A 72,089-nucleotide genomic window follows, 5' to 3' on the forward strand; every position below is an offset into this window, starting at 1 on the left:
TCTTGAGCTACTTTATTGTTTTTTTTTTGTTTTGTTTTTTTAATATATCGTCAAGTTAGCTAACATACAGCATATACAGTGTGCTTTTGGTTTGGGGGGTAGATTCCCAGGATTCATCGCTTACATACAACACCCAGTGCTTATCCCAACAAGCGCCATCCTCAATGCCCATCACCCATTTCCCCTCTCCTCCACCCTCCCTTCATACTTCAATACCACCTCACACTAGTCAGAGTGGCTAAAATGAACAAATCAGGAGACTCTAGATGCTGGCGAGGATGTGAAGAAATGGCCACCCTCCTGCACTGCTGGTGGGAATGCAAACTGGATCGCCCACTCACCGTTCAATGGCACACACAGCTGGTGTCTCTTGAAAATATTCTTCAAAAAGCAGTAGAGATTATTAGTTTGGGGGTATATTAATTTTGTGATATCTCAAAACTTGACTACATACCCTTTTGCTGCCCATGTGACGGAAAGTACATCTGGAACACATCTGCAGCAACGGCAGCTGTCTAAGAAAACACAAATGTGTGATTGTGTGGGTTGCTAATTAAACCGATGCCTTTTTGGAGACCACTATTCTTACTTGAAAAACAAAACAACAAAAAAAATGACTGAAAGACAAACTGTGGTGTTTCAGACCTAGGTCTATGAACTGATATCAGCATTAGAATTTGGAACATATCGGGGCACCTGGGTAGCTCAGCTGGTTAAGCGACCAACTTTGGCTCAGGTCATGATCTCGAGGTTAATGAGTTCAAGCCCTGCATCAGGCTCTGTGCTGACAGCTTAGAGCCTGGAGCCTGCTTCAGATTCTGTCTCTCCCTCTCTCTGCCCCTCCCCTACTCACATTCTGTTTCTTTCTCTGTCTCAAAAGTAAATACAAATTTAAAAAATGAAAAAGAGAAGAATTTGGAAAACTTCCATTTTTCGCCATGAACTTTACAGCTTCCCAATAGTGAATGATGTTTTTCTGAATCAGTCAGTGTTGATATTGATGAATATGAGATTTTGATATTGTATAATGGTCTATGTCCACATTTGGGACATCTGCCCCAAGACTCACCAGCACTAATGCACACAGAGTCCGACAGACGTCAGCATGTTTAAATACGCCACGGTACACTTGTGGGTCCATTACAATACCCAAGGTCATCAGTTTGGGCACAGTTTGGGAATTGAAAAACCATCCAAATACATAAATGCATACTAGAATATATGAGCAGCATTAGCAAACACCTTGACTTCGTGGATCTTACAGAACACCACCCCCAACAACGGCAGAAGGAATGTTCTGTACAAGGGCATGCAGTGAGCTCCACGAGACAGACCCCACACTGGGCCAAAGATTAAGTATCAGTTAACTGAAAAGTACTGAGATATTCTGAGTATGTTATTTGACTCCAACCGAATTAAATTAAAAATCAGTAACAAGATTCCTAGAAAACACAATTCCGTATTTGGAAATTAAACAACACACCTGTAATTAATCCATGGGTCAAGGGAAAAATGAGGAAGTATTTCAAAATCAAATGGAAACAAACGTACAACCTATCAGATAAGGTGGTACTTGAGGGAAATGGATAGACTTAAATGTTTATATTAGAAAAGAAGAAAGTCTAAAATTGACGACCTAAATTTTCCACCTGTGGATACCCAGAAAACAGAGTGCTGGGGAAATACAGGAATTATACGGATAACAATAAAAATCCAGGACGCAGGAACCAGATGAGCAATAGAGACATTTCATAGTGCCCAAACTTGGTTCTTGGAAAAGGAGAACAAAACTGGTCTCACCTAAACTGGTCCACAGAGAAAGAGAGAGACACACGCTCCTGATACCAGACATAAAGGGAGTACCATCCTCACTTGTATACTACAAGTGTACACGGGAAACACGGAATACTGGAAGTCACATCGCATGAATGAAATCTGAAAGCTTAGACGCATTGGACAAAGTCCCTGAAAATGCAAATTTAGCACAATTGAGGCAAGATGCAGCAGAAACTCTGGATAGATCTCTGTCTTTTAAAAGGAACTGAATTTGTTAGCAAAACCATGTGTAAAAAGAAAACCTCAAGACCACAGTGTTTCACAGGTGAATTCCATCAAATATTTAAAGAAGAGGGGTGCCCGGGTGGCTCAGTCAGTTAAGTGTTTGACTTCAGCTCAGGTCATGATCTCACGGTTCGTGAGTTTGAGCCCCGTGTCAGGCTCTGTGCTGACAGTTTGGAGCCTGGAGCCTGCTTTGGATTCTGTCTCCCTCTCTCTCTCTGCCCCTCCCCTGCTCGCACTCTGTGTGTGTGTGTGTGTGTGTGTGTGTGTGTGTGTGTGTGTGTGTGTGTGTGTGTGTGTGTGTCTCAAAAATAAATACACATTAAAAAAAGGTTAAGGGAGAAATAGCACAATTTGTACATAATTTTTATAGAAAATTATAATGTGAGGATAATCATTTCCAAATCATTTTATGAGGATAGCACAGCCCTGACATCAAAAATTGACGAAGAGGATATAAAAAAGGGAAATTACAGACCAATATCCCTCGTGAACGTAACACTCCTTGGCCAACATGAACACCCTGAATGCAGAAATACACAAACTGGGAGGCATGTCACAACTAAATGTGGTTTATCCCTCGATCACAAATACATCTTCACACTCCAACATAATTTCAACATAATTTACCCTATTAGTACGATAAAGAAGAAAACATTTGACAAAATTCAATGCTTATTTATGATTCATAACTGTCAGCAACCTGTCAGAAACAGAAAGGAGCCTCCTTGATCTACTGAAGAGCATCTCAGAAACCCTACTGGTAACGTCATACCTCTGAGCTATGAAACGCCAAGGCACCTGAGATCAGGAGCAAGGCAGACATACCCACTTCCGCCAACTCTGCTCTACGTGAGATGGCAGTGTTGGGCCAGTGAGTGGGGCAAAGACTGCTTCAGAGACAATCCTAAGGAATCTACAAAAAAGAAACACACACACACAAAACACACACACAAAACACACACACACACACACACACACACACACACACACACACACACACACATAAAAACAAACAAACAAAAAAACCCAACCGTTAGACCTAATAAGACAATTTAGCAAAATCACAGGATACAAGCTCACTACACACACACACACAAAAAAAAGGAAAAAAAATCAATTGTACTTAGCAAACAAGTAGAATATTAAGTTTAAAACTTTGAATAACAAACTCACAATATTCCATTTACAATAGAAACATGGTTAGAAATGAATTTGATGAAATCCGCAGGACATATGCACTGGTAGCTTTCAAATATAGCTGACAGAAATTAAAGAAGTCCTAAATAAAAGAAAACATATAGCATGCACATGTACCTTGGAAGACTTGATCATGTTAATATATCAATTCTTTCTAAACTGATCTATCAATTCAACAAGACTTCAAGCATATCTTAGAAGAATTTTCTGAGAACCTGACCAGCATATTTAAAAATGTGTGTGCAGATGTGAATAATTTAGAATCACCAAAGCAATCTCCAAAAATAAGAACAAAATTGAAAGTCACCTGACTTCAAGACTTACTATAATGAAAAACACAAGAAATAAGGTGCTGGTGAAGATGTGGAGAAAAGAGAGCTTCGTGCACTATTGGTGGGAATGCAAACTGGTGCCGCCACTGTGGCGAACAGCATGGAGGTTCCTTGAACATTTAAAAATAGAACTACCATGGAGTGCCTTGGTGGCTCAGTCAGTTGAGTGTCTGACTGGCTCAGGTTTGTGAGTTCGAGCCCCACATCAGGCTGAGTGCGGACAGCGTGGAGCCTGGAGGTTGCTTCAGATTCTGTGTCTCCCTCTCTCTCTGCCCCTGCTCACACTCTGTGTCTCTTTCTCTGTCTCTCTCAAGAGTAAATAAACATTAAAGAAAACTAAAAATAAAATAGCACTACCATATGATCTAGTAAATTCTGCTGCTCGATATGTACCCAAAGAAAATGAAAAAGATACATGTTTATTGCAGCATTCATAATAGCCAAGATACAGAAGCAGCCCAAGTGTCCATCAATAGATGAGTGGATACAGAAGACATGGTCTATGTCCATATATGTATGCATGGATATATGTGTATATGCTATATATCCATATACATAGAATGGAACTTTACTCAGCCATAAAAAAGAATGGAAAATGCCATTTGCAACAATGTGGATGGAGCTGGAAAGTATAATGCTAAGTGAAGTCAGTCAGAGAAAGACAAATACCATATGATTTCATTCATGTGGAGTTTAAGAAACAACCTAACAAAGAAAAAAAGAGACAAACAAAAAACCAGACTCTTAACTTTAGACAACAAACTGACAGTCACCAGAGAGGACGCGGGTAATGGGATTGGTGAGACAGGTGATGGGGATGGAGAGTAAACTTATGATGAGCACGGAGTCAACTACAGAGATGTGAATCACTCACTCTATAATACACCTGAAACTCCAATGGGAAATGACCACACCCTCTCGAAATGACTACCACTGAAAAGAATGGCAACATTAAATGTCGATGGGTGTGTCGAAAGACTGGGGCTCTCACACGTTGTTGGTCAGTGTTTCACCCATCTCTCTCTCTCTCTCTCTCTCTGTCTCTCTCTCACTCTGTGTGTGTGTGTGTGTGTGTGTGTGTGTGTGTGTGTGAGTGTGAAAAATAAAAATGGGTGTCCACAAAAGACTTACACACCCCATAGCTTTATTCACCGGAGCCAAAAACTAAAAATAATCTTGACATCAGTGAATGGGAGAATGGATAAACACTCTGTGTGTCTATCTATACAATGATTGGGGCTCAGTAACTTAATCGAACAGAGTAGGTACATAACCTGCCTGAATCCTGAAAATCATTATGCCAAGTGAAACAAGTCTACAGAAAACAGCACTCAGTATGGTACCATTTATCCAAAGGTCTAGAACAGGCAAAAACCATCTACAGTGGAAAATAACCAGCAAGCGGCTGCTTCCGGGGAGTGGGCAGGGAGCGGGAGGTGATGGGAGATGGGCAGAAGGGAACGTTCTGTGGTGAGGGGGATGTTCAGCATCTCGCCAGGAGTCTGGGTTACTTACACACGTGCATTTGTCAGAGCGAAATGGGATGATTCACTTAAAATGTGTGCGTTTCGTTTAATGCAAATTTTACCTCAAAAGAAAAAAATTCTAAATCAATACTAAACTCTAGTTTATGACACGTATGTTGAAGAATCCAGGGAAATGTGCACTGACTTCCACAAGTGACTCTGAAATACATAAAAAGCATATGATGGTTTGATGCTTGGAGGGGATAGAGAGATGGACAAAGCTGTGATAAAACAAGAATAGTAACAGCTACATGGAGGAACCTCATGCAGGCATTCACTGTAAGATTTCATCAGCTCTTCCGTACGTGTGAAGTGTGTACGATGGAACATTGGAGGGGAAACAAAGTAGTGGTTGAGTGCACACTGGGCTTAGGCACTTGTGTCCCACTCTGCTGGATGCAGCTTGCTCTGCAGACGGTGGCCCTGAGCTCTGAGCCCACGGGAGATGCCCTGTGGCCGGGCGACCTGCTCGGTGCTCCCTGGCCGTCATCCTCCCTCAGAGGGGTGCACAGCCATGGCGGGCAGGTGGGGTCCAGCACGGACGCCAAGTCATGAGAACACGGGCTCTGAAATCTGATCTCTGGGGTGCGGACTTAGTTCCATTTCTGATGAGCTGTTCACTCTCAAGCTGGTGATGTAAACCCTCTGTGCCAGAGTTTCACTGTCTGCAACATGTGGGTAATACAGCGCCCTCCTCCTCAGGTTGTCACGAAAAACATACCAAACCAATGCTTTGAAGTGACTAAGGACAGTGAGTAGCACCATCCTCATTGTCACTGTCGCTCTGTGACTCTCAAATCTTCTCCGTTCACCTCTGACACAAGGACACACAAGCACTCCCCAACTCCTTCAGCCAACATCCTATTTCCCCATAAAAGTAACCTCAGAAAATGGATGCCTGTCCCAGTAGCCAGCCCACCTCTGCCCTCAACATGCTCAAGTCCCAGCATTTAGGAGGACACTGCGTATAGCTCCTGGCTTCTCTCTTCCAGTAACCTCACCCTCCATGCCTCAGTCACCCATCCCCATGGCTCTCTCCCGACCCTGTGGCTGGGGAAGCCACATCACCTCCATACAATCATGTGGAGCACAGCACTCTCCAAACACCACATGTATCTAGACGCGTATCAGAGCGACTCACCCGCTCTGGTCATGTTACAGCCAAACTCCAGACATTTCTGAGAGTCTCTGAGATGCAGATCCGGGGGCCTGTCTGGGGTCCCTTGCCTTCCTTCCTCATGCAACTTGATCCCTCCTGAGCATTCAGCCCCCTTGGCCTCTGCCCACGTGGCCTATGTCCCCAGAAGACCCGTGCTCTGACCAACCCAAATGCTCTGCCTACCTGTGCCTGCACCCACCCAGCTGACCGTGGCAGTAGGCCAGCAGAGACATGTGTCCAGGTCGCTCTGGGACTCAAGACCGCCCATCTTGCAAGGGCCGGGGGCTGCTGGTCTCCCCTCTCCCCATGACGGCCTTCCCTCCCAGATCACCAAGGGAGACAGTAGCAACCAGAAAGAGACACAGGTCCTCTCAGCCATTGCTCGCCTGGCACCTGTGTCCCCATGTCTCCTCCGCCTGCTTACTCCTGCAAACACACACCTGTGTGCCCTGCGGAGGCTGGGGACCATGTGTGGACACCAGAGCCCTGGGCCTCACACAACTTCAAGACCACCTCTCAACCACGGTCATCTTGTCTTTCGTTACCAACTTTCTCCTCTCTACAGAATTCCTTCTGGCCACAGATGTGCCAAAATGCCTCCCACCTTGAACAAACCACGTAAGCTCCCTTCTCCCACAGCAGGTACCTCACTCTCTTCTCCCCTTTATGGAAAAGGTCTCAGAGGCTGTGACCATACTCAATGTCATCACCTCTGATCCTTGCATTTTCCATGAAATCTTCCCACAGAAGGGCGTTCACACCCCCTACTCCCATCACCTCCTCCAGCAAGACCCGAGGGATCCCATCACCAAATCTCACAGTCAGACTGTCACCAGGGCGGCACCCTGCATGTTCTTTCCTCTGCCCCCAGGGCACACGCTCACCTGGGACACCTCCTACCCTGACAGTCACTGTTCCATCCTCTTCTTGCACCACTGCTCATTGCCAGGTGAGCTCGCTCAGGCTACCGGCACCACCTATGTGTCCATCTCTGTCCTACGCTCTACCCACAGCCCACATCACGGACGCAGTCAGACAAACATCCGGGGCACAATTGGCTGTCCCATTTGTATTCCTCCTTTCAATTATACAACACAGACTTATTTAGTACCTACCACATGCCCCACGTTCTTCTGCACGCTAGATATGTAGCAGAGAACAAACCAAACACAACTCCCCACTAATGTTCTAGCAGGGGATTCTGTTTTGCTATGAAAGACAATTAACAGCACAAATGACTAGATTTCACGATATGTTAGCGGATAACAAGTAGTACTGAAAACATACCGTAGCCACGGGGCAGGGAGCTGGGGGAGAGGACAGTAGGATGTAGTTCTTTAGAGGATGGTTCAAGGAGCCCTCGGCAGAAGGTTACACTTTATTTTTATTTTTATTAATTTAATGTTTATTTATTTTTGAGAAAGAGAGAGAAGGGGAGGGGCAGAGAGAGAGGGAGACAGAGAATCCAAAGCAGGCTCCAGTCTCTGAGCTGTCAGCCCAGTGCCCGACGTGGGGCTCGAACCCACCAGCCATGAGATCATGAATGACCTGAGTTAAAGTTGGACACTTATCCCGCTGAGCCACCCAGGTGTCCCATTTTACATTTTAGAAGACACTAGTGAGCTGGCAGGGAACTGGCTGGGGAAGAGTGTCAGGGGAAGCTGGAGGCTGCTGGGCAGGGAGGGGTATGATGCAGAGGTCCAGGAGATCATGGTCAGGACGTGAAGAGTATTTTAGGGACCCTGACTTCTGCTTGGGGTGACATGAGAGTCCACAGACGGGCTCTGGGCTGAGATACAATGTGGCCCTCACTGCTCTGCAGGCTGATGGCACATGAACTTGGGCACAGGGGGCTCAGTGAGGATGGCTGGTTGCCATAACCCAGGCAAGAGTGATGTTGGTGGCCCAGGCTAGAGGGGTGGAGCTGTGTGGGGACAGCACGGCGTTCTTGTCCAACCAGGTGCGTTGAAGAATCAGCCATGGGAACCTCAGGGGCGTGTTTATTCTCAGCGTCCCGGTCAGCATCCTCCATCACCCCTGATTGGCCCATATTATCTCTAATCCAAGTATCCGCCTTTATCCATCAATCTAGATTAATTTCACAAAAATATTCTACCCCCAAAGAAGAAAAGTGCAGAACACCAGAGGATTCCATGTGTATAAAAGAAAATATTGAGGTTTTTTTGGGGGGGATGTATGCATATGTGATGAATTATAAGAAAAGCAAAGAAATGATTATAGCATTTGGGGTAGCAGGAGAAGGGGTACAGTTGATGGGTGTTCATGGGCTTCCTTGTGTTACCTGAGTAGGGTAGAGAATCGACTCATTGTCATTCTTTAAGGAATGCACCCAGTATATGTACTCTTTTGTACATATGAAATATTCAAGATCAGATAAGGAAAAAGGTGCATTTAGAATGGGAAACGTTCATCTAAATCAGGCTTCTCTAATGTGCATATGTATACATATGGAGATGCCTAATAAGTACCATAGAGATGTATTATATAAATGACATTGTGGTAAATGCATACGTATTTCTATAAAGGTACATAAGAAATAAAATAGCTAAAAGCTAAACATACTAGTTCTAGAAAATAAACATACATTGCTTCTCAGCCTTTTGGCTAAGATCAAGTGTAGAAAATGAGTACACAGTGGAAGGTCAAGTGTCGAAAAGGAGCACATAGTGGAAGGGGTGGAGAGAACCCCAACGAACACTTCTCCATTCTCCCCATCTTTGAGATCCTACTTAGAATGGTAGAAACCACACCTGTGTGTAGCATCTATCTTCTACCTTCTCCTCTACATTTGACTTTGTAAAAGTCATATATTGTACATATTACCTTATAATATTTTTAAATAGTGCTTCAAAAATGCCACACTAGGGAGCCTGGGGAGCTCAGTCAGTTAAGGGTCCAACTTCGGCTCAGGTCACCATCTCATGGTTTGTGAGTTGGAGCCCCACGTCTGGCTCTGTGCTGACAGCTGGGAGCCTGGAGCCTGCTTCAGATTCTGTGTCTCCCTCGCTCTCTGCCCCTCCCCCACTTGCACTCTGTCTGTCTCTCAAAAATAAATAAACATTATTTTTTTTAAATGCTACACTCAGCAACCTGAAGATTCTGCATCAATAATCACAATGAAAGTAAAGGTATTTGAAGTTCCTTGGCCCCAAACCCTGCCAAAAACCAAGAATCATCTCGTCAATACCCCAGTGCTGGAGTCGAGCCTGTGGAGCTGTCCCCTCTCATCAGCTCCCATTGTGTGGGAGGGTCAGCCTGTGGTCACTGCATCCCCAGACATAAAGTGTCAGGATGCACGTTCAGGCAGCTGTTCGTGGTACCGCACTGCTGGCCCCTTCCCAGACCGGAGATAAGGGCCGTCAGGGTCTCTTGATGTCCAATGTGCTATAAAGGCCAATGCTGAGACAGAACTTGGCATCCGGGTCACAGTTGGCACAACAAACGAGACCTCGGGCCAGAAGCAATTGACTCCACTCATTTGTTGCAAAGAGGAGTGGGGACACATGAAAATGGCCATTTCAGATCACGAGTGTCATGAATACAAATGAAAAATAAACTCACAGTGTCTGTGGGTCGTGAAGCCTGTCATGCTTGGCAACTAGGAAGCGGGACTGAATTTAAAACCATAATCAGACCTGCTAATTGTTCACTCACTGCCAACCGTCTGAGAAAACAAACATATTAATATGGCTTTGACTTTTGACGAGTACTTGTGCGCATCGCCAGATGGAAGAGTACACAGAAATGAGAACACGGGAGGAGAGAAGTAAGGCAGTTTGGAAAACATCAGATAATGTATTGTTTTTGTACGTAACGTTTCCTACCTCAAAGAGGGCTGCTGGACTTTCACAGAGATTCCCAAATGCTTCATTGGAAAAACTTTTTGGGGGGGCACCTGGGTGTCTCAGTGAGTTAAGCATCTGACTCTTGATTTTGGCTCAGTTCATGATCTCAGGGTTCGTGAGTTCAAGGCCCATGTACGGCTCTGTGCTGACAGTGGGGAACCTGCTTGGGATTTTCTCTTCCTCTCTCTCTGCACCTCTCTCTCTCTCTCTCTCTCTCTCTCTCTCTCTCTCTCTCTTTCCCTCTCTCTCAAAACAAAAATTAAAAAAAAAAAACAAAACTTGGGGCACCTGGGTGGCTCAGTTGGCTGAATGTCTGACTTTGGCTCAGGTCATGATCTCATGGTCCATGAGTTCCAGCCCCACGTTGGGCTCTGTGCTGACAGCTCAGAGCCTAGAGCCTGCTTCAGATTCTGTGTCTCCCTCTTTCTCTGCCCCTTCCCCACTTACCGTCTCTCTCTCTCTCTCTCTCTCTCTCTCTCTCTCTCTCTCTCAAAAAAATAAAAAAAAAGTTGAAAAAATTTTTAAAGTAAAACTTTTCTTAACACCTGCTGGCCTATCAAGAAGAGCGAATAATAGAAATAATTTTAAGGATGCTGAACATTTTACACAGCTTAATTTTCTAATTATTGGCTGCTTTGAGGAGGCTTCATAGGGCATATCAATTGGATCAGTAATTGTATAGCACCCTGAAAAGGTCGTTGCCTCAGAGTACTAATGTCAGAACAAATGATTTCCAACTCATTAGAACTCAACAGAGACCTGAAGAGTGTAAGAATGAACTCTCAGGATCTGTGAGGCATTTACCTACAGCATGCCCAGTCTTAGACAACCCCACAGGTTGATTTATCAGGGCATATTTCCAGATGAAGGAGTCAGGGAAGTCAGCCAAGTTCTTGGAATATCTCAACTAGTAAGTGCCCAACTTGGATTCAAACTCAGGTCAGCCTGTGCCCATCCCTGAAGTCCACACTTCCTCTCAAGCACAGTCTTCAAACATCTTTTTTCTCTTTATGAAACATTCCAGAATTGATGCAGAAACCTTTTGTCCCTCAGGTCAGTCAGTGCCAGCCCACAGAGTAATGGATTTCCTTAACACACTAGAGCCCAAGATGCATCTTCTGGTTCAAAAAATACAGTTTATGTGCTTCTAAAGCCCGGTGTGTATACTGGTAAGTGAGCTAGATTGAACAGCCTTGACTCTGACCCTCATCTGCCATGTCCATCAGTTCATCTCACCCCTGCCCGCCCATCCCACGCCTGGACCAGTTCGGGACCCTTGTGCCGCCACCTCTGAACTGTAACCACAGCATTCCCGTTAAACGTAAACGAGATGTGCAGGCAGAACAGTGCCCCCCACAACGATGGCTCCTCTGTGACCGCAGGATGTGGAGAGTACCCTGGGGCACCCAAGTGGGTCAGCCCTGAAGGTGGGAAAGGGAGCAGAGAAAGACTGGCGGGTGCACCGTCATGGGCCTTAACCACTGAGGAGGCGGACTCCAGCCCACGCAGGCTGCTAGCGGCTGGAAGAGGCCAGGAGGTGAGAGTCTCCCTGGGAGCCTCCAGGAGGAATGTGGCGTGCGGGCATCATGACTTCAGCCCCGTGAGACCACAGGCGAGCCCGGAACTGGGAAGAACAGTGTTGCTTGAAGCCACTGTTTGCCGTCATGTACATCAGCTGATGCCACTCCCTGCTTAACAGGCCACAGCACTTTCTCACTGCTGTTAGAAAAATCTCAGCTCCTTGCTCAGTTCAGTGGCCCAGGTCGGGGGACCTACCTGACACCAAATCCCCTGTGTGTCACGTCCCTCCTCCCCTCTCACTGGATGCCAGGCTCAGGGCCCCTGGTGTTATGATCGGGTTGTCCCTGCCTCGGGGACTTTGCTGTCGATGCGCCTCCCTAAACCACTCTGCCCCCTTCCTCTCCTCCAGTCCTCAATTTCCACGTCCCCTTCTCAGAGTGTCCTATGCACTGGCAGCAGCAGCTCCAGGGATTGCTGCAAATGCACATTCTCAAACCCCGTGGCACGCCTCCTGATCAGAGACTCTGGGGATGGTGGGTCCCAGGTGCACTAGTTGACTGAGCCTCCTTTCCTCCCCTGGTTCCCCAGGGGGTGGCAGCCTCACCTATCTCCATCTCTGGTACCTAGAATGAGGCAAGCCGCACAGCAGGAGCTCAGTAAATATTTGTGGGATGGATTACTGAATGTATTTTCTAGAAGCCGCCAAGAAGGCCCCACGCTATGCATAAAAAGATCAAAAGAGCATGGCTCTGCCCTGCAGAACTTACAGTGGAGTGGAAAAGGTCTTTTCTCATACAGCGTGGTGCACACCGTGACAAATGCTTGTGACAGCTCGAATGAGGGCCCCTGAACCCATGTGATGCCTGGCTTGTGCCAAGCACAAGACAGATTGTGTGTGATGCATGTCCTCATCCATGAAACGTATACTGTCTCCCCTGCTTAGAACATGAATCCCCCATATGGCTCGTTCAGAGACACACCTATACCTGGTGCCTCCCATCCAGAGGAAGTCATCAAAAATGGGTTGATGTGGGGTGCCTGGGCGGCTCAGTCGGTTGGGAGTCGAGCTGTTGATATCGGCTCAGGTTGTGATCTCACGGTTCATGGGTTTGAGCTCTGTGTGTGGCTCTGCACTGACAGCGTGGAGCCTGCTTGGGGTTCCCCCTCTCTGCCTCAGCCCCACTCATGCGCACTCTGCTTGCTCGCTCTTGCTCTCTCCCTCTCTCTCAAAATAAATAAATAAACTTTAAAAAATATGTGTTGGGCTACCTGGTTGTCTCAGTCAGTGGTCTGACTTCAGGTTAGGTCATAATCTCATGGTTTCTGAGTTTGAGCCCTGCGTCAGGCTGTGTGCTGACAGCTCAGAGCCTGGAGCTTGCTTCCAATTCTGTGTCTCCCTCTCTCTCTGCCCCTCCCTGCTAGTGCTCTCTCTCTCTCTCTCTCTCTCTCTCTCTCTCTCTCTCTCTCAAAAAAAAAATAAATAAACGTTAAAAGTCTATACATGAATGAATGAATGAATGAATGAATGAATGAATGAATGAATGAATGAATGAATGAAGGAATGGTCATAGATTCAGAAGATAGAAAAATCTTAGAGGAATGTGGACAACGCAACCAGGCTTGGGGTGTTCCAGCTAAAAGGTGCAGCCAGAGCAAAAGCCCTGAGGGGGAGCTGCTTGAAGAAAGGCCAGGGGGGTGGCAGCAGGGGCACCTCCGGTGACTGTGGGGTCGGCAAAGCTGTGGTCCCAGCTGAGGCATGCTGACCCACACCAGGCAGAAGCCTGTGGGGGGTGGGGGGGAGGGCTTTACCACAACCCACAGGGAGAGTATTCCTCTCCAGGATTCCCCACCCAGGAGAGGGGTCCCCGGTACAGGATGGGGTCCTACAGCAGGGGAGTCACTGGCGGACCCAGCCCCGGGGGCAGATGGACTGTCTTCCCCTCCCAGTAGCTGAAGACGCTGCTGGAATGGGAGAAGAGACTCAGCCCAGAAGGCAAGTGGAAACTTCCCACCTGAACTCTGAAAATAAGGAATGGGGGGTTTGAACTCTGCTTGAAACTATGCATTGGGAGACATTTAGTCCTTTCAAGGCCATGGACTAAATAATCTGAGGCATTTTCACAGAGCAGTGACTCATCTGAGATAGATTCACCACTTCACCTCACAGCTGGCCTTGTGGGGACTAATTTGATGATGTGTCTCCCTTCAGTGGTTTTCCAAGAAAGGGTTTTGTGCGCCTCTATTTACTTAAGATGAAAAATACAATAAAGCTCTTTATTATCAAACCTATCCTGATTCAGTTGAAGCCCCACACGTAAAATCTTCACATGCCCATGTGTGTAAACAAACATGGACACTGTGTGCGGGGACAAGCACTTGTGCACACACACGACACTGAGCAGGCAACGCCAGCATATATAAAATTACACGAAAACCCAGGGTACTTCTTTTCTCCTTATCAAAAATGTACTGGGCCATAGCTCTGGGAATATACTTGGTGATCTAAGCCATTCATTAAAGGTAATAGAACAGAAAAATAACTTTTGATGCACAGCCATTCCAACATGTTATGTTTTAGAGTCTTTGCTAAATCACATTGTCAGAGTTCACTTTATTTTACTATTGAGTCAATGTGAAAGAATGAACCCTCTCTCTCAGAAATGTCTCTCCTTAATGCTCAGGACCTGCTCTGCTACGTTTAATACAGTGACAGTTCCAGGCCTAATTTACTCCTTGGAACAAGCCATTAAGTATGCATTGCGGCTTGTGCATGCTCTGTGAACTGTCCCCTTTTCTTAAATACACAGCCACATAGTAAAGGTCCCCCAGGAGGGGATTTGAACTAGGTTTGGTAGTTAGCAGAAAATCAGAAATAATGTGCACGCATCCAGAATCTTTCATGTGACATCAGGAATTTTTCAATAATCATCAAGAATCATAAAATACTTAGGAATAAACCTAACCAAAGATGGAAAAGATCTGTACACTAAAAACTATAGAAAGCTTATGAAGGAAATTGAAAAAAAATAAAATAAATGGAAAAACATTCCATGCTCATGTGTTGGAAGAATAAGTACTGCTAAAATGTCAATACTACCCAAATCAATCTACACATTCAACGCAATCCCAATCAAAATTGCACCAGCATTCTTCTAGAAGCTAGAACAATCAATCCTAAAATTTGTATGGAACCACAAAAGACTTTGAATAGCCAAAGTAATATTGAAGAACAAGACCGAAGCAAGGAGGCATCACATTCCCAGGGTTTGGCCTTTACTACAAAGTTGTCATCGTCAAGACAGCATAGTATTGGCACAAAAACAGACACATAGACCAATGGAATAGATTAGAGACTCCAGAATTGGACCCACACGAGTACGGCCAACTAATCTTTGACAAAGCAGGAAGGAATATCCAATGGAAAAGAGACAGTCTCTTTAACAAATGGTGCTGGAAGAACTGGACAGCAACATGCAAAAGCATGAAACTAGGCCATTTTCTTACACCATTCACAAAAATAGACTCAAAATGGATAAAGGACCTGAATGTGAGACAGGGAACCGTCAAAACCCTAGAGGAGAAAGCAGGAAAAAACCTCTCTGACCTCAGCTGCAGCAATTTCTTACTTGACACATCTCAAAAGCGAGGGGATTAAAAGCAAAAATGAACTATTGGGACTTCATCAAGATAAAAAGCTTCTGCACTGCCAAGGAAACAATCAACAAAACTAAAAGGCAACCGACGGAATGGGAAAAGATATTTGCAAATGACATATCGGATAAAGGGCCAGTATCCAAAATCTATAAAGAACTCACCAAACTCCACACCCAAAAAACAAAAAATCCAGTGAAGAAATGGGCAGAAGACATGAATAGACACGTTCCTAAAGAAGGCATCCAGATGGCCAACAGGCACATGAAAAGATGCTCAGCATCACTCCTCATCAGGGAAGTACAAATCCAAACCACACTGATATACCACCTCATGCTGGTCAAAGTGGCTAAAGTGAACAAATCAGGAGACTCTAGATGCTGGCGAGGATGTGGAGAAACAGGAACCCTCTCACACTGCTGGTGGGAATGCAAACTGGTGCAGCCGCTCTGGAAAACAGTGTGGAGGTTCCTCAAAAAATTAAAAATAGAACTACCCTACAACCTAGCAATAGCACTACTAGGAATTTACCCAAGGGATACAGGAGTGCTGATGCATAGAGGTCCTTGTAGCCCAATGTTCATAGCAGCACTTTCAACAATAGCCAAATTATGGAAAGAGCCTAAATATCCATTGACTGATGAATGGATAAAGAAATTGTGGTTTATATACACAATGGAATACTACTTGGCAATGAGAAATCTGGCCATTTGTAGCAACGTGGATCGAACTGGAGGGTACTATGTTAAGTGAAATAAGTCAGGCAGAGAAAGACAGATATCATATGTTTTCACTCATATGTGGATCCGGAGAAACTTAACAGAAGACCATGGGGGAGGGGAAGGAAAAAAAAGAGGGAGAGAACCAAACCATAAGAGACTCTTAAAAACTTAGAATAAACTGAGGGTTGATGGGGGTGGGGGGGAGAGGAAGGTGGGTGATGGGCATTGAGGAGGCCACCTGTTGGGATGAGTGCTGGGTGTTGCATGAACCAATTTGACAATAAATTTCATAAAAGAAAAAAAAAGGAATTTTGCAATCATTAAAAAGTCAACTGTATGGGGTCGCCTGCGTGACTCGCTTGATTAAGCATCTGACTTCGGCTCCGGTCATGATCTCACGGTTTGTGGGGTTGAGCCCCGTGTCAGGCTCTGTGCTGACAGCTCAGAGCCTGGGGCCTGCTTCTATTCTGTATTTCCCACTTAGTGCCCCCCCCCCCAAACTTATGCTCTGTCTCTCTCTCTCTCTAAAAATAAATAAACATTTTTTTTAAAGTCAACCATATGCCTGTTCAGATATTTTCTCCTGCATAGATGGACTGAGAATTGTTAAAAGTGACTACATTATTTAACAGACGCAGTAAAGAGATCATCACCAGGTGAGGACCAACACTGCCACCAACGGCTTCCCCAGCCAGGTGTGGGGACATAGGGTGCCTTCTGAGAATGTGCAAACGCAGAGTATACTGTGCATACTGGGGCATACTGGGACATACTGGGGGCAGGCACAGGCTGGCATCTCCCATTCACCTTTGCAAACAACGAACCTGTGCGTTCTGACTCCAGGAATGCCTGGAACACAGACTGGCTCTAATTAACAACCGAGAGAAACACAGTGGTATAAAATTGATAGAAGAAATGTAAAATTGAACAAATAAATACTGATCAAATGGAAAAGCTGTCTGTAACTCCCAGTAAATTATATTTTATGGCATCAAAAACAAGCAATTTTTTTTTCCCAGAAGAAAGGATCTAGAATTTCCAACGTAAAGAAATTTGGCATAACATATGATAGGAAGAGGGTACTGAATTTAGAAGCATGTCAGGCCCAACAGGCACAGAAGCTAAACCAAACAGTCAAGAAAGGCGTCAAATCCGAAATCAGAGCACCCCCTCCAGCATGCTAAGGGCAGAGGCGCAACAGCCTGAGGTTCGGCCACCCAGCCAGCTTGCCTTCCTTCCTTCTTTCTTTCTCCAAATGCCCCTACGACAGGACCTGTGACGGATGGCAGGATTCTGTCCTGAGGATGTAAGAGGCAGCCTCTATTCCCACGTCGCTCACAGGCCAGCGGGATCGTGGCTCAAAGACAAAGTAACACCCCACCTTAGAGCGGTTTCCCCAACTCAAAACGCAGCCAGAATTCGTCAGTGCCCGTGCGGTGAGATCCAGGGTCCGGAGCCCTCCTCTCTGGCACTCCACGACCTGCCCCACCCCCGATCTTCCTTCTGGACTCTCAACCAGCTTCACTCCAGCCTCAGGGCCTGCACCTGTCCCCTCCACCTGAAATGCTCTTGTGCTCCATCACTGAGTGGCCAGCTCTCCGTCCGTCACCTGCCCCTCCTTGACTTCACACCAGGTGAGCTCCCTTCGAGGCAAACAGACAGCCTCGTAGACAGAGGCGTCCAAGCAACCGCAGGACACGTGTGGTGAGGGCAGTGCTCTGAGGAGGAGGTTTCGGCGAGCCCCGGCTCTGTTCACCCCTTGGGTGGCACTGCTGCTGCTCAAGGTGACCCAGAGTTGCAGAGCAGGGGCGATATGGGGAAAGTCAGAATTCTCACCGTTCTTAACAAAATTCAACTGCTTTTCCTCGAAACAACAACGAAAAACCAGAACACAGAAAAACTTATGTGCCTGGAAGACTTTGCTTCATTTCTAGAGTTGTAGAAAAGCTTCTTCTGACCATTTCTGCCATCTTTTCTTAGTGGGAGACTGACATTCAGAGGCCGTTACTCTGTTGTTTCCCTTCTCTCTCTCTCTCTCTCTCTCTCTCTCTCTCTCTCTCTCTCTCTCTCTCTCTCTCTCTCTCTCTCTCTCTCTCTCTCCCTCTGTCTCTCTGTCTCTGTCTCTGTCTCTTTCTCTCGCTCTCTTGCATTTAAACTCCCCTCTTGGCTGCATCAACCTGTAGGCAGCTTCAGTACTTCCCTTTGAAAACTCCTCCCACTTCTCTCGAGTGCTCCCCCAGCTACAGCCTCTGGAGGCATCTGATGGCGCCAGACCAGCTTCTCAGGCGCATCCACTGCTGCGTCCACTCCACGCTGCTCCTACCCCTCGGCTGGCCCAGGAACCTCCCCAGGGTCTCCAGAGGCCTCCACCCGCCCACACCCAACCGCCATCCTCCAGACCCTTGCTGGACCTGCCAGCACCGACTTCCTTCCAGAAACACTCCTCCCCTGGCTACAGTCTCCAGTGTCCTTCCCGCTGCTCCTCAGTCTCCTGGTAAGGCATAGTCTCTTCTACCCAGCTGGCAGCCATGACACTCATCAGAGACAGAAGAGGGGAGAGAGAGGAGAGACAGAGGGAGACAAAAGGGAGAGAGAGAGAGACAGAAGACAGAGACATGGAGAGACAGGGGGAGACAGAGACAGAGAGAAGAGTGGAGGGAGAGACAGAGAGATGGTGGGCCTCACTCCCTTATGGGTGACGTCCTCACTGTTGCCCTGGAACCTCACCCAGGCCCTGGCCTCAGCCGCACAGGAATGTGTGATTCTCACATGTTTTTCTCCAGTCCAGCCCCCTCCTCTGATCTGCAGCTGGCATCTCCCACTGTGCCCTTGACCCATCCTCTAAACACAGGACCGGGGGGTCCCCAGTAAGTACTGACCTCCTGAAAGCATTGACACATGACTTGGGCTGACAGACCGTCCATTTAGGCCCTGAGAACCTCTCGGACTGCTAGTCCCTACAACTTGTTCCAAATCCCCTGTCATTCCCCTAGGAGTGTGTCTTTGAGCAGTTGCAACATCCATCCCATTTGAAAGACAGGACCCCAGCAATAATCCCCGGAACACTGCTCACCTACACTGTCCTCGCCAGGCCCTTGCGACATGCTACCTGCTGACCATCCTGCCAGGGAACCTGCTCAGAAGTGCTGACCATCCCAGTGGGGCGCCTGCTCACACCTGCTGACCATCCTGACAGACTCCTCCTCACACCAGCCCCCTGGAGCAGGCTGGGAACAATTTGTCTGAATCTGCTATCAGTGAAGTCAGCCTGTATGTGAATTGAGCAAATACTACAACCACTGTTGTTACACCTGAGAAGAGGTAGTTGGCATTCTCAGTTGCCATCATTCCCCGAGCACCTTCAAATGTAAAGATGCTTCCTCACGCTGACATAGCCATGCTGAGCACCTGCCTGGTTTCAACTCCCAAAGTCAGTCAGGAGAACCTCCCCTCTCTCTCATCTGCAAGTCGGTCAGCAGGACCTCGCCTCTCTGATCCTTATTTCAGTCAGGAGAACCTCCTCTCTCTCGTCCAGAAGTTAAGACAGGAGGACCTCCCCTGTCTGCTCCAGAAAATCAGTCAGGAGAACTTCCCCTCTCTCTCTCCTGGAAGTCAGTCAGGAGAATCTCCGCTCTCTCTCCTGCAAGAGAACCTCCACTCTTTCATCCAGAAGTCAGTCAGGAGAACCTCCCCTCTCTCATCCAGAAGTCAGTCAGGAGAACCTCCCCTCTCTCTCATCTGGAAGTCGGTCAGCAGAACCTCCACCCTCTGTTCCAGAAGTCAGTCAGGAGAACCTCCCCTCTCTCTCATCCAGAAGTCGGTCAGCAGAACCTCCTCTCTCTCTCATCCGGAAATCATTCAGAGAACTTCCCCTCTCTCTTGTTCTAGAATCTCCTCCCTCTGGTCCAGATGTCAGTATGAAAACCTCTCCTCTCTCTCATCCAAAAGCGAGTCAAGAGAAACTCTTCTCTGTCATCCAGAAGTCAGTCAGGAGAATCCCCCTCTCTCTCATCCGGAAGTCATACAGGACAACCTCCCCTCTCTCTTGTTCAAGAACTTCCCCTCTCTGGTCCAGAAATCAGTCAGGAGAACCTCACCTCTCTCTTGTCCGGAGGTCGGTCAGCAGAACCTCCACTCTATAGTCCACACGTCAGTCAGGAGAACCTCCCCTCTCTCTCATCTGGAAGTCATTCACGAGAACCTCCCCTCTCTCTCCTTCAAGAACCTCCCCCTGTCTCTCGTTCAAGAACCTCCCGTCTCTGGTCCAGAAGTCAGTCAGGAGGACCTCCCCTCTCTCTCATTCAGAAGTAAGACAAGAGAACCTCCCCTGTCGGGTCCAGAAATCAGTCAGGAGAAAGTCTGCTCTTTCTCTCCTGGAAGTCAGTCAGGATAATCTCCCCTCTCTGTCCTTCAAGAGAAGCTCCACTCTCTGATCAAGAGATCAGTCAAGAGAACCGCTCCTCTCTCTTGTCCTGAAGTCGGCCAGCGGAACCTCCCCTTTCCGGACCAGAAATCAGTCAGGAGAAACTCCTCTCTCTCTTCCCTTGTAGTGAGTCAGCATAATCTCCCCTATCTCTCTGTCAAGGGAATCTCCACTCTCTGGTCCAGAAATCAGTCAGGAGAACATCCCCTATCTCTCGTGCAGGAGTAGATCAGCAGAACCTCCCCTCTCTCGTCCAGAAGTCAGTCAGGAGAACCTCCCCTGTCTCTCATTCAAGAACATCTACTCTCTGGTCCAGAAGTCAGTCAGAAAAACCTTCCCTCTCTCTCGTCCAAAATTCAGTCAAGAGAACCTCCCCTCTCTCATCCAGAAGTCAGTCAGAAATTCCCCTCTCTCCCATCCGGAAGTTGGTCAGCAGAACCTCCACTCCCTGGTCCAGAAGTCAGTCAAGAGAACCTCCCCTCTCTCTCATCAGGAAGCCGGTCGGGAGAACCTCCACTCTCTCGTCCAGAAGTCAGTCAGGAGAACCTCCCCTCTCTCTCGTCCAAAAGTAAGACAGGAGAACCTCGCCTCTCTCATCCATATGTCAGTCAGAACCTCCCCTTCTCATCCGGAAGTCGGTGTGGAGATCCTTGATTCTCTGGTCCAGAAGACAGTCAGGAGAACCTCTCCTCTCTCTAGCCAGGAAGTCAGTCAGGAGAACCTCCCCTCTCTTTTCCAAAAGTCAGTCAGGAGAAGCTCCCCTCTCTCTCATCTGGAAGTCGGTCTGGAGAACCACCACTCTCTCGTCCAGAAGACAGTGAGGAGAACTTCCCATGTCTCTCATCTGGAAGTCAGTCAGGAGAACCTCCTCTCACTCTCTCTCATGAGCCCCCACACTGAAGCCAAGAACAAATCAGACCATAGCCTGTCCCTGACCTGAATTCCCACGAACTTGCAAAAACGTCTCCATATTGGCCACTGGATTCCCACATGGGTCATTTCATTCTCGCAGTTCCAAGGGGACAGGTGTTTCGAAAAGGAGGAATGGCCAACATCGTTAATTGTGGTAAAGGCATCTAGTGCGGTGAGTACTAGAATGTGTGGGGTGAATTCACAGGATGGAAGCCCTCTGCATCCTGGAGCAGAACAAGTTCAGCAGCCGTCCCCTCCTAGGAAGGGAGGAAATGATCTGTTTACTGATTTCCCCTCAGCACCTACGTCACATATGGCATGCAGCTGATGCCCAAAAGTGCATCAAATGAAAGACTGAATGTCAGGTGTGAAGGCACCATCCCAGAGAGGACGCCAGCTGCCCAGCAGGACCCTTCCCTCCGCGCCCTCTGTGGGCAAGGATGACACCACGCAGAGCATCCCACGTCTACGTACATTGTGTGAGTCAATTCAGAGAGTGTGTGATGTGTCTGCAGCTCTCCATGAATAGCCCGTTTGCCTCTTGGTTGGCCTCACACTCACAGGTCTTGCGGTGCCTTGATGTGGAGGACTGTGCTATAGGCTTCACCGTAAGCTCATGACACTTTGGAGGCTTCGCTGTGAGTCTGCTCCCGGGGCAGGAGGCAGGACGCTGACCTCATGACACACAGTTTGTTCTGCGTCTTTTGATGCAACAGTGAAACAGTACTCATTTATTCTTGTTTTTAAAAATTCCCGGGTTATAATTTAAGAAATGAGTCCTGGGATGAGGAGTAGGCTCCTGCGTGAGGTCTTGTGATTCTTCCACCCTCACCTTCCACGGTTCAGGATGAATACAGCTAATCCAGGTGCGGATGCGAGAGTAGTGGAGGGTATCCAACCGCTGTAGGGAGTGGAAGCTGTGATTCTGAAATCAGTGTTCCAGGGCTTACTGCCACAAAGGGTCAATCAGCAATTGCCAAAAGTGACCACAGTTGAGCTGGGGAGCCCCTCGCTGCTGGCAGACTGGGTCTCAGCTTCCTGCTGAGACGGGGGCCCTCCCCTCAGCGCCCTGCCACCTGGGCTCCCTGGGGCAGCGGGGTGTTCTTCAACACAGCCCACAAGGGACAGCCTCCTCACCAGAGAGATGTCACAATCTTTTATAGGGCAATACCAGAAACGACATTCCAATATTCGCCACATTCGGTGGCTGAAAGCAAGCCATGGATCACGTCCACGCTATGGGGAAGGGAATTCCAGGGACATGAGTTCCGGGAGGTCATCTACCTCTGCCTGCCACGCCTCTAGACCCCAGTCCCCAGCAAAGGGTCTGAGGAAGAAGAACCCACAGTCCTCACAGTAAAACACGCATTCCCCTGCACCTTGCACGCCAACGTCAGGATGAGGAGGAGTTGGAGGAAGAGGATTGGGAGGCGTTAGAGCAGGAGTTGAAGGAGTGAATGATTGGGTGCAGGAGAGGGAACAAGTGGAGGAGGAGGATGTCCAGGATGAGGCGGATCACGAGCCAAAGGAGCAGGGGGAGCTGGAGGAGGGAGTTAAGGAGGACGAGAGCAGAGGGAAGAAGAGGAGGTCAAAAGTCAGAGGTAGGGCAGGTAGGGCAGTAGCAGGAGAGGACCTGGAGAAGAAGGAAGATGCCTAGAAGGAAGAGATGGAGGAGGAGGAGGAGGTGGAGGATCAGATGGAAGAAGAGGATTGGGCGGAGTTACAGGAGGAGGAGGTGGAGGAGGAGGAAGAGTGAATGATCGGGTGCAGGCGAGGGAAGAAGTGGAGGAGGAGGAAGTCCAGGACGAGCAAGAGGAGGAGCACGAGTCGAAGAGCAGGAGTAGCTGGGGGAGGAAATTGAGGAGGACGTGAGCAGAGGGAAGAAGGAGGAGAAAAGGTAGAGCCAGGGCTGCAAGCAGTAGCTGAAGAGGGGGAGCAGAAGGGTGAAGAGGCTGAGGCTAAGACTTCCAATACTATGTTGAATAACAGTGGAGAGGGTGGACATTCCTGTCTCGTTCGTGACTTGAGCTGAGAGCTTTTGCTCACTGAGATGATAGTAACGTCGGGTCGTCCATACATGGCTTTATGATCTCGATGTGTGCTCCTTCTATCCCTACTTTCTTGAGGGTTTTTACCAGGAAAGGATGCTGTATTTTGTCAAACACTCTGCCTGCATCGATTGAGAGGATCCTGTAGTTCCCGTCCTTTCTTTTATTGATGTGATGAATCCCGTTAATTGTTTTGTGGATGTTGAACCAGCCCTGCATCCCAGGTACAAATCCCACTGGGTCGTGGTGAATAACATTTTAATGTGTTGTTGGATCCGAGTGTCTCATATCTTGTTGAGGAGTTTTGCATCCATGTGCATCAGGGAAATTGGTCTAGACTTCTGCTTTTTAGTGGGGTCTCTTTCTGGTTTTGGAATCAAGGTAACGCTGGCTTCATAGAAAGAGTTTGGAAGTTTTCCTTCCATTTCTATTTTGGGAACAGCTTCAAGAGAATAAGTGTTACCTCTTCCTGAAATGTTTGCTGGCACTCCCCTGGAAAGCCATCTGGCCCTGCAGTCTTCTTCCTTCGGCAGGTCTTTGATTAGTCATTTGATTTCTTTACTGGCTATGGGTCTGTTCAAATTTTCCTCTTCTTCCTCTTTCAGCTTTGGTAGTGTACATGTTTCTAAGAATTTGTCCATTTCTTCCAGATTCCCCATTTTATTGGCAAATAATTGCTCCAAACAATAAACAATTGATTATTGTTTGCCTTGCTGCTGTGTTGCTTGTGATCTCTCCTCTTTCATTCTTGAGTTTATTTATTTGGGCCCTTTCCTTTTTCTCTTTCATCAAACTGATGACTGGCTTATCAATTTTGTTAATTCCTTCAAAGAAGCAGCTTCTGGGCTCATTGATCTGTTCTCCTCTTTTGGTTTGTTTGTTTGTTTGTTTGTTCGTTTGAGGTTGTTTTTGTTTTTGTTTTGTTTGACTTTTGGTTTCAATAGCATTAATGTCCACTCTAATCATTGTTATTTCCTGTCTTCTGAATGTTTTGCGTTTCCTATGGTGTTCTTTTCACAGCCTCTTAAGGCGTAAGGTGAGGTTGTGTCTCTGAGATCTTTCTTTCTCCTTTAGGAAGACCTGACTTGCTAGATAGGTCCTCTTATTACCGACTCTGGTGCGTCCCAGACGTTTTGGGTTGTGGTGTTATCACTGACTTCCATATACATTTTCATTGACTTGCATATACTTTTTATACCCTCTTTAAACCCTTGGTTAGCCCATTCATTCTTCAGTAGGATGTTCTTCAGTCTCCCAGTATTTGTTACCTTTCCAAATTGTTTCTTGCAGTTGATTTCGAGTCTCGTCGTGTTGTGGTCTGAAAATATGCACGGTGTGACCTCGATCTCTTTGGACTTCCTTAGGGTTGACTTTTTTTCCCCAGGATATGATCTATAGAGGAGAATATTCCATGAGCACTGGAGAAGAACGTATATTCTGCTGCTTTATTATGAAATGTTCTGAAGATATCTGTGAAGCCCATCTTGTCCAGTGTGTCATTCAAAGCCCACGTTTGCTTGTTGATTTTTTGTTTAGATGATCTGTCTATTGCAGCGAGTGGGCTGTTGAAGTCTCCTCCTATGATGGCATTACTAAGAATGAGGTTCCTTATGTTTGTGATTAATTGATTTGTGTATTTGGTTGCTCTCAAATACGCCACATAAATGTTTTCAATTGCTAGGTCTTCTTGGTGGATAGACCCCTTGATTATGACATCATGCCCTTGTGCATCACTTGACACAGTCTTTACATTAAAGTCTAGATTGTCTCATAGAAGTATGGCTGCTTTGGCTTGGTTTGTTGACCGTTAGCATGACAGATGATTCTCCATCCTCTTATTTTCACTCTGAAGTTGTGTTTACAACTAAAGTGGGTCTTTTGTAAACAGTAAATCGATGGAGCTTGTTCTCTCATCCATTCTGTTCCCCTATGTCTTTTGATTGGAGCATTGAGTCCACTGACATTTAAAGTGACTACTGAAAGATATGAATTTATGGCCATTATCTTCTTTGAAGAGTTGGAGAAAAAAAATCTATATATCTTTATATCTATATCTACATCTACATCTCTATATCTCTATATATCTCTATATATCTAATTATATATTTCTATCTATAAATATAAATAAATATAAATAAAAACAATATAATTATAAGTATACATATACATATACATATACATATACATATACATATACATATACATATACATATACATATACATATACATATACATAGAGAAATGATAGATGATGATAGGTAGATAGATAGACAGACAGACAGACAGACAGACAGACAGACAGACAGACAGACAGATAGATAGATAGATAGATAGATAGATAGATAGATAGATAGATAGAAAGATAGATAATCATTTCTCCCCTCTGAGTGTCCCCCCCTTAAAATTGCATGCAGGTGTGGTTCAGCAGTCACAAACTCCTTTAAGTTTTGTTTGTCTGGGAACCTTTTTCTCTCTCCTTCTATTTTGAATGACAGCCTTGCTGGATAAAGAATTCTTGGCTGCATAAGTTTCTAATTCAGCACTTTGAACAAATCCTACCCCTCCCTTCAGGCCTGCCAAGTTTCTCTGGATAGGTCTGCTGCAAACCTGATCTATCTTCTCTTGTAGTTTAGGGACTTGTTTCCCCTTGCTGCCTTCATGATTCTCTTTGCCTGAGTACTTTGTGAGCTTGAATATGATATGCCTTGTGCCTTGCTGAGGGTCAGTTTTTGTTGAATCTAATGGGGGTTCTCAGTGCTTCCTGGATTTTGATGGCTGTGTCTTTCCCCAGGTTAGCAAAATTTTCCACTATGATTTGCTCACAAAACCTGCTGCCCCTATTTCTCTCTCTTCCTCTTCGGGACCCCTGTGATTCTGATGTTGTTCCTTCTGCATGAGTCACTGATTTCTCTAATTGTTCAACCGTGCTCTTTTCCTTAATCTCCCTCGATTTTCCTGCTTCCATATTCTCCATCAGTTTGTCCTCCATATCGCTGATTCTCTGTTCTGTCTCATCCATCCTTGACACCGCTGCATCCATTCGTCATTGCAGCTCAGTTATATCATTTTTAATTTCATTCTGGTCAGTTTTTACTTCAGGTTTCTCTGCACAAAGGGACTCTAATCTACATTGGACCACAGCTAGTGTTCTTATCATCGTGCTTCTAAATGCCGCTTCAGACATCTTGCTTGTATCTGTGTTGGTTGAATCCCTGGCTCTCGTTGCTTCATGCTCTTTCTTTCTGGGTGAATTCCTTCCTTTTGTCATTTTGAAGGGAGAAAAGGAACTCATGAGGTAGAAAATTCAAATGAAATATTCAAATTATAAAATGTTAAAAGTAAAAAAATTAAAAACACACACGTAAAAAGGGAATGAATGATGCTAGCTTCTAGGCATGTTTCATCTGGGTGTTGAAAGGGGTTTGACACGAGAGAAAAAAAAAGTGGGAGTGGAGAAAAATTTAGAAAATAACCAATATTACAAAGGGAAATGTGAGAATTTGAAAAATCAAAACACTGAAATAGACTAAAAGGAGAATATGGGAGTAAAACAGAATTTGTGAATATAGACACGAAAGGAAAGAATAATGTAGAAGAATATTAAAGAAAATTGGTAAAATTTCCACCTGCGCAGTCTCCTTCGCCTCTCCGGGCACAGAAGCACCTCCCTTCCTGAGCCTCCTCACTCTCCAAGTTCACTCCTCCATGCCACGTACCTGTTGAAGTCTGTGGTTCAGGATATGCAGATTGCTGTGCTAATCCTCCCGTCAGTTTCCTGGGTGGGTAGGATGGTTTAGTGTTGGTCTGGCTGTATTTCATGCACACGAGACACTTAAGAAACTTCCATGCTGTCTGCCATCTTGGCTCCTCCCCAAAGAGGTGAGATGTGTAGCACCAGTTCTCCGATATGAGATATCCCACAGGACAGTTGTGGTCGATGACAAAGCGGAAAAGGACATGTACCAAACAGGGAGGCCACCTTGGAGGGGGAGGCAGAGAACTGGCTCCAGACCCGGGAAGGGGAGGAAGGGGCTCAAATGCTGGAGCCACGCCCACTTCCCTTCCTGCTGATTGTTCCTGAACAGCAGCCAACTGTCTGGGTCTGGTCTGGAGATCCTTCTCCCCAAGGACCCACGGTCAAAAAGTTCACTGCTCTGCCTCTGCCCCACCTCCACCACAGCCACAGCCACAGCCACAGCCACAGCCACAGCCACAACTACTGCAGTGTCCGAAGGTCCACGGGGCCATGGGCGTGCTTCCCAAATGCTGGTGGGCTCCAGAAGGAGGCAGCAGGCATTTAAAAACCTTGGGCCTCAACGCTCCACCGGCTGGGCCTAGTCTGGAGCCTCATGCCTCAAGTTCCCTCTCCTTGTGCTCTATGGCCCTCCTAGCCTGAGGATGAGCTAGGGCCCCAAAGCAAATGAGTCGTGTTCCGGAAAACGCTGAGATTCCTGAGAATACCGGGCCTCCATTCTGCTGGAAGAGGGCGTTTGAGAGTCCAGGAATCGTGGCAACACCCCTGTCTCAGTCCCAGACAATTTCACCCATTCACACACATGCATACGCACAGGCACAGGCACACACACACACACACTCCCCCTCTGTGGCTATCTCTAGTTGTGACTTACTCTCCTTCCTCTGCCTCCTTCCACGTCCCTCTGGTCTCTGTCTGTCTGAGTCCCTGTGATCATTTTCTTTAGGGAACACTTTCTCCCTCCCCCACCTCCGTCTCTCTTTGTCTCTGTCCTGTCCCTGGACAGTATCAGTGCATCTGGGTTTCCGTGTGCTGTGCATGTCCATATGAACATAGTAGGCTGCTGATGGCACAGGGCTGCAAGGGAACACACAAAGGAACGCGTAAGTAACAGGGGTCAGAGCACATCCAGACCTCCTAAGCCGTGACTGCCTCCAGGCAGCCCACACAAGCTGGGTATACATGTGAACTGTGAAAGGTCAGTCCCTTGGCCCTTGCCCTGTAGGTTGCAGCCAGCTGGGAGGTACTGACACCCAAGGGACTCCCCAGTGTTTAGAGGGTGTGAAGAAAGGGCAGGAGCCGAGGAGGCTGGGAACCTAGTCGTGGCTGGCGTTTCTCCACATGCCATGTTCCAGTGCCATTGGTACTGGAAGGTTGGTATCAGTTGTGGCTCCCTTTCCTTGGCATCTCAATGCAAGCTTCCATGACCCAATGGAAGTCCTGAATCTACCCTAGTTTTCAGCCGGGCTTGGGCCCCAGGACAAATGCATGTGTTGTGTGAGGGGGGGAAGTAAGTGTGGGTCGTGGGGAGGCGCTAGCCTCGTGAGTGGGATGTGGCAGAGGGCATGAGTGAGTGCAGAGGTCCAGTAGAGTGTCTGTGAGTGTATTGTGGCTGGCGCCTGTGAGTACTTTTGCCTGAGACCTAGCGTTTGTGCTGGCAGCGCATGCGTGTCTGTGTCCACGTGCCGCGTGGCCGTGCATCTTTGTGCCTGAGTGAGTGTGTGTAGGCCGTTGGCTAGTGAAGAAAAGAGACTGGGGGCTTTCCTGACTTGGTGGCTAAGGGGGAGGCTCAAGTGCCAATGTCCAGCGAATGCAATCCCTTCGCTCCTGGGATCGACACGGAGCTAGCTGATCACCTTTCATGACGGGAGGAAAGCCTGGACTTTGCCTGGGTCCGCTCGTCCTGTGTTGCCTTGGCCAGGGGCAAGTTGGGGTTGGGCCTTCCATGGCCCAGTGGAGGAGGACCAAAGTTCCCTACGAGGAAGTGGGGATTAGTGGAGGGAGGCAGCAGATAGCCTGAGTAAGTCTGGTCCTGCTCCTGGACCGGCCTAGGGGGATCATCGCAAGGCCTTGTGGTCCCAGCCAGGGTATGGGTCTCGGTGAACATCCTCCCGGATGACCCTGCAGAGACAGGCCTGGCTGGTCTAGGGTCCCTTGCAAAGTTGGTGCCCGGCCCCAGGGCCCCAATATTGTTGTAGGTGTTGTTCAAACTGAAAGGCATTGCCTGCTTGTCCCAGGCAGTCCCTGCACCTGGGACCCAGATTTGCTCCCACATTCCTGCCACGGGGTCTCCCAGTGATGCATGGGAGTTTGACAGGCCCCATTTCTCTGGAGGGAGTGAGGTGCATAGGTCAGGTGCACCAGGGTCCGGGCCTGCTTTCCTGTCTTGCCCACCCCCTACATCCTCTGCTGAGGGCAGCTTGAGGGCTCACCACTGGACCTGTTCCTCTCCCTTTCTGGGTAAATGTTTGCCTCTCTGTCTGTCACAGTGGCCACCCCCTCTCAGCCCCCTACCACCTGTTCAGCCTCTCCCCATCCACCTGCGTTTCTATGCATTGCTGTCCCCTGAAGCTGTGGTGTGCTGCCTCATAGATCACAGCCACCCTGGAGCATTTCGGTACCCCGTACATCTCCTGACGTGGCCCAGCGAGCCTGGAGGAACCTCTTCTGTGTCACGGAAGCAACATGTTGGCCAGAGGGCCCGGCACACCAATGTGGCAATCCTAGAAGCCCCCGCTTGCCTGGCAGCCTCCTGGTCCCATGAAGAGGGAGGGGACCGCTGCATTCCACCAAAGGGAAAAGGCAGCGCATGAGTGTGGTGCCTGGCCAGGCAATGCATCTCGAGCCTCCAATCCTGCAGTGGCTCTGTGCGGTGTGTGTGTGTGTGTGTGTAGCTGCTGCTGTCTGAAGGAGACAGGCAGGGAGTCCACATCACCACTGCCCTGACAGGGAGGGAGACCACACCATTGCCCTCACTTCACACCCTCTGCAGCTTATTAGTTCCCCAAAGTTGTAATGTGGCTTCGTGTAGACCCTGGGGCGTGTCCCTCACTTGCCTCCCAGAGCTACATCCCCCAGCCCCCTGACACCTTTCGGAGGCCCTTGAAATCATGCTGTCTGTGGCACAGGGGGACAGTGTTTTGAGTCAGCGCCCACGCTCATGGCAGCCTGCCGCCTAAGTGAGTGGAAAAGGAAATGGGACCAGGATGAACAGACATACGGCCAACGAAGGCCTGGGGAAGCTCCCTGTGAGAAGATGGCCAAGCACTGTGGGCGGAAGGGGACCGCTGTCCGTGAGACAGACACAAGCCCCAGGAGTCCCAGGGCCCATGGTCACGGGTCTTTCCTGTGCACCGCCACACACGGGAGGGATGGGCAGCCGATCATGAGGGGGGCGGTGTGTGCTTGCCAGTGTGTCACTTTGCAGGCAACGGGGACAAACGGCAAGAGCAGCGCGCATGCTACGCAGCCTCCCCTAGTGTGGCGTCCTCCCCACGTCACACACCTCTTGTCACCGACCTTCCCTAGCCGGTGCACTGCTAGACTGCTGTCATGACATACATGTCTTCTTGGAGCAAGGATGGACGTAGAGAGTATGCAAAGGAGGCTGAGCAGATGGAAAACCAGGGGGCACAGACAGCAGGCGCACAGCTGAAGTGCGTCTCGCGGACAGCCAAGGTGATCCGCTCAGTGGACTGGTCGGACTCGGGGCACAATGAACAAAGGTGGCGGTGTAAATGGGAAAAGCGTGGAGGTCCCCCTTTACCCGTGTGTGTAGACAGCCGCGTGCCCAGCGCACCGTGGAATGCAAAGGTCGCTTTCGAGTGGCCAGAAGCCAAACAGGACACCCAGAGGGCACGGAGGGCCGGCTGCAAGCCCCCGGGAGGAGTTGCACTGCATGGGGCCCAGAGCCTTCCCGCCTAGGCAACAGACGCGCCCCAGTTTCCGGGTGACCTAGAGGGCGGGACCGCCGAAGCCACGCACACCACCCTCCCTATGATTGGTCCTGAAGGCAGTGAAGCAGCCTGGGCGTGGCTTGGAGCTCCCTCAGCCACAAAGCCGCAGGCGCACCCCTCTCACCACAAAGGCCTCGGAGGCAGCGGCAGCAGAGCGATAGCCACCCCCGAGGCATCCTGGGTACAGCACCGTGCGCATGCGCCCCCTCGACGTTTGGGCTCTGGGAGGAAGGGGGAGCGAGTTGCCAGCCATTGCCCTCCGGGCTCCCCTGACTGGGTCTGGGGAGGGGGGCCGTGCTCTCACCTCCCGCTTCGTCTTCGGTAGGAGCCACCGTTCGTGTCTCGGGCCGGGGCCGCATGTTGCGCGACTCGTGTTTCCGAAACACTGGGGATGCCCGGAGGCCCCATGTCGCCTTCGACCGGGAAGGGGGCGGTCGAGAGACGAGGGCCCGTGGGGACACTGGGTCTCCGGCAGGGCCGGAGGTGCCGCAGGCCGAAGGCTTGCAGGCCACCAGCGAACAGCCTGTGCAGCAAGGCCAGGCCCGACCCGAGGGGCAGGTGGGCGGCCCCACGAGATGTCCGTGCCGCTGGGGCATGACATAGTGGCGGTGGAGGCGCTGTGGGGCCTGGTGGAGCACGAGGTTGAGGTGGCGGCCGCGGAAGAGGACGCGCCTGGGGAAGAGGGGCATGACCAGAGGAAGAAGGGGGAGGAGGACGAGGAGCAGGAGCCGGGGAAGGAGAAGGTCCAGGTTCACGAGGAGGAGGACCTGAAGGACGAGGGGGAGCAGCAGGAACAGAAGAGCAGAAGGAGGAGGAGGAGGAGGAAGAGGGGGAGAGGCAGCAGGAGTAAAAGATTAGAAGGAGGAGGAGAAGCAGAAGCCCAAGCAGAAGGAGGAAGAGCGGAAGGAGGAGGAGTTGGCGGAAATGAAAGGGGAGGAGCAGGAGCACCAGGGTATCCAAGTGGGGGCGGGGGCGGGGGTGGCAGGGGCGGCTGCAGCGGCGGGGGCGGCGGAGGCGGCAGCAGTGGCAGGGGAAGAGGACCAGGGGGAGGAGCAGGAGGAGGCAGGGAAGGCGTGGGAGCCATTAAAGGGAGAGCAGAATTGCAAACCGAGGAGGAAGAGGAGCAGGAGAAGGGAGCGCTGGAGGAGCAGCAGCAGGGCGAGGAGGAGGTGGAAGGAAAGGAGGACAAGGAGGAGCGGGAGGAGGAGGAACGGAAGCCGCGTGAGCAGGAAGGCCGATGGGTGGAAGAAGCCCTGGAGCTGCAGGTGAAGCAGGATAAGAAGGAGCAGTTCGAGACAGGCCTCCGTCCTTGCCCTTCCCCGCTGGAGGCTCTGGAGGCCCTTCAGATAGAGCTACAGCCCGTGAATAAACAAGCCAGCCGGGAGCACGCTCGACTCAAACTCAGGATGTGGCAGAGGCGGCGGCATCATCTGGAACGGAGAAGTGCCCTCATCCAGGGCATCCGTGGTTTCTGGGCCAAGGCTGGATCCTTCCTGCTGCTGGGGGAGGGTCCAGAGGGGGCTGGGCTTGCACAAGAGGAAGGAAAGGGCGGTGACATTTAGAGGAACCCGGGACAGGCACTGGAGCTAAGCCACGCTCCAGTGGCCGGGAAGGTGCAAACGTGATCCCATCCAGTGGCCCTGGCTCTGCAATGAGTGTGGGAGGAGGGCAGTGCTGGGGTGGTGGAGGCACGTGTGCTGTCCGTGGCACCTGGCACGGAAACAGCGCTGCGAGAGTGGGGAGTGGCGGTGGAGGTCCAGGCCAGGACGGGGAAATGACCGAGGGCTTCTTCCCACGCAAAGCCGCGTGGGGGCACGTGTCTGGGTCCCGCTAAGCCTCCTGCTGCGGGTTAGGCGATGCGAATGCCCTCCGGTCTGGTCGGCGCGAGACCGGATGTGTGCTGTGTGGCTGTGTGGAAGTAAGCGTCCTCAGTGTCCTCATGAGCACACAAGGCTAGGCGTGGATGCGGGCGTCTGGGCGTGCACAGCCTCCTGTGCGTGTCTAGCAGAGCCCTGCGGAATCCGGAGACCCCGTGGGCCTGGATGCAGCCCGTGGGGAGGGCGTGAGGCCCTGGGGGAGGACGCCAGTCCCTGGGGGAGGACGCCAGGATGCTGCCCACACTGGTTCTCTGGGTCGAGCTCTCTCATGCCCAGCACCTGAAGGCTCTTTGACCTGCAGCAGTTTGTGAACCACCCTCAGATGTCAGCCCTGATTAGTAAGCACGAGGAAAGCATGCTTCGCCACATGACCAATCTGAAGGTGGGCCTGGGAGTGGGAGGCGGTGTGGGTGGGTGGCTGTGTGGGCAGGGGAGGTGGTGGGGAGAAGTGGTGTGTTCCTTCCTCAGGGGAGGGCGGGTCTCCTGGAACAAGATTTCACATTTCTGCCCCACATTTCTACCACGGCAGGTGGAGGAACACAAGTTTCCCAGGGAATGCCGGAAGATCCTGCTGTTTTTTGGCAAGAACCCCTACTTCCAGAATGAAGTCGTCACGAAGGAGTATGTCCTTGGCCTTGCTGGTAAGTGTCCACTGAATGCATGGGCGGCAGTGGGTGGAGGGTTGAATGTGATTAGTTCTCTGGCGCCTTCTCACATACTCGTCTTCCTGCAGGGTATACGGCGTCTCATTCCAGTCCCATCCAGTGGTACCCAAGGTACAGACAGGACGCCTACAGACGCAGGCATGGCAACAGAGGCCTCAACTTCTTCAACTGGTTCTCCGACCACAACTTTGCCGGCTCTAGCAGGATTGCTGAGGTGGGGCCCTGTGACAAGGAAGGGAGGTGATTTTCATGGGTTCCCCCACTGCGTGGGATAGCTACCTGAGGCCTGGCCTGTCTCCCCTACCAGATAATCATAGAGGATCTTTGGCACAATCCCCTGCCGTATTTCAAGATGAAGGAGGCCCAGGAGAGAGAACTGAGAGGGAAAGAGGTGAGCAGCCAAGGGTGTGGGCACTGAAATGTGTGCCGTGGGGCCCATGGCACAATTCTCTTCTGCATGGAGGCACCGAGACTCACAGTGGCACAGGAGGTGACACCAGGTCAAAAGGGCATCGGCCTGAGACAGGGAGTCTTAAGAAGTAACATGTCAAAGAGGCTTTGCCCCTTTGGGGAGGCTGAAGGTAGGCAGTGGGCTAGAAAACAAGAATGAGCAGAGCGGGACATCCAAAGCTGGCTCATCAGATAGCACGGTGAAAACTGTCATTCCAGGACCATGAACCCCACCCTCAGGCCTCCTACCACCAACTGTCATGTTGTCTGGCTTCTGGAGCCACTTGTCAGCTTTGGCACAGCTTATCACACCCTCCCATTCTACTTTCCGTTTGGAAACATTCAAGCAACCTTAAACAGGGCTAAGGTAAGACTCTCACCTGTCCTGTGTGTGTGTGTGTGTGTGTGTGTGGGTGGGTGTGTGTGTGTGTGTGGGTGGGTGTGTGTGTATCGATGTGGGTGTGGGTGTGTCTGTGTGTCTCTGTCTGTGTGTACCCGTATATCCCAGGGATATGCACGATCTTGAGAGGACTATAGGGAGCATCGCACTTCATGGACTCCAGTGGAAACCCTTCGGACGCTCACCGATGGTCCACAAGTTTCTCCTGCCCACAAAATAAGGACAAGGCTGGTGGTGACACGTGGCGCAGGGTGGGTGTCCAATACATTTGAAGAAATATAGAATGGGAGATAAACAGCATGAAGTGTTTGTGTGTGTTTTCTGCTCAGGTATGCTCTGGGGCGTGTCCATGTATACATGCGGCTGTCCAGAGGGGTAAGTGTTCTGTGCCTGCACATTGGAGTTCCAAGGAAGGGCGGGACATAGGACATTGTCCGTAGGGATGGGTCACACATTGGGATTTCATGTGAGGTCAGTAAGATTGAACCAATGGGGAATTGAGTGAGGGAGGACAGGGCACAAACCTGAGAGAAAGGCCAGCGCCCAGGTTCATACCTTTCCTGTGAAAATGAGGAAATTCAAGGAAATGGAGAGGCCAGCACAGGACAGGGATGTCCAATACTCAGGGTTTGGGGATGCCCAAGATGGTACCCCCAGAATCCCGCATGGTGACATCTTCAGTCATGTTGACTGAACCGCCACACAGAGAGGACTTCTGCATGGTGTCTGCATGGTTCCCGCCAACATGAATCAGACTCCCAGGTAGGAAGTAATGGACAAATGAGTGACCAGAACACACAGGAGGCACACGGAAATGAGACACACGCTGGCAGGGGGAAGTCTCTCCCAGCCAGGAACATGCCACATGGCAAAAGAGTAAGTGGAAAAACGTTGCTAGACCGCTTTTCACACTTTACACCTGCATCTGCAACATACAAGCCAGTGACGTTTGAGCCCCCAGGGTCCAAAGCGTTTGAAAACAGAAGGACAGAAAATAGAGGTGCTCCAGCGCTGCCGCGGGTCCTGGGCTGAGGCAGGACGCAGCACTGGCTCTTGCTGCTGCAGCTCCTGTGAGAGCTGGGGCCCCTCCTCCGCCTCTGCATCTGCCTCGAGCTTGTCCTCTTGCTCCGGAACCTCCTCCAGCTGCTGTCTCTCTTCCTCCACCTGCTCCTGCTCGGGCATGTCCTCTGCTTCTGGCTTGGCTCCCTCAGAATTCTCCTCTCCAGCCACCTCTTCCTCGGTCGCCTCCCCGTCCTCTTCCTCCATCCCTATCACCACCTCAGCCGCCACCATTCAGTCATCCAATATCACCACCAATTCCTCCGCTGGGCTTGCCACCTGTATCTCACACCCGGCCTGGGTTCCTGCACAGGATGGGCGCTTGCCGCCCCTGAACCTGGGGGCTGCGGACAGCCCACGCCCTCCAGCGCCCCTGCATTCCCGCGGGCCCCGGACTCTCGACCTTTCTCATCCAGGACGATCACTGCCCAGGGTTGACGGGAATCACCGCTTTTTCGGAACTGCGACACGCTGGCCATGACGCTCGGCCCCGGCCCCAGTGTAGCTAGGCCAGCCTCAGGACAAGGACAGGTAAATGGCAGCAGGTGGACGGAGCTTTGGCCACAAGTCCTTGAGCTCCCTGCTGCCTCCCGCCGCAGCCCGCCCAAGTTGGGCGCAGGAGCACAGGCTCTGGGATTTGACGACTCCACATTGGCTGCGGCTGCCAGTGGAGGTGGGGCCTAGACAGAGGCAGTGAAGAGTGTGGGCATGCGGCCTGGGGGCGAAGTGGTTCCAGGGCAGGTCCACTGGCCAGGTTGGCGGGGCAAGCAGTTGCAGGACAGCAAGACAGGGTGTTGGCCGCCAGCTAGCGCGCGCCAGCGGCCAGTCCGGGCTCTGGAGCAAGGGCCCAGCCGCCAGCATGGACCCCGTTTTGCCGCATGTCCTCTTCAGCGCTGTCACCTTCCAGGCCTGACCCGTGAGGTCCCCGGTGTCACACAGTCTGTGCTCGCTTGTACACCCTTTCCCCAGAGGCCTCACTACGGGCACCAGAGCATTCAGCACAGGAACGTCCACAGCGTGAGCCACTGCCTGCTCCGTCCCCTTGCCCCTTTCTCATGAAGCTGGGGCAAGGCCTGGAGAAGTCCTTAGGTGTCGCGCCTACCGGCGCCACATGGCCGTCCTCACGGTTTCTCCTCCTTGGCCATCAGGCTGAGGGCGGCGGTAAGGTGGGTGCCCACCCAGAACCAGTGACACCCACCCTAGACCCACCCCACCGCCGTGTCCTTGCAAGAAAGCAGCTCAGTAGAACTCACTGCACTGCAATTCAGAGCAAACAACAACCCCCAGAGCCCCATCTGCCACTGGTGCCCTACTGATCTCCGTACAGAGCACCAGGGAGATGGGGTAGTAGGATTTAGCAGTTTCCTCCAGTCCGGAAATCTAACCTTCCACTAAAAGGAGGACGACTCCAAGCAGGGCGCTTAGGGGCCCTTCACCGAGAATTACAAACTTGTCTGTGTCTGTCTCTGAGAAAGCCCCGTGCCTGCTGTCACTAGTACACACGAAAGCAGAAGAGTTCCCTCCACATTTCCCAGGCGTGAACGCGAATTCTGAAGAAGCGTGCACCCAGACACAGAATGTCCACTGAGAGAGACAGCGAGAAAGAGAACAAAGGGAGACAGAGATATAGAGGGAGAGAGAGAGACACATGCAAGCAGATGAAGGAAGGACGAGTGGAGGGGAAGACCGGCCTGGAGAGGGAGAGTCACAGGGAGATTGGCGGGAGAGACAGGGAGGAGGAGCAAGACAAGAAGAGACAGAGGGGCACCTATTACAAGGAAGACAGGCGGAGACAGGGGGAGGCATTAGTGAGGGAGAGGAGGGAGACGAAGACAAAGAGAGCTGGAAGGAAAGTGAGAGGGAGGGACAGGAAGAAGACAAGGGAGGGGGAGGCAAGGGGAGGGTAGGAGGAAGGAGAGCAGGAGCAGCCGAGGCGGAGACAGGTGGGCTGACTCTGACGACAGGGCAACTGCAGTGTGCACATTCACCTGGTGAAGTTCACCTGTGCAATTTCCACAGAGACGAATGCTGTACAGTGGTCAGCCCTCAGCACAAACGGCACCGTTCCCACCTGGACCTTAAGGGCAGTCTGAAACGATCCCTGAACTAGAAGGAAGCTGCAGTGAGGCCATTCTGGGTGAGGAAGAGGCCACCGCAGGGAGGAAAGCAAGGACCCGATCCCCACAGGGCTGCTGGAGGCCCTGTACTGACCAGCAGCAGACAGGAAACGGGACTGCCGGAAAGAGACCGCAGAGACCTAGGGACAGCACGTGCGGGAAGAAATCACGTCCCCAAGCTCGGCAAATGCAGGGAAAAGCAGAGGCTGCACATCCGTGAAAGTCAATGCTTTCCGAGTGGAACCAACGAGGTTCTCACAGATGCCCAGGAAATGTGCTCCACTCTGAGGCCCCTCGCCTCTGGCAAGCTTCTCATCCAGAGCGACTCATCACAGAGAAAGGGTGCACCGTGAGCAAAAGAGCCAAGGTCTCCTTCGCATCCCCGGACGCAGACAGGTGATCCGCCCAGTAATTTCAAGCCAACGTATGGTGATAAAGGTTACATTCCACCACAGTGATGGAGGAAACTCGCATCCGAGGGGAGGACAATGAGTGAGAACCGCATCCCAGGCTGTAAGGTAAGGACAGACCGTCAAGCTGTATTGACAGGTCACGAGACCGTGACTCAAATGTCTGAACAGACACCGAGCGTCTGCACAAGCACGAGGACTGGATAGTTGTAAGCAGGTAGCTGGATTTCTGAGTCTGGGCTGCCCGTATGATATGAAACGCTAACACGTGCAAGCAGAGCTATGCCCATGTGGTGCGGCTCAGCCCCCTGAGGCGGTACTTTGTACCCTGTGGAGGACCTGGGAGACGCATGAAGGCAGGCTCCTTGTGCACCTCTGCCACCGGGCACATATGTGGGAAACGTAGGGCCAAAGGGTTCGCCGTCGGGCTTAGTGTGGCTCACCCTTCAGCGGGTGCATTGAGCATCAGTGCAGAAAGCACTGGGCTCCCTGAAAGAGGTCAACCCCTGACAGAAACACAGTGGTGGTGACCCCTGCTTGATGGACTCCTGAGGAGATTAAAAGGAGTTAAAGGCATGCAGTCCACCAGAGAGTAGAGTGGTGTTAAGCAGAGGAGGGTGCGATGAGGAGGTGTGGGGCCTAGGGTGTGAAGAGGCGGTCATGCCATGTGCATGAGTTCTGGAGATCTAACTTGCACAGGGCAGCCGTAAGCAACGCTTCACCGCCTCGTCAGGTTTCTCAGAGCTAAGTGCTCTCACCACAAACATAGAGGGTTTGCTGAGAAATGTCCCGGTGAAGGGGGCTGGACGGGGCGCTTGCACGTGAAGGATACGGGCACCTCCGTGACTGCCCATTGTGTACCTCAGTCACGCACTAGTGCTGGTGGACTAAGCTGAGCTCAGTACCCTGCAGTCAAAGGTGTCTGCATGGTTCCCGCAAACATGAATCAGACTCCCAGATAGGAAGTAATGGACAAATGAGGGACCAGAACACACAGGAGGCACACGGAAATGAGACACACGCTGGCAGGGGGAAGTCTCTCCCAGCCAGGAACATGCCACATGGCAAAAGAGTAAGTGGGAAAACGTTGCTAGACTGCTTTTCACACTTTACGCCTGCACCTGCAACGTGCAAGCCAGTGACGTTTGAACCCCTAGGGTCCAAAGGGTTTGAAAACAGAAGGACAGAAAATAGAGGTGCGACTTAATGCTCACAGCAAGGCAGCTGCATTTGGGGATATTAACTGGCTGGCAGTGAGTGCATGGCCAATCCTGTGACGAAGGTCCTACGGGCATGGAAGGATTTCTGGCTCCGGGAACATATCAGAGAACACGCAGAAACCCCTCCACCTGACAGCAGGACAGCAATTGGATCTGTCAGTGGAATAAAGGGGTTGAATTCAGAGGGAAACACACGCAAGCGCAGAAGCATACACCAAAGACAAGACAGGCCAGCAGAGCCGCAGCTGACACAACACGCAGATGTGCAGAGACGAAGGCGGTTACACGGGTACAGCTGTGCCCACTTAGGCCAGGCAAGGAGGCATCACCAGAGAGGCATGGGCACAGGAATGCGCCAGGGCTCACTCAGGGAGACAGAGGAGCACAGGCAATGCAAGACATTTCCTGTACACAGAGAACAACAGGACGATCCCGACAGGTCAATGAGAGACACGTGTGGTTCAGAGACATGGAAGTCAGAAGGCTCCTGAATTGCCGAGGGTGTCCCCGGTCAAGGGACAGCACTCTGGAGCCCACACACGCTGGTGTTGTGGTGGAAGAGGCCACTAGGCAGCACATAGAGTTGTGCAGGGGGTTTAGCAGCTCCTGGACCCTGGGGCTCCCCAGGGAGTGCTGCGGCTATGGGAGGACACCCGGGGCTGCAGGGTGTGCAGCATGAGGGCTGTAACCCCTCGGACACAGAGCACCCAGGCCTCTGACCACGGTCCCTGGACACAAGTGTCCACACTTGAGGGTTTGGCTCTGGAGGCCATGAGGGCATTCCACACCCACACCTTGCCCGTACCTTCTCTTTGGGACAGGCTGGGCGGAAAAGTCACCCTGGCCCCTCAGCAGGTATTGGCAGGAGATATGAACATGTGGGGGACCCTGTGTTCCCCTGTTCCGTAAAGTGTTCCTGCTCGGCAAGACCTATCAAGTAACGGCCTGCTTGTGCAGAAAGATGCCCCAAAGGGCTGGGCCTCATGATCACTGAGGCCGTATTCCCACTGCAGAATCATGGGCCATACTTTCTTTGGATGTTCACACCCAAAGACACGGGCCAGCACAGGGAGCTTTTCCAGGGTACCCCGACGTTTACACATCAAGCAGCTGAGAAGACGTGCTTCTCCCGCCAGTGTGCAGACAGCAGCGAGAGAAAGACCTGCCTTCCCTTCTAGAGAGTGCGACAGCCTCTGCCCTGGAAGAGGTAAGGCTTGGGCGTACAGATCCCCAACTCCAAAGCGTGCTGACACCCTGCTGACCATGTTGTCTGCATACTGGTAGGGGCAAGAAGCTTCCATGCATTGGGACTGCCAACGCCTTCTCTGGAATAGAGCCACTGCAGAGAAGGCTCTTGTGCTGCAGAGCTGTGCAGTGGGGATCCTGGGGGGCTTGGGCGACTTGGGAGACAGGAAGATTAGTGTGGGGATGTCACTCTCAGGCACGCTGTGCTGGGGGCCGTGTAACTTGGGGTTAGAGAAGAGCCTGCGATGGACAGGGCTGAACTCTGTCTATTGCCCTGCTAGCACGGTGGAGCCTTTGCCCCATCCCTAGCACAGACATCTCTGGCAAGCATCCATCTGCTGTGTAAGGAGTACCTCAGCACTCACCTCTTCCCAGGTGAGGCTCGTCCCAGTCCTTTCTAAGCTCCAGGCCTGCCCGGGACCTCTGCACAGAATGCTAAGGCTGCACATGTCCATCGTTCCCTATGTGGCCGAGGCAGCCTTGGTCCAGGCACTCGGGCCAAGGAACGCAGGCTGCCTGGGACGACGCGACCTCTCTGAGCGCCTGCTGGTGTTTGCCCTTGGGAGTCTTCTCACAAGTCTCACATGGCGTGTTGGACACACGGCAGAAGACTGTGGACCCAGAGGAAGAGCAGCACCAGACTCATCACGGCTGATGATGAGAGGGAAGCGGGCACACGGGAGAGGATGGCTTGTCTGTGGCCTTTAAGAGCCCCACCTCCCCGAGACCCTCCCCTCTGTTGGCTTGCAATCTGGGCCACCCATTCGTAACCTGAGGTCATTTCAGAAACAGCGAAGTTCACACAAGGGCATCAGTACTAGGACTCCTTCAGGAGTCTTGTGGGTGTGAGTGTGTGATCAAATTGGTTGATCAAAAAATTAGGCATTTTGTTTTCTTCACAATTTTATTTTCAACATTCATTCTCATATTTGTTATGCTTTAAGATATGATTTTTAAAAAGCTCCTTCAAAATACGATTTGATTTTCAATCTTGCAACACCTCTTAAGTTTTTATTTATTGAAAATTGGGATGACAAGTTTGAAGTCAATATTTAAAAGCTTCTCAAATTCATTCCATCTGACAATATTGCCCAAATTGCTGGCATTTTATTTGATTTTAAAATGTCTCAACTTATCTTTTTAAAAGTTATCTATTTTGAAAGAGAGAGGGAGAAAGAGACAGCGAGAGAAAGAGAAGGAGAGTACAGAGGAGGGGCACAGAGACGGTGAGATAGAATCTCAATCGTGAATTAGTAATCCAAGCTCTGAAGAAACAAAAGTCCAGGACCAGATTAATTCTACTATAAACTTAAAGAAGAGTTACTCCCTGTTCTTCTGAAAGGAATTGCAACTTCAGTCTATGAGACCAGCATTAACTTGATATCAAAATCAGAAAACTAGTCCACTAAGAAAAAGAAGTACAAGCCCATATGTATAATGAACATAGATGCAAATATCTTCAAGAAAATACTGGCATACTGACTCTAATAATACATTATAAAAAAAAGTATTCACCACAATTGAGGTAGATTTATTCCTAGTTTGCAAGTATAGTCCAATATTCACAAATCAATTAACATGGTACAGTACACCAATGAGATAAAGGAGAAGAGCCACATTATCATTTCAACAGATGCAGGAAAGACATTTGAAGAAGTACAACATCCATTCATGATAAACACCCTCCGCAAATTAGGTTTAGAGGAAAAATACCTCAACATAATAAAGGTCATCTATGAAAAACTCATAGCTAAAATCTTTTTTTAATGCGGAAAACCTGAAAGCTTTTCTCATAAGCTTAGGAACAAGACAAGGATGTCCACTCCCACCACTTTTTTCTTCAGCACAGTACTAGAACTCCTAGCCACAGCAATTAGACACTAAAAAGAAGTAAAAGGCAATGGAATCAATAAAGAAGAAGAAAAATGTTCTCGATTTATAGAGGACATGATACTCTACTGTAGAAAACCTGAAAGATCCCACGGACAAAACTGTGAGAACTGAAGAACGAATTCAGTAAAGTCATAGGGTACAGTCAACATACAGAAGTCTGTTGCATTTGTATACACTAATAACGAAGCCGCAGAAAGACAGATTAAGAAAACAATCCCATTTATAATTGGACCAAAAAATAAGATATCTAGGGGGAAACTTATACAAAGAGGTGAATAACCTATACTCTGAAACCTATTAAATAAGGTTGAAAGAAACTGAAGTCAACACAAAGAAATGGATAATTCCATGCTCATGATTGAAAGGGCAAATAATGTTAAAATGTCTATGTTACCAAAGCGATCTACACATTTAATGTCACCCCGATGAAAACACCAATGGCATTTCTCACAGAACTAGAACAAACAGTCCTAAACTTTATATGGGACCACCAAAGAACCTGAAGAGCAAAGCAATCTTAAACATACAAACAAACGAACAAACAGACAGACAAACAAAGAAACACTGGAGGCATCACAAACTCCAGATATCAAGTTATACTACAAAGCTGTAGTTATCAAAACTGCATGTACTGGCACAAATTGGAACGCAGACCAATGGAACAGAATAGAATACTAGAAATAAACCCACAAGTATCTGGTCTATTAATCTTTGACAGAGCAAGAAAGCATATAAAATGGGAAAAAGGTATTCTCTTCAGCAAATGGTGTTGGAAAACTGGACAGAAATATGGAAAAGAATGAAACTGGACCACTTTCTTACAAAACACATGAAAATAAATCCAAAATGGATTAGAGATATAAATGGTGAACCTGAAACCATAAAACTCCTAGAAGAGAACACAGGCCATAATTTTTTGACATTAGCCAAAGAAACGTTTTCTAGGTATATCTCCTGAGACAAGGGAAACAAAAGCAAAAATAAACTATTGGGATTGCATCCAAATAAAAAGCTTCTGCACAGCTAAGGAAAAACTCCACAAATTTGAAGGGCAACCTACCGAATGGGAGAAGATATTTGCAAATGACATATCCAGTAATGGATTAGTATCCACTATATAAAGAACTTACAAAACTCAATACTGAAAAATGAAATTGTCCAATTAAAAAATGGGCAGAAGACCTTAACAGACACTCCTCCACGAAGACGTCCAGATGGCCAACAGACACGTGAGAAGATGTTTATCATCACTTACCATCAGGAAATTGCAAGTCCAAAGGACAATGAGATACCACCTCACACTCTTTGGAAGAGCTAAAATCAGCAACACAATGAACAACAGGTGTTGGTGAGGATATGGAAAAAGAACTTTTGCACTGTTGATAGGAATGCAAGCTGGTGCAGTCACTGTGGGAATCATAGTGGGTTCCTCAGAACGTGAAAACTACAACTGCAGCAATCACATTACTGAGGATTTACCCAAAGAATACAGAAACGATAATTCAAAGAGATACACGAACCCTGATAATTTTGGCAGCATTATGGAACAGCCACGTGTCCATCAAATGATGAATGGATAAAGATTTAGTAGGTATATATGATGTGGTATTATAATGTGGTATTATACACACATAATTATATGATGTGGTATATTATGTATAATACCCACACACAGGGGAATAGTACTCAGCCACGTAAAATAATGAAATCTTGCCGTCTGCAACAACATGAATGGAGCTAGAGAATATAATGCTAGACAAAATAAGTCAGTCAGAGACAGAGAGATACCATATGACTTCATTCATATGTGAAATTTAAGAAACTAAACAAATGATCAAATGTTAGGGAAAAAGAGTAATAGACAAAACAAGAAACATACACTTAATTATAAATAACAACATGCTGGTTACCAGTGGGGGGTGGGGGGAGGTGTGCAGATGTAGTGAGTGAAATATGTGATGGGGATTAAGGAGTGCACTTGTTGCCATGAGTACTGGGTATTGTAAGGAATTGCTGAATCAGTATATTGTACATCTGAAACTAATATAACACTATATGTGAAAAAAAAATAGGGGCATCCTGGTGGCTCAGTTGGTTGGCGATCCAACTTTGGCTCAGGTCATGATCTCGCAGTTCGTGGGTTCAAGCCCTACATTGGGCTCACTGCTGTAGGCATCACACCCGCTTCAGATTTGCTATTCCTGTCTCTCTGACCCTGCTTGCATTCTCTCAGAAATAAATAAGATATTGTTTAAAAACCATAAAATGTTTAAAAATAAACTCAATTTATAAGAAAAAGAAAAAAACCCACTTTAGAGCACCTAATTAAATTACTGGATTTTCTGATATTTTAGGTACCAGGAAATTCATTTGTTTGCATATGTGTTATTATATCTTTTTAGGTATTCTCTGTCCTGTCCTGTTTTACTACTACTAATAATAGCAGTAATAATAGGATTCTATATAAGGGGTGTTTGCTATGTTTCAGATATGGTTCTAAACTCTTTATATGATCATTATATTCATCGCTTGGTCTTACATATATGAGAACTAAATCACAAAAGCATTAAAAAAATCTGTGCCGATGATCATACACCTAGTACTGGTGAGACAGGATGTAAACTTGGGTGAGTTGGCACTAGAGGACACTATTTCATGCCACCTCTCAGTTCCATCACATTCCACCTGTGTTGACCTTGGGAGCAGACAAGTTCCTTAACCTCTGAACTTCTTCAATTTGCTGCTGTGTAAAAGGAGGTGAAGAGTACCCCCCCTCCCTCATAGGGCCCTAAGGAGAATGACATGAATTACTTGTGAAATGTTCAGAAGCTCACCTGGTATGAATAAGAACTAAGTAAGTGTTGGCAAGAAACATCTCAGCCAGGCTAGCTGGTCCCCAAGTCTTACTCATTTGCTCCAGTGTTAGAGTTATGGGGTTATGCTAGTTTTTCAAAGAAATGACTTGCATCGCTTTCATTCTCTTGATGCTTTTTCTTAAACCAGTTGTAGTCATTTACATTGTCTCCAAAACATTCATTGTCTGTTTTGTTGGCATATGTACATAGGATTTTTTAATAACCAAAAGCTCTATAATGTTCCCATGTTTTACTTTAATAATTTGGTTTCCTTGAATTTTCTGTTTACAAGAAAAAAAGTTTTAATTTTACTGACTTTATCTTGGTTCACTTTTTAATTTCTTGGTTAAATACAAAAGTTTTTGTGTTTAAGGAAAACATCTAACACTTTCAAGTTGCCCTTGTACAGCTTTGATCATATCTGACAATTACTTTGTGGTGCTATTCCTAATCAACCGGCTTTTTGGGTGTTATCCCAATCACATTGTTCAGTGAGCTCCTTTCTGGGTCACATTTGCTCCCTCTCCAATTGCTCTCTCAGGCTACTCTCACCTCAGGGGCTTCTCTTCTAAGACTGAAATTCTCTTGACTCTCTTTATCTCCTTCCAACAAATGTCAATTATACATAACTGCGATGAAGAAAGGGAGATCAGATTTTTCATGAGTCTTCCTGATGAAATTACATGATCCAGGCTCACAAGGTAACAATTTAGCATTCTCCCATACAAACAAGAAATAATTAGAAATATAGTCAGAGAATTGGCGCCATTTGCTATAACAGAGTAAAAGGAGAAGGAGGTGGAAGGATGGAAGGAAGGAAGGGAGGGAGGAAGGAAGGGAGGGAGGAAGGAAGGAAGGAAGGAAGGAAGGAAGGAAGGAAGGAAGGAAGGAAGGAAGGAAGGAAGGAAGGAAGGAAGGAGGAAGGAAGGAAGGAAGGAAGGAAGGAAGGAAGGAAGGAAGGAAGGAAGGAAGGAAGGAAGGAAGGAAGGAGGGAGGGAACTTAACAAGTAACATGAAAGAAGTATATAAATAAGCCTTTCAGAAAACTTTACACTCATCTGAGAGATATTAAAAAAAAAAAGCTTAAATATAACCATTCCTTGTGATGGAATAGGAAAAGTTATTATTGTAAGAATGCCACCTATCTCTAAATTACTATGTATATTTGTTGCAAGCCCAATAAAATATGGATTTTTTAAATCAGATCAGCTGGTTCTAAGATTTTTGTATAAATATCGAAATTCAACCTGATCCAGAAAAATTTTTCTGAAAAGGTAGCATATGAATTAGGTGAGTTCTACCAGATAACAAATTATGTTATAAAGCAAATGTGGTTAAGCTGAATGAATGAATGATCATAGAGAGTCCAGAAGTAGGTTCAAAGCATATGCAAATTTAGTATATAACTAAGTGAACCTTTCAAGGCAAATGCATCATTCGAATAATAGTAACAATGATACTATTCATGAAGTTTCAATACTTTTCTTATAAATGTCTTAATTTGCATTATGTCATATTATTATATGCTATAATATTGTTACCAATGTTATGTGTTTTCTTATAAAAATGCATCTGTAAAATCCTAGGAGAAAACAAGAAAGTTATTTTTCTATTCTCTATTGGGAAAAGCCTTCTTAATATTTACCAAGCGTTTGTTGCTAAGAAATTTTAAGCACTTACGTATTTATTTATTTAATTATTGAATTTCCACACTATGTTAGTGTCCGTTTCACAAAAGAGAAAGTAAAGAACAAAAAAGGTAAGGGGACTTTATTTGTTTCCCTATAGCTCAAGATGGAAGTACATAGTCAGATAGTTTCACTCTAGAGCGTGTGTTCTCAAACGTGATGATACCAACTGACAAACACCAGAGAGAGCAGAAACAATGGTGGAGTCCAGTGGAAGGCCGGGGGCTCAATCCCTCCTTGGCCTTAAAAGGTAGGCAGTATCTGCCTGCACTTGTCCACAGGTGGGTCATTGTTAGCATAGGCATAAAAATATCTTCGCATCATTACTTAACCTGTGAACAAGTGGCAGTAAAGCCCTGGTTGCAGAGAAAGAAATTTTGCCTACCATCAGGAAGCGGTGTGTGAGAGGCAGTCTTATAAACTGGGAAATTAGTTATGCTATACCTGGCAGCACCTTAACCTGGAAATACAAAATTCCATTATAAACAACCTATGCGTTTCCCCCAAGAGGAAAAAAAAAAAAAAGCCCAAGAGGCAAGCTTACCCCATACCTGCAAGGAGGATGGTTTCCCACATGCTTTGTTTAAGAAGTATCTTTTATGTGGATCAAAGGAAATTATAACTTTCTTAGGTAAGATTTATGTGTCAAAGCGTTCATTGTTGCCAACGCTCCAACACAGTCATCTGCAGAATCACTTTAAATCTTATCTCACTGCCTCCCCCAGTTTTATTACAAATGGAGAAGATATGTTTTAATGTAAGTCAATCTATGAAGTCCTAGGAGAAAACATGGGGGAATTTTTCTTATAATCCAGAATGACAATGATCTTTCTAAAATAGGGGTGGACATTAAGCTCAGATGTAACGATAGTAGAGAAGGATCATTTTTATTATATTGAACATATTTTTTTTTAATTTTGTAAAGAAAATAAAGCAAAAAAAAAAAGAAAAAGAAAAAATAAAGTGAGGTGCCTGGGTGGCTTGGTAGGTTAAGCGTCCAAATTCGACTGAGGTCACGATCTCATGGTTTGTGGGTTTGAGCCCTGCATCTAGCTCTTTGCTGGCAGCTCAGAGTCTGGAGTCTGTTTCAGATTCTGTGTCTCCCTCTCTCTCTTCTCCTTCCCTGCTCGCGCTCTCTCTCTCCTCTCTCTCTCTCTCTCTCTCTCTCTCTCTCTCTCTCTCTCTCTCTCTCTCTCTCTCTCTCACACTCACACACACACACACACACACACACACACACACACACAAAATAAATAAACATTAAATTAAAAAAATAAATAAAATAAAGGCAAATGAAAATTAGTGGAAATATTTGCACCACCAATAGAAACACAGAAGACATATTCCCATAATGCTTGTATTGCTTTTTTAACAGCCACACTGTAAAACGAAACAAAAATCCAATAGAAGGAATAGAGGAAAGAAAAAGGAAGTTCACCAGAAAACAAGCATAAATGACTTTTAAAAACTGTGAAGACGTACAACCACAGCTTTAGAAAGCAATTGCAAATAAAAATGAAATACTACTACTCTTCTATTGGACAAAAACATTAGTAATGCACACTATAGATAAGGGAAGAGGAAAGAGGCATTTCAGAAATGTAATTGGCAAACTGGTACCTCTTCTTTGGAAGACAGTTAAACATGATAATGGTAAAAATAACAGTAACAACATTTATTGAGTATTTGGCATGTTGGACAGACACTGATCTATTTCACATATTTTAATTTAATGATTCCTCATAACAACCAAATGAAGTGCTTTGTATTACTACCCCTCTGAGACATCAGAGGCACAAGAAGGTTAAGACATGTGCTGTGAATGGAGTAGCTGAATTCAAACGCAGTAGTTAAAATTCACTTTAAAATACCAAACTTGACAATATCCATAAAAACTCAACGTATTTATACCTGTTATCCGTATACCTTCATGAGGGTTAGGTTTTTCCCTACGACACAGAACAAGGAAGAACTATGGTTTGAACAGGGTAAAAGTGGATTTCTCTCCCAAATAAATGAACTTTGGAGGTATACAGCTCAAGCCTGATTGGGCAGCTGTATTCGATGAAGTGCCTAGAAATCTAGTTCCTACCAGCTCTTGCTGGAAGAGTCTCAGTTCACTTTCCATCCAAATGGTTTGGCCCTAGAGTTCAGGATCCAAGGCAGCATGTGAATGACATCAAAGACAAAATAAAGGACACAAGGCACACAGCTGTCTCAACTTTCTCAGAAGCTGCCACATGACACTTCCTCTTATATTGCTTTGGCTGCAAGGGAAGCTGGGGTATGTAGTCCTCATTCTGAGTGCCCGTAGGCACAGCTAAGCGCTGGTAATATCCTGCAAGGGAAGGAGGTGGAGGAATGGATGTGGAAGAGGTTCTTTCTGTCCTCCTGATACCACAATTCCAGTTCTAGGAAATTTCCCAAGATTTTTACATTACACACCTTCCTTGATTTAGGAGGGAGTCACCTCTAGATAAAACCAGTGTGAGTTGAAATTATTCTAAGCCAAAAATGCATTAAACACACGTAATGTGCTGAATATCCTAGTTTCGTCTAGCCTCTATTATGTGTGTTCAGAAGAGTTGCATTAGCTGAAGTTATGAGCCATCATCTAACACACAGCCTATGTTACATTAAAGTTTAACTGTCTCATGTATTTCAGTGAATACTGTGTCGAAAGCATAAACACAACGGTTGTGTGAGTACAGAATGGCTGTAAGCATATAGATTGTTCGCCACCATGATCGTGTGGTGGACTGGGAGCTGTGGCTGGCTGCTCTGCCAGGCATCACAGGAGAGGGTCGTATCGCCTCTCATTAGCACTGGGAGGGGTCAAAAACTTAAATTTGAAGTACAAATTATCTTAAAAAATTTTTTTTCAACGTTTGTTTATTTTTGAGACAGAGAGAGACAGAGCATGAATGGGGGAGGGGCAGAGAGAGAGGGAGACACAGAGTCGGAAACAGGCTCCAGGCTCTGAGCCATCAGCCCAGAGCCCGACGCGGGTCTCGAACTCCCGGACCGCGAGATCGTGACCTGGCTGAAGTCGGACGCTTAACCGACTGCGCCACCCAGGCGCCCCACAAATTATCTTTTAAAACGTTTAATGTTTATTCAAGTTTTGGAGAGAAAGAGAGACACAAAGAGTGCGAGCAGGGGAGGGCCAGAGAGAGAGAGACACACACACACAGAATCTCAAGTCAGCCCCAGGATGCGAGTTGTCAGCATAGCCTGAGGCAGGCTTGAACTCACGAACCGTGAGATCTTGACATGAACTAAAGTCAGATGCTTACACCACTGAGCCAGCCAGGTGCTCTTCCAAGCACAATTTGTAAACAATCCTATCATTTTCACACCATTGTAAGGTCCAATAACTAGAAGTCAAACGATATTAAGCCAGGGACTGCTAGTCCTCCATTCATCCTTGCAGATATATTTTTGATCATCCTATGCCTGCCAGTAAGCTCACCCCCATGGACTGCATCGTTTAGGCTTTCTTGTCCTCTGGCTTCCATCCGTAGTTGGCAAGTATACTAATAGGTAGCCAGAGAGCAAAAGAAAAGCAGTCATTACATGTACTCAGAACTCTGGAATTTTGGCAGTGGCTTATTCCTCAGTCTATGGCCACATCTCCTGTTAGGTGGCTTCTCTCCCAGCTGTGGGCTCATTGGCTTCTAGTAACACTTGTCCTTTCCTTGTCCCTTGGTGCCTGGGAGAGGTGAAGTCTTCTCTTGCTAGTCCCCAAGGACTCAACCACTTAGTTTGGAGCCCGTTTATCTCACCAGCACCTCCAATTTCCTCCATTAAACTCTTTACAGGTAAGATTTTCGAGGCACCACCCACACTCTGCTGGACTCTGGCAGGCAGACATATGTACAAGGACTTTCACTGCAGCATCGATTTCTATAGTCGTAGACTACAAACAAATTAAATACACATAAACAGGGGACAGATTAAATGCCTCTAATGCAGCCAGGGTAGGAAATCCCATGAAGTATATTTAAAAAATAATGTCCCATTGGACCAGACACTTTAATTTTTAAGAGGGCAAATCTCATGTCATACCTTTTAACAATCACAAAAATCATGTCTCTATAAAATGGAGAGTTCTAGATAATATCTTGGTACCAGCTATATATATATATTTTTTTCATGTGAGATATGCATATCAAATACTTTGAGGTTCTGGAAAAAAAAAAAACTACAAACTGTTAAAATGGTATTCTTCAGGGGAAGAATAGTGGAGGCCTAGAGAAGACGTAGATTTGCTTTCATTGAATAACTTTTTTTGCTACTATATGAATTTTTACCATGTATATATTACCTTTAAAAAGCTCTTTAAAGGAAAAAAAAAGTTTTCCTTAGGATACATATAGGGAAGTTTATGAATATGACAATAACACTCCTCTCATATTTCAATATTGCAGTTTGGATCCCAACGTCCTCCCCTCCCTACTCTGCCTACCCTTAATCCTCTCCCTCCATACAGGGTCACTAAGCCCTCTTTTCTCATACAGGACAGCACTTCTGGCACTACTGTGGTCCTTACTATGTGTTCCCCATGTTGTCACGGCTCTCACTGCACTTGAGTTTCATCATGATCCAGAATCATCTTACATCATATAGTTCTTATAGCTAAGCTTTCAAGGCTTGGCCTCTTAGGAAATTAAACTACCTTTCATATTTCTTCAAAAAAATCTTACTCTCTCAGCTTACAGCTCTTAGAATATGGTAAATTCTCCCACGATTGGCTAAAAGACCCCCCAGTTGAATTCAAATGCTCTAGTGTTACTCTGGGTTGAATTCATAGGAACAAAAGTCTTTATTGAGCCCTTTGTCTTCAGACCCATTCCTTCCTTTATTTGTCAATTGAGCATCAATTTATTGAGTGTCTATTTTATTCCCAAACTGTAGGAGGTGCTAGAACTTAAGGAATGGATAGTCCTGGTCCACAGAACTATTAAGTCCTATTGGAGACATGAAAGTGTAAGATGTGTTGGGGCACCTGGGTGGCTCAGTTGGTTAAGGGGCCGACTTCAGCTTGGGCCATTATCTCACAGCTTGTGAGTTCAAGATCCATGTAGGACTCTGTGCTGACAGCTGAGAGCTGGAGGCTGTTTCTGTTTCTACACCTCCTTGTCTCTCTGCCTCTCACCCACTGATGCTCTGTCTCTCTCTCCCCCTAAAATAAAAATAAATAAATAAATAAATAAATAAATAAATAAATAAATAAATAAATAAACAGTAGGAAAAAAATTAAGTGTAAGAGGTGTCAATTGAAGTGTGTATAGAGATTAGAGTCGGGGCATAGAAAGAGAGTGTTGGATATGGATAAGTAACTAGAGCAACTTTCTAAGAGTATGAGTGACGGTGGGTAGTAATAAAAGGTGAGTAGGCGTGCCCTAGGAAGACTCGTGAAAGGGACGTCATGTAACGCCTTGGAAACAACGTAACTTGAAGCAGGAAAGCAGGACACTTGAAGTAATGTATGACCTTTGATAGAAGATTAAAATGGTGAGTTAAGCTGTCAGATGACATCATCAGTGTCATCACCACCCTGGAAAGAATCAAAAGGGAAGGGGAAAGGGATGAATTAAGAGTGTCTACTACATCACCAGACACATTAAAGATGCTCAACATCACTAATCAGAGAAACCTGAATCAAAACCACAATGACACATGAATTCACACCTGACAGAATGGCTAGTATCAGCAAGACAAGAAATAACAAGTATTGGTGGGAAGGTAAGAGAAAAAGTAACACCAATGCACTCTTGGTGGGAATGTAAATAGGTGCAGCCACTCTAGGAAACAGAATGCAGGTTCCTCAAGAAATTAACTCAGAAATACTATATCATCCAATAATTCCACTACTGGGTACTTACCCAAAGAAAAGGTAAACCCCAATTTGAAAAGAGGCATGCACCTCTGTGTTTATTAAAGCATTATTTATGACAGCCCAGCTATGGAAGCAGCCCAAGAGTCTGTCCACAGATGAATACATAAAGAAATGTAGTGTCCAGATAATGGAATATAATTTAATTGTAAAAAAAAAAGGAATAAAACCTTGCCGTTTGCAACAACATATGTGAACTTAGAGGGTAGTATGCTACGTGGGATTATTCCGATAAAAGGAAATACCATATAATTTCACGTTTATGTAGAAGCTAAAAAACAAAACAGAAAAAGAAACAGACAGATTCTTCAATACAGAGAACAAACTTGTGGTCACAAGAAGAGAAGTGGATGGGGTGTGTAAGATAGGGAAACGTGACTAAGAGTTACAAACTTCCTGTCATAAAATACATAACTTACAGAGATGAAAAGTACAGCACAGGAAATATAGTTGATATTATAACAACACGAAATGGTGAAAAATGGTGATTACACTTACCACGGACAGCACTGAATAATGTATAGAATTATCAAATCGCTATTTTATACACCTGAAACTAAAATAACACTGTATGTAAACTATACTTCAATAATAGAAAATGAAAAATGAAAAAAAATCATCTATTACCGTTGTTATCTGGGAAATAAAAAAAAAAAGAGAGAATAGGTTAGATATTTGATAATTATTTTAGCCTGCCTTAAAGTATGTACCAATTAAGACGCTGCATCAAAACATACCATGGTGACGGGGAAGACATCTAGGTATAAAACAATAGGGCATTTTAAGAAATTTGCTGATAGTTGATCATGAGGGAGTCTAAGGGCATGAACAATTGGCCCAGGACCAGTAAGGATGCAAAGGTGGGGGCAGGGTGTGGATGGGAAAGGTGTTTTTCTCTCATGCGGGAGTGTGGGGGAAGCACAGCTTGGAAGGCAGTGATGTAATACCTTTTGCATGTTACAAAGTCCACTCTAAGGGGAGTAGAGATATGAACTCCATTGTGAGGCTCCACTGATGCCAAGCAAAGATACAGAAGGGTGCGGCATAGGGGAAATGTGGTTGCCATAGTAGCCACAGAAGTGAGTTACTAATTGAATCATACTGGTGAGGGAATGAGAGGAATTACACTAGGATAAAGAATAAAAAATGGAGAAGGAAATTTTGGGACAATGTGCTCGTTTGAGGTTCTTTGTGAGATGACCTCTTAACAAAGCGTAGGACACAGTCAAGAATGGGAATGATTCAATTTCCAATTTTTACTTATACCCTCTCCCTATATCCAGTGTGATTTTTCTCTACTGTGTAATGCCTGAACCTCTTGTCTCCTTCCTACTCCAACCTTGCCTAATTAATACCTACTCACTCTTTAAGGATTAGTTCAAGATACCACCCCATCTGAAAAGTCCTTTACAACACTTCATCTCCTTCGCCTGAAGGCTGAGTTACATGGATTTTCCCTTCACACTCTCCTAATGCTCCGTGCATTTTTGGACCATTACACCGTAATATCTGTTTCCCCTACATGATTGTAAGCTCCTTGTGATTGTAAGCGCCTTGTGTAAGCGCCTTGTGAGTAGGGTCTACCCCTCATCTCTAATGTCCCAAGCATATAGCACAGTGCTTCGTAGGACTCAGTTGGCTCTCAGTGATTGCCGAATGAACTAATGAATCTAGAGTGGGAATAGGAACATTTTTGTCTCTCATACTGGGGTTGGGGTTGAAAGTTGTGTTGAAAGGTGTCATTATGAGGTCTGAGTGAGAGTTTGAAGGTGTCTACAATCTACGTTTTATCTTTGAAATAAGAGCCATTTCCCAGGGAAAGGTGAAAAAGATAGGTTGAGGGAAATGATGGAGGTATGGAATAGGTGCTGTGGGGAGAAGACCGCTTAAGATTGGCAAGAAGCTCTGCGGGTATGTTGACATCAGCAACCATAAAATTATAGTGAGTGACCCTAGTGACTGTGAGTCCCTGTAACAGTTCACTGGGCTGAGTGAGACAGAGGATGGGCTGACAGAGTGGAGGATTCATCCAAAGCAGATGCAGCAGAGGATTAGGACGTTCCAGCACAAAGTGACGTACTGAGGTGTCTACACTGCATTAGGAAGGGAAGTGGAACCACAAGGGATGATATGCAGGGAAATGAGAGGGAGGAAGGAGGAACCACAAGTCTCTATCGGGCTGAAGAAGACAAGTTGTGAAGTCAAGTAGCGAGACACCTGGTTAGGGGAGGATATCTTCTGAGATATTGGCACGTTAAGTTTGACATTCTAGCAGGAGACATGTGGATGATCATAGAGCTCAGAGCACCATCACGGAAGTTAGCTACTGGAGGAAACTGACTCTTAAGGTGGTGGGAGCCAGAAAATTTAAAGAACACTGAAGCCACCTTGCTAGAGCAATTTTACCAGGATTCTGAAATTGCCCACAACAGAGGCAGGAGCAACATGAGAAGAAAGAAGAGTGGGAAGGGACTCCAGAAATTTCCATGAAGAAAAGGGTGGCACTCTGGGATTGAATAGATGGACTAAGGAGGTGAAGGCAGGAATTTCAGGGGAGTAGAAAGATCATGGCCTGAAGGTGGTAACAAGGGGCCTGTAGATCACTATCCAGCCTCTCCCTTACCCTGAAGGAGTTTTCTCTCTGCTGGAGCAATGTCTCCAACCTCTAGAACCTACACAGCATTTATCTTTGTTCCTCATTCTGGCATCTTGATTCTGCTTGCTGAGACATCTCTTAAATGGAGTCCCCAGTCTGATTCTTTTTTTTTCCCCCATGGGCATCACTACATGTCCCAGAATGTTATGACATCAAAACGAATATGGCCTGTTTTTCATTCCTTCATGTGACCAATGGGACCAACTCTACTGGACGTAGACTGAGTTTCACTCCAAATGATGATGGACTCAACATGCTACTTTGCCCAAGAAATAAACTTGTATCATAGAAGATCCTCCCAGAAATAACAGTGTTACCCAACCCACCCAGCAGAGTTGGCAAGTAAGGCAGCCTGCTAAGAACACATCAAAATGCAAACATGTTTTCTAGTGCTGCATCTTTTCGCATGTAGGCAGGTAGTCCAAAGCCAAAGAAGTAAATTATTTTAAGTTAGGGAATGAAAGGAAGGTAAACTGCCATAAAGGTATTTTAAACTGTTGGGAAAAAGGAGTCGAATATGAGTGTCATAAACTCACAATCATTCATACAGGACATCATACATATATTCCAGGAATTTTAAGATAGTAACATGTGGTTCATATGGCAGAGAAAGCTCCACTATTGCCACTCTCTTTATGCTCTGCCAATAACGTGGTCACCATGAAAGCTGCCTGACACCTACTAAAAAACCCAATTAATAACATATGATAACGGAGCGCCCATGAAATAACATAGTAGACATGTGTGGGCAGAGGTTATGAAGCCCAGAACATGGTCCCTGCCCTTAGGAAACCGGAAACTTAAGGGAAAGTGAAGTGAAACCAATAAGAGTTAAAACCTGTGTTAAAATAACTGGTTGACTTCTAGTCAGCATCAAGAATCACACATGTTATTTCTGTGGAACTGTGAACATCGCCTCTGTGTTAGAGAGTTCTCTTGAGTTTTATAATGTTGCGAAAAACTGGCCTTTTCTGAGCCTGGGCAATTCCCAAACTTGTGCATTGTGACACAAGCCTGTCAGATCAGTGGGCTCCTTATACGCTGCTTCCTGCAGAATGAGCTGGCAGTTTTATCTGTCTTCCACACCACCTGGCTTAGCAAATTAGATCATATTAGGGCTATTGTCTCAGAGACAATAAGAGGCATCTGTAACTGAAAGAGACCATGAGGATATCTTCTAAAGAGGCTTTGAAGAGTAGAAAGGTCAACAAGACGAGTATAACTGTCATCATTGTGTTTTTTTTTAACCTGTCCTTCTCTTCCTCTGTTAAACATGCTACCCTTTAGTAAAATATATAAAATCAACACGTTTCTTTTATCTTGGCACAGAGTGTTGTGAGAAAGAGTAACTTATATTATGCAGCACATTTTTATATACAAAATCCTTCTGCATATATGAACCCTTTTGGTCCTCAAAGCAAACACTATAGAAGTAAGAATGGTTGACACAATTTACAGAAGTTCATTTGGGGTTTCGGCTCCATTCACTCCACCACGAAAGGTGAGTAAACAGTTACCTTTCCCACTCTCATGAGCAGGAGTTCCCCTCCTTATAGATCAGACAAGTCTTCTTCTAAATGTCACCACCCTTTCTAGGCTCTGCCCCTCCTACCTGCCAATTCTTTCTACTAATTCTCTCCATTCAATTCAATTCAATTCAATTCAATTCAGTTCAATTCAATTCAATTCAGTACATTCAATTCAATACGTTCGATTCAATTCAACTCAATTCATTCAACTCAATTCAACTCAATTCAATTGGCAATTAACAAAGGCTAACCATAAGTCAAACTGGATACTAGAAACTGCAATGACCAAATTGACACCCTCAAGGAGTGGCCAAATTATCTAGGGAGACAGGGACGCAAATTATTACACTATTGCAAAAATTACAGTACAGGGCACTGCACATGGTACCACAAGAGTTCCAAGAAGGGACTAATTAACTCTGTCTGGTGGGATTAAGTAAGTAATGGTTGAGGCAAATTTGAAATATGAGTGATTAGGGTAGAGAGGGCTTCTCAGGCAGATGCAAACTTACCTATGCAAAGGTAAAGAAGTGGGCAACCGCAGGAAGTTCAATCTACTGCCTGCACATAGCAACATCCTATGTAATTGGAGGAAAGCAGCACAAAAGTTACTTGATGGCCACTGACTAAAGTGAGGTCAGAAGGCTACTTCCTCACACGCCTAGACCTCTATCTAGTTCACAAGGTCCTTCTCCGCAAACTTCCAACTGTTCCCAACCCTTCTTCACTCTGGTCTTACAACTTTGCCTATTGCCGCACTGAGAAAACCAGCTGAGTGAAAAGAGAATTTGCAAAATCACCTATCGCATCTACCATTCCATCTACATCTATTTCCTTGTGCTCTGCTTTCACCAACATTAATATGAAGGATCTGTTCATTCCTCTCTGAGCCAATTATCTTTTGGACACTAGGCCAAAGTCACTCTTGCCCTGTTAAGAACATTTCTGTCAGCAATTCTCCCCCACTCTGCCATATCATCGTTTCCATCAGCAATATGGAAATGACAAAAATGCTTTTATTTCTCAAATTTTAGAAAGAAAAAGCAAAGCCCTCTCTTGACCCTGCTCCCTTCCCTTCCCACTGCTGCCTCCTTTTTCGCCCTCATTTTGTCACAACGCTCCTTGAAAGAATTGCCTTACTCCCTGTCTACAGTCATTCTCCTCCAATTCTCTGTTCAATCCACTCCCATTCGGCTTTCCCCGGTGCTACTGAAATGGTTCTCATCACATGTCAATGACATCCACTTTGCAAAACACAGTGATTGTTTATATTTTACTAATTTTTAAAGTGTATGTATGCATTTTGAAAGAAAGGGAGAGTGAGCAGGGGAGGATATGAGACACATGGAGGCATAGAGAGAATCCTAAGCAGACTCCACACGGTCAGCATGGAGCCCGACCTGGGGCTTGAACCCACAAACCATGAGATCATGACCTGAGGTGAAACCAAAAGTCAGACACTTAACCAAGTGACCCCCACCCATGTGACCCTGATGATCATTTATTTGACCTCATCCTGTTTGACTTGCCATCAGCACTTGACCAATTTGATACCTCCTTCCTTGAAACACATTCCTTACCAGGCTTCCTGGACTCGAGACCCTCCTCATGTCTCGCCTACTCCTTCAGTGGCCACTGTGTCTAGTTTCCTTCGCTAGTTTTTCCACATCTTGCAGTATTTTAAGAGGTAGAGACCCCAGAGCCCAGTCCTTGCATGCCTTCTCTCTCATCCATTCTCACTCCCTCGCTGATCTCATGCGATCGCATACTAAGTAATCCAGCCTAGAGTCCACACTAAACTTCTTAGTTTAAACTCCAGATGCCTATATCTAACTACATTCACAAAAAGGCAGCTTGGATGTCTGATAAGCATCTCAAAATCACCATGTTAAAAGAGCAAGTCCTGATGTTTCCCCTAAAACCCATGATCTCTAACAGACAACTTACAACTACCACCAACCTGTGGTCCAGCCCAAAAAAACAAAAACAAAAACAAACAAAAACAAACAAAACAAAACAAAACGAAAAAACAACCTTGGTGTCATCTTTTATACCTGTTTTTCTCATACCTTATATTCCAACCACAAGCAATCCTATTATATCCACATTTATAATATACACATGATCATAATTTTCTCGCTATGTCCCCTTCTTCCATCCTTATTCGGGATGGAAGTTATTTCAGGATTACTATAGTAACCTCCTTATTTTGTTGCTGTTGTTGCTTGTATGTTTGCTTCCCACTCCATCCTGCTCCCCAGACAGTAGTGAGAGTGATTTGTTTAACATGCAAATTAGGGTCACCTGGGTGGCTCAGGTGGTTAGCCATCTGACTCTTGATTTTGGCTCAGGTCATGATCTAGAAATCATGAGGTCATGGGGTCAGAACCTGCATTAGGATCTGTGCTAGGCATGAATTAGGCATGGATCCTGTTTGAGACTCTCTCTCTCTCTCTCTCTCTCTCTCTCTCTCTCTCTCTCTCTGTCTCTCTCTCTCTGTCTCAGTCTCTCTCTCCCACTAAACCCCTGCGGTCACTCTCATTAAATTAAATAGATAGATAGATAGATAGATAGATAGATAGATAGATAGATAGATAGATAGATAGATAGATAGATAGATAGATAGATAGATAGATAGATAGATACATAGATACATAGATACATAGATACATAGATACATAGATACATAGATACATAGATACATAGATACATAGATACATAGATACATAGGAAATTGAACAAACTAAAATGTGAATTTGGTCAGACTACTCAACTGACTTTCCATCTCATTGAAAATAAAAGTCAAAGTCCTTAAAATGACTTTCACATTCTTCATGATATGCACCCCACACATACCCTCTCTGACTAAATAAATAAATGAGTAAATGAGTGAATGGTTGGTAGAGAAGAGGAACATAAGATTAGATTAACCTTATAGAATTAATCAGATGATGAGCAACGTTCTAACTAAGCCAAGAAGTGTCTTCAGGTTTATTTGAATACAATGGGTAGTCATCAAAGTCATTCGGGCACAATCACTATCTCCTGTTAACTGTTTCTAGGATCCAATTCATATGTCACCTTCTACATTAATCCTCACTCTTTACCAATCTCCCATTCCCACATGAAATCCATGCAACGGAAACTTTGCAACTCCTTTAATGTGTCACATTTTCAAACTTCCATGTCTTGCTCTCTCTCTCTCTCTTTTTTTTCCTGCCTGCAATGCCCTTCCTTACTCTGTTGATTTGAACTCTTTCTTCTCTAGAAGACTCACTTCAAGTGACTCTCATTTTTGTAAAGCACTCCCTGGGTGCCCTAGAGAATCATGTGTTTTCTTCTTTGCAATTCCAGGGTACATTTATCCACCTCTATTACAGATGTTATCAACTCAGTATAGTTAATTTGTTTACACAGTGGCAAATCCCTGGATAACAAGGTCCCTTATTAGTTCTAGATAAGACCTCTGTTCTTTGTATACAGTGCCTACAACCTAGTACATGCTCAATGCATGCTTGATGAATGGAAATGAGGCAGGAGAATAGAATGAAAATTAGTAGAGGGAATGTATAAGAGAAACCAGGAGAGTCAAATGTTATGAAAAACAAAAGAAGAGGTATTTTCAAGAGGTAAGGAGTGGTCCGTTCTTTAGAGTTTAGTGTTTTGTTTTCCTTGAGTTTGAAATAAGCTACAGGTATCATTGCATTTAACAAGTAGGAGATATGTGGCAAGAAAATAGTCAAATTTCAGTAGCATATGGCAGAAATTACCTTATATCCAAGCAGTGACTTAATATGAGGAATGGTGTGTTGAAACCATCAGGAGAAGTGTTAGTTAAGTGGGGTGTACACTGCACTCCCAGAATCCAAAGACAACCCTGCAGAATTGTCTTGCCAGAATAACCCCAGCAGACTCACTGGTCTGTCCAGGCAGACTCACTGGTGTTCTGGGCCTAGGGATCACTAGGTAAGAGTCAAGTGTCAGTAGGTTGGGTTCTTATCTGGAGAAATCTACTTCTGAGATTATTTGGGTGTCGGACAATTAACTTCCTTGCAGTTATACAACTGAGGTCTTTATTTTCAGATTGTGGGATGGCCAGCCACAGAAAACGCTCTGCTTTGCATGGGTTTATGATGCATGTGTTCATGATGATACTAGGTTGATCCAGAAAATCTCTCTCTATAATACAACACGACTATAGAAATGGTCGCTCTTCATATGGGTTCATGGGTTGTCAGCTTTAAGGTATGGAACGTTGAGGGCTATTTTTTTTTTCTTTTAGAATAATGTCTACCACATTCTGTTTTTTAAAAAAAACAGCTGTATAACCAATAGATAATGTCTTTCGCCTTATGAATTAGTAAGATTCAACAGATATAAATTCTGTTTCTCATATATATATAATATATATTATAGTATATAATATATATTTATATAGTTATAGTTATAGTTTATTTATATTTATATTAATTTATATTTATACATTCATATAAAATATGAATGTATTCATATAAATATATTTATAAACTTATGCATGTTATTTATTTATTTATTTATTTATTTATTTATTTATTTATTTATCTATTTATTTATTTATTTATTATAAGAAATTGGCTCCCATAAATGTGGACGCTGACAAGTCCCCAAATCTTCAGGATGTGTTGGCTAGCTGGAAACCCACGAGATATGATGGCATAGTTTTTGTCCAATGGCTGGCAGGCTTGAATCTCAGATAGAGCTGCTGTTTCAGTCTGAATCTGGGGAAGAGGCCAATGTCCCAGTTTCAAGACATTCAGGCAGGCAAGAGTAATTCCCTTGTATCCCTGGGAGAATCATCCTTATTCTATTCAGGCCTTCAAGTGATTAGATAAGGCCCACTTACATTAGGAAAATAATCTGTTTTACTCACTGTACAGACTCAAGTATTTCCCATCACAAAACACCAGAAAAACGTTTAACCAAGCATCTGGACCTCTGTGGACCAGTAAAGTTGACACATAAAATTAGCCATCATATCTTCCAAATTTCATGCAAGTGCGTGAAGCGGATGAACCTAAGCCCTATCAAGAACCCAAGCTACAGAGGCAGCTTGATAAGATGCATTAGCACAGCGTCTTTCAAATATCTTATCCCCAATCTACTGTAAGGAACACATATTTCGCCAGAGCCCAGTATTAGCATACACATACACATACACATACATATAAATAAATGAAATAAACAACATTTCATGAATTATTGGTTATCCTTACTAAGGGTAAATGTACTTTTATATTTTCTTATTGGTTCTATTTAATTTTCATCCATTCTTCCCTTGATGCACACCTTCATGACCTTCCAAAAAACAAGGCATCATTAGTAAGGTGTACTGATTTTGAGGGTCAATCTTGGGGAAGTAATATTCCTTCAGTTATATGTTTCACAAGGTCTGACATGCAATACTCTCTTTGTTAAGTTGAATTGAATACAGAAAATGGGCTTCCAATTCAGTCTTAAGACATACTAAGAAAATTCCGAATCCTTTTATTGGGGTAGGTCCATAAGTATCGAACAAAATGAAACAATAGGTACCAAGAGATGCCCTTTGGATGTCTCCAACCCTATTCAGGAAGGCTAAGTTTACAAGCCCACTGAAACACAGGGGGCCATTTCTTTCTTGGGGAAAATGACCAACAACGGAATGTTCACGTGCAAAGAGCAGACAGGATTAATTATTACAAAGAGGTGTTGAAGCATGTAGAAATTGTCCACTTCTATGCCACTTATAAGTAGTGCTTGTCTCCCTTGGATTATCGTGTCAATGCATAAGGCACAGTTAGAGAACATTGTTACCCAACAATGGCAGCTCTCAGGTCTCATGTTTCTGTTATACACCCCCATTGGTTGAACTGTGTCTCTGCAATAGTTAAGGCCCTAGAGAAGAATTCACCCACTTGGCACCACTCACTCTCCCTGATTAAGCTGTTCTGCAGGGAAACGGCTTACTTTTGTCAATGCTTGCTTTTTGTTCCTTGGATAAGCAGCAGACATATTTGTGAGAGCAGCATTTCTATTTAACTGTACTCATGCCCTAAAGAGATTATAGGAATCAGCTCAGGGAGTCCACTTGAATTGATCTTCTTCATCTCTATTGCAACATTACTGGCAGACGTTCACAGTCAGATTTAATTCTGTCTGACTGAGAGAAACTGAGGAATTTGGCTTTCTGAACCAAGACCACATTTCGGAATTGTCTGCACTCAGTTGCAAAAGATTGTGAATGAGGTGGAGACAGGGGCATTATATGATCCAGGATGTGAGGTTGTAGGGTTAGCTTATGGTGGTGGTAACAAAACCTTAATATTGTGTGGAGACTAGACAACCTTGAAATCCCTACAATGTGATGGTCTGGGGACTCTTACCATATAGATTGTCAAAAATCTTGTTTTATGTCCGATACAGAAGCAATAGAACTCATTCACTTAATATAGATTTAATGAGAATATACTATGTGGTATATAGAGCTCTACTCTTGTTGGAGAAGTGAATAAAGTACTCCAACTTTATTGGAGTACGAGGTGGTCAACGAGGCTCAAACAGACTCTGGTCTCTTCAGATTCCCATCACAAGTCACAAAGCCGAGTCCACTATAGCCACACCTCACCTAAACGTTCCCTCAGGAATGCGACCAGAGGAGTATCTGAATATCCTCCCATCTGGCGGTATACCCTAACTTTGTCCGTCTTTTTGTCACCAAATATGAGAAAAAATTAATAATGGGATGAAAACAGAGTAAGCCTACGATTTTAGAGGTCGTGATCAAAAAATGTGAAAAGGGGTTTTCAGGTTACCATGGGGTGACAACGACACCCAAGAAGTTAAGGAAATTTTGTGAACTCGAAGGGCCCACATTCAATGTAGGATGGCCTCCAGAAGGGATGTTAGATGCTCCAATAGTGCAGCAGGTTTGGCTAATAGTCACTGGGAACCCAGGCCACCCTGATCAATTTCCGTACATCGACTCCTGGCTTGAAATTGCCTCAAATCTACTGCCTTGAAGGTGATTCATGATTAGCAAACAGAGCCAGGCAAAGGTTTAGCCACTTTATCTGGAGGCTCACCCAGGGAGCCAAAGAAGCGACCCACTGCTCCTCTAATATTTGAAGGAGATATGGAGGATTATATTGTCTTTCCACCTCCTCATGACTCTTCAAGCTCCCTCCCCCCTCCCCCGGAGCTTGAGACTCCTCTTGCATCTGTCTCTCCAGCCACAGCCAGAGTCAGTGCAGTTGCCACTGCAGTCAGTGCCGCCCATCTCCCCGCCGCTCTCAGACCCAGATAACCCACCCCAACATGGGCCAGCAGCCAGACTGCACCCCAGACCCAGACCTAAAACTCGCCGGATGCATGTAAAGGAGACGAGAGAGCATGAAAGACAGAATGAGGATGGACCAGTCCAGACCAGCCATTCCATGATGTGTTATCTACCTTTCTCTACAACCGACCTCCTCAATTGGAAACACAACACTCCACCATACTCCGAAAAGCCACAAGCAATGGTTGACTTGATGGAGTCCCTCTTCCAGACCTACTGACAGACTTGGGAAGATGGTCAACAGTTACTCCATACTTTGTCTATTTAAAAATAAGGATGACAGAAACATGACAGTACCTAGAAGATCACACATCTCCAAGAATCAATGACCCTACTGTCTGGGCTCAAGCTGCATGCCTGAAGAACACCCAACATGGGATTTCACCACAGAAGGAGGACAGGGCCACGTCTGATGATACCAGGAAGCCCTCGTTCAGGGAGTCTGACTGGAGTCAACAATCCCATGAACATGACTAAAATATCATCAGTCACACAGCACCCTGGGGAGTCTCCCGGAGACTACTATGAAAGATTCTGTGAAGCGTACCGTGTATACGTCCCGTTTGACCCCGTGGCACCAGAAAGTCAACAGATGGTAAATACCTCTTTTGTGGCACAGGCTGCCCCAGATATCCGACGAAAACTCCAGAAGTTGTGGGGTTTTGCCAGATGAATATCACTCAGCTGTTAGAGGCCGTCAATACAGTTTTCACGAACAGAAATTTGCAGCTGAAAGAGGAGTGAAGACTAAAAAAGAAGGCCACCTTTCTCACAGCAGAACTAAAGAACAGATGCTGCTGTTTTTTAGCAGCATCTAAAAACCCCAACCACAAAAACGGGGGAAGCCCATAGCCCCCTTAGCAAGGGACCAGTGTGCATACTGCAAAGGCAAGGGAAAATGTAAGAATGTCCGAATTGGATGGGGACCTCAAAACCCAGCCAATATCTGCAGGAACCTCGAGGTGAGAACCTTCTTGATCTGGCCGGGGTAGAATTGGACTGAGGGGGACTGGACTCTTTCTTTCTTGGCCCCCATGAACCCACGGCTGAAATTAGGTGGAGGGCTGAACAATAACTTTCATGGTTGAAAACCCCATGAACCCACGGCTGAAATGAGGTGGAGGGCTGAACAATAAGTTTCATGGTTGAAAAAGTTTTCAACTGGGACTGAATACTCCTTGGTTACTTCCCTGGTAGCGCCCATAGGCCAAAAGACATCAACCATACTTGGGGCTACTGGGACACAGGCAATGCAACAGCCCTTCAGTCAAGCTCAACAAGGTGCACTTGGGGGTCACAAGGTCCGGCATCAGTTCCTCTACTTACTTGACTGCCCAATTCCTCTCCTGGGCCGCGATCTACTCTCCAAACTTGGGGCCGAGATACCTTTTGAACCCACTGGACACACTAGCCTCCAATTAAACCCAAGGCAGAAGGAAACCCTGGTCTTGGCGATACCCCTGCCAAGGGAAGAAGAATGGAGACTGTTCTGTGACCAGGCCTTACCTTGTCGACCCTAAGAATTCAGGCTTACGTTCCCCTCCCTATGAGCTGATGATAACCCGCCTGAAATAGCTTGCAATTGGGTCCCAATCGTTGTCGACCTGATCCCTGCAGCTCAACCTCAGACACCAAGGCCGTAACCCCTTCCACTAGAGGCTAGAATGGGCATACAAGAGCACCTGACCAAGCTCAGAGAAAGAGGTATTCTAACTGAGTGCCAATCAGTTTGGAATACCTCCCTCTTGCCAGGCAAGAAGCCAGGAGGAGGACACCAACCAGTACAGGATTTGAGGGCCATTAGCAAAGTGACTGTTTCCTTACACCCAGTCATTCCGAACCCTCAGTATACTCTCCTCAGCCAAATTCCGTGGTCAGCCAGAAGGGTTGCGTGCTTCGACCTAAACGATGCTTTCTTCTGCCTCTGCCTGGCTCCGCAAAGGCAATCATTGTTTGCCTTTGAATGGACTGAGCCGGTTACAGAGCGCCAGAGGCAGCTGACCTGGACACGACTTTCCCAAGGTTTCAACAACTCGCCCATTCTTCTGGGGGAAGCCCTAGGTTCAGATCTCGCTGACTTTCTGAAGGAAACTGCAGAGTATGTCCTTCTACAATATGTAGAAGACCTCCTTTCCAGGGACACCCAGGAAGACTGGATGAAAGGTACACAGGCCCTCTTACACCTCTGATCCTACTTGGGGTACCAGGCCTCTTGGAAAAAGGCACAGATTCGTCAGCAGCAGGTCCAATACTTAGGCTCGCTCCTCACAAAAGGAAAAAGAGAACGAGGACCGGAAAGGAAGAAAGTGTGGCACCACACTGCCACAGCCCCAAACAAAACGAGGCTTGTGTGAATGTTTAGGGGCCAGAGGGTTCTGTCGCATTGGGAATCCTCAGATGCTCAGCCATAGTGAGGTCCCTCTATGACCTGTTGGGAGGACCAAACTGGGAGCCCCTCGCATGGACTGAGGAGGCGAGGGCCGCTTTCACAGAAATAAAGTTGGCTCTGGGACAAGCCCTTGGTTTGCCTGACATAGACAGACCCTTTAACTTCTTCCCACACGAAAAGGAGTGCTCACTCAGAGCATGGTGCCTCAGCAATTGCCAGTGTTCTGTCCAAAAAAAAAAAAAAAGAAAGAAAAAAAAAACACCTTGATCCTGTGGCTGCAGAATGGCCCCTGTGCCTCAGAGCTCAGAGCCACAGTTCTGCTCATCAAGGATGCAGACAAGCTCACACTGGGCCAAACATTTAATGTTAAGGTCCCACACAGAGTCGTGTGACTCACAAGCACCCAAGGATATCATTTCCTCTCCATTTCTCAGCTGACACAATCCTAAGGTCTTCTCTATGATAACCCAAGGCTAACTCTCAAAACAGTGTAAGAACACAAAACCTGGCCACTTTCCTTCCCACAGAGAGGGAGAACCTGACCATGACTGTTCTGGAGTAGTGGATGAAGTCTATGCCAGCTTCCCAGACCTCCAATACCAGGGTATAACAAGCCCAGAGATTACCCTGTTCAGCGATGGGAGCAGCTATTTAGAGGAGTGCAGCCAAAGAGCAGGGTATGTGGTCATCACAGCCACGGAAGTTCGGGAAGCCAAGGCCTTGTCGGAAGGATGGTCGGCACAATGGGCTGGACTCAGTACGCCTTAACCTGAGCCATCATCCTTAGCAAAGGTAAATGAGTTAACATTTACATCGATTCCCCATATGGCTTCGCTACTGTGCATGTACATGGGGCCATCTATAAAGAAAAGGCCTCCTTACTGCTTCAGAGAAAACTATCAAAAACGAGGAAGAAATACTAAAGATTCTTGAGACCATATGGCTACCAGACAAAGTAGCTCTCCTACACTGTAAGGGACCTCAGAAATGAGATGACCCCATAAATCAAGGAAATCACCTGGCCGACTAAACAGCCAGAGTGGGTACCCGTGGTGACCCAGGTGAAGCTCCTACCTACACTCTGACTCTTGTGCCACAGAAGGAAGCCTCCCCACCCATGTACACAAGTGAAGAAAGAAGTTGGGCCTCGACAGAAGTGGGCACACTAAGCAAAGACGGATGGTGAGTCTTGTCCCCTCATCTATGTGAAAGCACCTAGTGAAGGAAGATAACTAACTCACCCTCTTAGGGAAAACTGCTCTAGAGGTCCTCTTGAAAAAGAACCACGATATCAGCCAACTGCCGGCATTATGCCAGGCTGTCAGTGAATAATGTGTAACGTGTGCCAAAAACAATGCTTGCTCGGCCCCACGTCCCCTGCCTGGCTCACAAAGGATGAACTTAGGGGTGGACTTTACCAGCGTACAACCAAATAAAGGGTTTAGGTACCTCCTTGTCATAATCTGCACCAATTTGGGATGCGTCCAAGCATTCCAGACCAGAATGGAATGAGGTCAGGAGGTGGCCAAAGCTCTTCTATGGGAGATTGGGCTTAACCACACACAGTAATAATGGACCTGCATTTGGAGCGGACATTATACAAACCCTAACAAAGTCCCTTAACATTGCCTGGAAACTGCACACTGCTTAACGCCCCCAGGGCTCAGGGAAAGGTAGAGCACATGAACTGCACCCTCAAGGAAACCCTGGCCAAGTTCCAACAAGGGACTAACCCCCCATGGCCAGATTTGCTTCGGCTGGTCCTCCTGTGTGCCCAATGCCCGCCTGGGGCACTGGGATTCCCCCCTTTTGAGTTATTATATGGGCGATCCTCCACCCCCTACGCACACACACACATTTAGGACAGCTCCCAGGAGACCTACACCACATTGCAGACAAGGAAATAAGATAACAGCTCCAGAACTTGGGGGCAGTCCTAAACAAGTTAGAGATACACCATAGAGGGGGTCACAATTTCCTTAGGGACCCCGCTCACTTCTTTCAGCCAGGAGACTCTGTGTGGGTCAAAGATTGGAAGAAGGAACCTCTTATACCATGGTGGACTGGGCCTCACACTGTTATTCTAACAACTCCTACAGCCCCGAAAACTTCAGGTATCACCCCATGGGTCCATCACACCACAGTTAAGAAGTCCAACTCAGATGCACCCACAACCTGGAGAAGTGATCCAGAGCCAGTCATCCCGCTTAAACCTACCCTCAAAAGGGAGCTGACCCCTGAGGTGTCCAGCCCTGCTCCAGCCACACCTAGGGAGATGGATGGCCTGCACACAGCAGAAGCTTGAGGAATCAATGCGTGAACCAAGCCCAGGGGTTTGAATGCAACTCTGCCAACCCTTGCCCCTTCCTGGTGTCATAAGCCTGGTCTTACTTCTTACTGTTGGGCTGATAGAGACTGCGCCAACAAGCTGGACATGGTGCAAAAGATGCATCCTGGGCCTCACATACCTCCTCTGGATTGGAGGGTTACCAAGTATTGCCTGTATAATATGATAACCACTCTCACCCTCACAACTGCCACTTATCCACTTTGCCCCCACCATTGTCATAGGACAATAAGGGGGTCCAGGGGTTCAGCATCTTTCCCATCCTCCACAAAGATTGCTACATGGGAAAAACACCCACTCTCTGTCAGTCACCTGGTGCCCCAAGTGCTAAGTATTGGACTGAGGATATAACCAAACTAGTTATATAACCAAACCAGTAACCCATGTCACAACAAGGGCCTCCAGAGAGGGAAGCGAGCTTGCTACACTTACCTTCCTCAATGGGGAATCTCGAACAGGGGAGGGCTGCACTACAGGGCCCTTCAAAAAGTTATAAAGCATACCCAGGATAGGGTAATACAAGCCATAAAGGCGACCACTCTGCCAGCAGCCTACCAACGTTTGAAACTTCAGCCATCAATCAGATGCCTACCAATTCCCCACTCCAGCATTGGGCCGACACTGCTCTACTAGTCCTCCATAAGATAGATAATCACATGCAAACCTGCTGGATGTGCTTGCCCCTCAGCCAGAGGACTTACTTAGCTACTCCGATCCGTTTGACCTGGGAAGCTGCTGAAAACCTCAAAACCAACATCTCTGTCTTAATTGGACCCCTGGCCACTAGGGTCCATCTCCCAATGCCGACAATCTAATCCGTACATTCCCTGAATTCCCTGTCTCTGAGGAAGAGATATAACCTTAATGAGGACTACAACCCTATGTTGCACCCTTGGGGTGTTCTATCTGTGTTCTAATTCGGCCTATCAATGCTTAGAGGCCAACTGGACTCAGAAATGTTATTCCATCTTTCGGACCCCAGGCATATTTGTATACACTGAAGATCAGTTCCTAACAACCTTTAGCCCAAGTCTCAGGCTAAACGGGCAGTCCTGCTACCCATTCTGGTAGGCTCAGAAATTGTGACAGGAATAGGAACTGGATAAGGGGGCTTAGGTTTATGCATAGGACTGTACCATAGACTCTCTCAAGAGCTAAATGAAGACATGAAATGGGTGGTCGATTCGCTGGTAACTTTACAGAACCAAATAAACTCTCTGGTGGCAGTAACACCCCAAAATAGACAGGCCCCCGACCTCCTCACTTCAGAAAATGGAGGGACTTGCATCTTCTCGGGGGAGGAATGTTGCTATTTTTTAAACCAGTCAGAAATACTTACAACTAAGGTTAAGGAACTAAAAGACAAACAAACAAATAATAATAATAATAATAATAATAATAATAATAATAATAATAATAATAATAATAATTCTACATAGACAACAGGAAAGTACCAATCAATGGAACAAATGAGATCTCACGGATTGGGATCCTGGCTTCCTGCCCTGGCAGGGCCCCTCTTCTTCATAATTTTACTTGGACCCATTGGCCCCTGTATACTGAATACCATGGTACATTTTATTGAAAACACTGTTGCTCGCCAAACTACTGCAGGCATCTTAGCCTTCTGAGGGTACCAACCTAAAAAACTGAAAGGTGATACCTACTAAAAAGGTTTCTTAAAAGGCATAAAATGGGATAACGTTGGGGAAGTGAATAAAATACTGCACCAAAGATGGCCGGTGGGACTAAAAGGAACTCTGGTCTCTATCTTAGAGACCCCTCCTCCTGGTTCTGCTTCCTTTGTTTTCTGTGTGCAGGAAAACCCCCACAGATATGGCAGCTGATGACTGTAAATTTTCTGCCCCACTTGCATTCAGCGCTCAGACGTTTGGAGAAACAGGGTCCTCTGAGCCCGCCGTTCCACCAAGATCTGCAATCCAAAGAAGATCTCCGAGCGCCACTTGGTTTTTCCGTCAGCATTCCAGCCTGGTTCTGTAACATAAACACAGAAGTGAGCAAGACAGATCAAGTCCCTTCTTATACAGTATAAGGAGGCAGAGGACCATTAACTGGTAAACAAGTAATTAACAAGTGTACAAGGGTAATGGGGTGCTGGGACTCAACCAGCTCCAAGTTGTCGACAGCAAACATATGCTATATCACCCATCTCGTGTATGGATCATAGTTCTAAGTGTTGTGACATTTATAATTGATACACGTGATAACTGCCAGGGTATTTACCCTTTTTCCAAGTTACATTTATTTTGAAGAACTTATGTGAGTTAATGAAAGATACTGGGGATTCCGAGAATCAATAGATGCTGGTGGACCAGGTTTGAAATAGCAACCTCAGAGGTCAAAGGACAAAATATCCAATCATGGTTTTTTTTTTGTTTTTTTTTTTAACAACTTCATTAATGTTTAACTGATATACACAAACTGTACATATTTAAAGTACGTAATTGGTGGAGCACCTGGATGGATGTCACTTGAGCATCAGACTCTTGATTTTGGCTCAGGTCATGATCCCAAGTTCGATTAAGTCCTTTATTGGGCTCCATGCTAAGCATGGACTCTGCTTAAGATTCTCTCTTTCTCCCTTGCCTCTCTCCCCCAGTTATGAACGCTTCATCTCTGTCTCTGAAAAAAAAAGCCCTAATAAATAAATTACTTAATTAATAATTGATAATTAATACTAATACTAATAAATACAATTACATAATTTGGTAACTTTTGGTTACATATCCACCAATGTATACATAACAAGGAAAAGAATATGTCTGTCACCACTAAAAATGTCCTTGTATGCCTTAGATATCCCTCCGTCCCCCACGTCTTCCCGATTCCCATTCCTAGGCAATCTCTGGTCTGTTTTCTGTCCCTACATATTATCTTGCATTTTCTA

The 72,089-nt window shown here is 46.6% G+C and overlaps 1 protein-coding gene across 1 annotated transcript; it reads left to right on the forward strand.

The window, feature by feature from the left end:
• The first annotated feature begins 23,036 nt into the window (after window positions 1–23,036).
• Window positions 23,037–34,657, forward strand: LOC124525414 (testis-specific Y-encoded protein 3-like). Its single transcript, XM_047097794.1, is given in 10 exon segments — window positions 23,037–23,122; window positions 31,260–31,309; window positions 31,454–31,686; window positions 32,166–32,609; window positions 33,307–33,387; window positions 33,535–33,646; window positions 33,739–33,884; window positions 33,978–34,029; window positions 34,032–34,061; window positions 34,629–34,657. Coding segments are annotated over 10 exon segments (1,263 nt in total).
• The last annotated feature ends 37,432 nt before the right edge of the window (window positions 34,658–72,089 follow it).

This window comes from Lynx rufus, unplaced genomic scaffold, assembly GCF_022079265.1.
Source record: "Lynx rufus isolate CCGP_SWC_20201006 ecotype Redwood Valley unplaced genomic scaffold, mLynRuf1.p SCAF_41, whole genome shotgun sequence".
NCBI classification, from domain to species: Eukaryota; Metazoa; Chordata; class Mammalia; order Carnivora; family Felidae; genus Lynx; species Lynx rufus.